At 42.6% G+C, this 63,441-nt stretch overlaps 2 protein-coding genes and 1 long non-coding RNA gene across 7 annotated transcripts; 1 reads left to right on the top strand and 2 right to left on the bottom strand.

The window, feature by feature from the left end:
• Positions 1-1,369: 1,369 nt before the first annotated feature.
• LOC146670974 (uncharacterized) lies at positions 1,370-3,479 on the top strand. The gene is made up of 3 exons (XR_014911581.1): positions 1,370-1,660; positions 2,797-3,015; positions 3,092-3,479. It is a non-coding gene; the product is annotated as an uncharacterized LOC146670974 (long non-coding RNA).
• Positions 3,480-3,537: 58 nt separating this feature from the next.
• On the bottom strand, positions 3,538-8,177 carry LOC146670973 (G2/M phase-specific E3 ubiquitin-protein ligase-like). Of its 3 annotated transcripts, XM_085405097.1 has the most exons (11): positions 7,886-7,980; positions 7,728-7,819; positions 7,427-7,479; positions 6,178-6,217; positions 6,004-6,071; positions 5,784-5,870; positions 5,390-5,703; positions 4,980-5,158; positions 4,644-4,825; positions 4,284-4,498; positions 3,538-4,193 (listed from the first exon to the last, which is right to left on the bottom strand). In XM_085405097.1, the coding sequence occupies exons 5-11, from the start codon at positions 6,015-6,017 to the stop codon at positions 3,958-3,960; spliced, it is 1,227 nt and encodes a 408-aa protein (XP_085261223.1). In that variant the 5' UTR covers positions 6,018-6,071; positions 6,178-6,217; positions 7,427-7,479; positions 7,728-7,819; positions 7,886-7,980; the 3' UTR covers positions 3,538-3,957. The 3 variants fall into 3 exon arrangements, with proteins under 3 accessions (XP_085261223.1, XP_085261222.1, XP_085261224.1); XM_085405096.1 differs by having other exon boundaries at positions 7,728-8,177; XM_085405098.1 differs by lacking the exons at positions 4,980-5,158; positions 5,784-5,870; positions 6,004-6,071; ... (2 more) ...; positions 7,728-7,819; positions 7,886-7,980 and having other exon boundaries at positions 5,390-5,490.
• A 24,198-nt stretch (positions 8,178-32,375) lies between these two features.
• Positions 32,376-45,717, bottom strand: LOC146670972 (oxysterol-binding protein-related protein 7-like). 3 transcript variants are annotated; one of them, XM_085403112.1, is made up of 23 exons: positions 45,512-45,717; positions 43,706-43,925; positions 43,357-43,500; positions 43,186-43,239; positions 42,987-43,100; positions 42,736-42,894; positions 42,298-42,439; positions 42,026-42,144; positions 41,481-41,570; positions 41,231-41,372; positions 40,949-41,082; positions 39,759-39,851; positions 39,180-39,360; positions 38,998-39,072; positions 37,441-37,655; positions 37,189-37,326; positions 37,048-37,111; positions 36,872-36,950; positions 36,070-36,214; positions 35,823-35,973; positions 35,479-35,605; positions 35,244-35,366; positions 32,376-34,363 (listed from the first exon to the last, which is right to left on the bottom strand). In XM_085403112.1, exons 2-23 carry the CDS (start codon positions 43,871-43,873, stop codon positions 34,255-34,257), a joined length of 2,766 nt encoding a protein of 921 aa, XP_085259238.1. In that variant the 5' UTR covers positions 43,874-43,925; positions 45,512-45,717; the 3' UTR covers positions 32,376-34,254. The 3 variants fall into 3 exon arrangements, with proteins under 3 accessions (XP_085259238.1, XP_085259237.1, XP_085259239.1); XM_085403111.1 differs by having other exon boundaries at positions 32,377-34,363; positions 41,231-41,375; XM_085403113.1 differs by lacking the exon at positions 39,759-39,851 and having other exon boundaries at positions 32,377-34,363; positions 41,231-41,375; positions 45,512-45,716.
• Positions 45,718-63,441: the final 17,724 nt, after the last annotated feature.

Below are 63,441 nucleotides of genomic sequence, written 5' to 3'. Positions count from 1 at the left end.
TAAAAAACAGCAACAAATTAAAAATCCACAACAAATTAAAAAACCGCAACAAATTAAAAAACCGCAACAAATTAAAAATCCACAACAAATTAAAAAACAGCAACAAATCAAAAATCCGCAACAAATTAAAAATCCACAACAAATTAAAAAACCGCAACAAATTAAAAATCCACAACAAATTAAAAAACCGCAACAAATCAAAAAACAGCAACAAATTAAAAATCCACAACAAATTAAAAAACCGCAACAAATTAAAAATCCACAACAAATTAAAAAACCGCAACAAATCAAAAAACAGCAACAAATTAAAAATCCACAACAAATTAAAAAACCGCAACAAATTAAAAATCCACAACAAATGAAAAAACCGCAACAAATCAAAAATCCACAACAAATTAAAAATCCACAACAAATTAAAAAACCGCAACAAATTAAAAATCCACAACAAATTAAAAAACAGCAACAAATTAAAAATCCACAACAAATTAAAAAACCGCAACAAATTAAAAATCCACAACAAATTAAAAAACCGCAACAAATTAAAAATCCACAACAAATTAAAAATCCACAACAAATTAAAAAACCGCAACAAATTAAAAATCCGCAACAAATTAAAAAACAGCAACAAATTAAAAATCCACAACAAATTAAAAATCCTTGACGGAAAGGGATTGTCTGAAATACCGGAAGTGGCACAACGATTAGGCTTACTCCATATTTGTAGCTCAGAAAAGTGATTCGGGATGTCAACAAACGTTGAGAAACTCACACCTCACAGCGCTTCCTTATCACCCTGACGGTGCTTGCTGCACTACATAGAGAACCGGAAAATGTTTTGCCCGTTTTGTGGCGTTAGCTTCAGCCTCTTCACCCCTTTTTGTGCTTCCTGTGGACGGTCTCTGGAGCTTTTGCGGGACACATACCAGGCTGAAGGATCAGACACCCTACAGTACTGCATTAAATATTTCAACGAAGGTCACTCATATAGTGTTATCATGGACATGATGTTAAGTTTGCATGGTGTAAAGATAAGTTTAAGGAGTCTTAAAAGTAAACTTAATAATGCTGGACTTTACCGAAGAAAATATTTTCACTCCAGAACAACGATCATTAACGCAATCAGAGCGGAGCTTCAAGGACCTGGGCGATTGTTTGGGTATCGAACAATGTGGCAGGTACTTAAACAAAAGCATCATCTTAAAGTGAAGAGGGATGATGTGATGAAAATACTCCGGGAGCTTAATCCTCATGGATGCCAGATGAGAACACGCAGAAGATTCATTAGGAGAACCTATCATTCGCTGGGACCCAACTACATGTGGCATGCTGATGGTTATGACAAGCTCAAACCATTCAGTTTGGCCATTTCAGGGTGCATTGATGGATTTTCACGCAAGGTTTTGTGGCTAGAATGTGGACCAACCAATAATAATCCAGTGGTTATAGCTTACTATTACTTGTCATGTGTTGGGAGCCTTGGTGTTGTACCGATGAGACTGAGAACTGACTGTGGGACAGAAAACGGCATTATGGCTGCAGTTCAGTGCGCACTACGTCACCATCATGATGACCACTTCAGCGGAGAGTCCAGTCACATGTTTGGTTCATCAACGAATAACCAGCGAATTGAGTCCTGGTGGTCCATATATCGAAAAGGAAGGTAAATATAACATTTAATTTTGCCTGATATTTAAAGGCGTAACAAATTTGAATGTCGTGCAAAAGTTGATTTATTGTCAGTCTGCCCCAGGGCAGCTGTGGCTACAACTGTAGCTGCCTCCACCAGTGTGTGAATGTGAGAGTGAATGAACAGTGGAATTGTAAAGCGCTTTGAGGGCCTCGAAAAGCGCTATATAAATGCAATCCACTGTTGTTATTATTATTATTATTATTATTATTTCAGTAATTCAACTTAAAAAGTAAAACCGATATTAAATACTCATTGTATGCCAAACTATACATTTTTAGCCCATTTAGTAATTATGATGATTATGCTTTGGAACTTAAGAAAAACCCAACTTCAAAACCATAATATTGTGAAAAGGTTAAATATTTTAGACTTAAAGTGCCACTCTACTATGAGCTAATTAATTCAAATCATCTGCAAAGGGTTCCTGAGCCTCTAAATGGTCTTTCTAATTCAGGAGGACTCACAGGATGGACATGACTGCTGTCCTGACAGCTGTGGGAAAAAAAACATAATTGACACCCTCCATAAAGAACACCTTAAAAGAATTTGAATGTTCACAGAGACTATCAAAGCACATTAATAGAAAGTTTTGTCTAATGTAAGTGTGGATGAAAGGGGTGTAACATAGTGTAGTGGCTAAGACCTCAAGGCTGCTACTGAAGCATCCTGGTCTTCCATAACACCTCAACAGATCCACAGACTGATAGCATCCATACCACGCTGCATGGAGGCAGTAATTTATGCAAAAAGGACCCAAACAAATAGAACATACAAATTGTTAGAGACATTGAATTTGGGTTTTTCATAAGTTCTACGTCTTAATCATTAACATTGTAAGAAATACTTGAAATACCTCACTTTGTATGTAATGACTCAGTATCGCTAATTTCACATTTAATTAGAATTCCTAAAATAAATTAACTTTTGCACATTACTGAAATGTTTTAGAGTTTTGCCTGTATGCAATCCCTTTCGATAGAAAACATTTAAACTGACTGGAGTCTATATATGATTCAGTTAAAATGAACTGTAAAGTGCCATGCGATGACGTGTTGTGAAACGATGCCATGTAAACAAACTAAACTATCTCTAAACAATTTTTTTAGGGCTCAGTTTTGGTTGGAGCTGTTTGCGGATCTTCGAGATGCTGGACACTTCAATGGAAGTCACGAGCATCAGTGCCTTTTGAGATTTTGCTTCACTGTCATTGTTCAGAAGGATCTTGATGAATGTGTGAAGCTGTGGAACACTCATCGGATTCGTCCCTCAAGAACAGCTTCATGTCCAGGAGGTGTGCCAAATGAACTGTACTACCTACCCCACAGGTAACGGATAATAATGATCAAATAATTACTTTATGTGTAAACCTATATTAATGCAATTGTCTTCCATTGATCACAGATACGGCTCCAGAGACTGTGGATTCCTGATTCAACAATCTGAACTGGACGCTTTTCCTGAGTCTAGGCTGTCAGTAGTTGTATGTGGGGACTCAAACATACAGGAGTATCTGAATTTTGTAATGGAGCAAAATCATTTTCAAAAGCCCGTCTGCTGGGAGTCTGCCACTGAACTTTACATGAAGTTAATAGAAATTGCAAATTTCTAAAAAAAAACAAAAACCTGGCTTTTTGTTGTTTTCACCAAAACCTATAGCATATGCTGCTTTTTTGAACTAGGCTACATGAGTTGGCTGAAGACGCCAAAAGTTTAAGTTTGTGTTTGTAAAAGCATATTCTTACTGAATGTCTTGATAATTCTGGTCCTTGTTTAGCTGATGGAAGTTGAGATACAGTCCTGAACATTTATATAAATAATAAATCAAATCAAAATCACATCTTGCACTGTATTGTGTGTTTATTACAACTTTTAAGAGTAGAACACAGTACACCTTTAAATGCCTTTACTTTTAGTAGCACTGTCAAAACTTTGAACAAATCAAGTCTAGCGATTGCATTTTAAATCTCCTTTGAACAGATGTACCTACATTTTAGAATAAAAAAAACATGCTCAAATACATAACAGATTTCTGGATAAGTCCCGTAGCAAAAAACCTACAGAATTTACAATGTAATGCCAAGAAGAAGCAGCTGTAAGTAACTGGGTTATCTAATAAAACTACAATAAACCTGGTAAACTATAATGGATTTGTGCTGTACCGCCAGTATGTCCCACCTTCTCCTATTCATAACATATTTTAAAAAAAATTTGACTTAAAAACTTGAGGAATAAATCAACAGCAGGTTTGAACTACAAGGCCAGACATTCTAGAAACATCCAAATCCTGGGGAGTTTTGAATTCCAAAATCCATGTTGGATTTAAACAAGGAATATGAAGTTATCATTGGTAGTTTCAATAAGTTTAAGCATGTATTTGCCATCGGGAATAAAGAGCCATCCAGGAACTGTAGGCTTGGTAGTGGATCTAATCCAGAAGGTGGCAGTGATGTTAGCCCAGTTGCAAACATCAGAACATCGCCCAACGACACAGCAGTTTGTGATTCTGCAAAAAATTTAAAAAAAAATTATATATGTATATGTGAATTCAACACATTGTCTTGTAATGAGTACTAAAAGAAATACTGGTATAAACCTTCACAGTCCAGCAGATAGTCTGACCAGTAGCCCACAGTTTGACTTTCCAGACGTCTCCTGTTACTTCCAGATGGGCTGAAGTCAGGTTTGAAAAGTCTCTCAAGTTCAAGGGCTGTGAGTTTCTTTTCCATGTGACACAGGACCGGGGAAAGCAAAGTAGGGTGTTGCTGGAGTGCACTCAGGAAATTAAGTGCTGAAAGACCCTCTTTAAATCTAAAGAATGAGGAGAACTTTGTGTCATTTACCAGTTCATAGTACATGCACAAACTATGGACAAACTGTGAACTTTGGAAACCTTGGAGAATGTAAAATATTTCAGTCGGAAATTATGAACAACACTGTCATAACAATAATTCACCTGTCTCCCCTGTCAATTACAGATGAGTTTCGAGCAATTATATACCACCGGAGATAGTCAGACACAATGTCTTTCTTTTCCTCAACTGTGGAAACATGCCTTAGACAACCAGCCACCTGTAGCATAGTACTGTGTTTTATGACACAGTCACGCAGGACATCCACTGAACCAGCACTGTCGATCTGAAAAACCCATAAAAATGGACATACACAATGTAAGCTTACGTGTCTGATTTTCATTCCTGTTTTTTCCCTACACAAAGAAAGAATTTTTTAATGTCATACAGATGAAGAAGCTGTAGTTCTATCCTGCATTCAAATCCTGCGCTGTCCTCACCTCTTGTAAAGCTTTCCCTATGTCGTCATCTGTGACTGAGGCAACTGTTGCTTTTACTGAAGTCTGGCCTGCAAGATAATGTACCAGCTCTTCTGACAGGAAATGGGGCCCTGGACCACCATGCACAACTGACACGGCTATCATCTTTCCTGCTAGGTAGTATTCATCCTCCCTTACAGCTGTGAATGAATACAGTAAATGATAAACTCTCTCACACACACACCTCTCTCTACCGATCGATCAGATCCGATCGATGTCAGATAGATCGATCAGATAGACAGACTAATGCTGTTTTGAAATAATCCAAGAAATTATTATGAGTTGCTTCTGATAATAATTAAAAACAAATTGATTTAAAAGTCCAAAAAAGTCTTTAAATTAAGTTTATCAAACATCTGATCATTGCATACCCTTTGCATTGTAGACGAGGAATCGACGTCCTTTGGGTCCATCAAAAATGGGACGATCTTTCATGTGTTTCATTAGCAGACTCAAAAACTCTCGTTTTGGGCCACCTGCATCAAGTCCTTCTTCTAGAATGCCAGAATCATCAGTAAATTTAACCAGCATGTCATTGGTTTCAGAGTATGACAACCGCCTGAAACCCCTGACTGCTCCATCCCAGACATTTGCTCTTGAGATGTTGAATCTGCTGACACTTCCATGATGAATAGCACTGGATAAGTTTGCAATGATGTCAGGTAGATTAATGTTAACGTCTTCCCTGTAATCACAAAAATGAAAGACCGAATGCAAGACTATACAATTTAGCATTGTTATTTGAAGTAGTATTTGATATTTTACAGTGCTCTGTCATCAATCGGTGAAGCAACTTCAACCAGCTCTTCATCCTCGTCCTCAATGCAGGGGGCACACAGGTCTGCATATTTACTGTTGAGAAATTATAATTCCAACATTAGAATAACTTCTATTCACCCTTTAATTATCTTTACCCATTTCACAAACCCAAACGTGTACTGTAGTTACAGATTTAAAATTACATATAAGACACAATTTTATTTACCTATAGGGACTCATGACTGGATTCGTTTCGTTTTGGTGATCAAGATCCTCTGTATCAGATATTACAATCTGGAAAAAAAAGAACAAAAATTGCATACTGTATATAAACATACATAGCTTTGTACTATTTCAGCAATAGCAAAAAACGTCATGCTGACATAAATTGCCCAAATACCTGACATGGCTGTATGATAGATGAAGGTCCTGGAGCATGTCTGAAACAGAATAAGAGTATTGGAATTAAAATGTCCAGATAAGAAGCTCATACAGTTCAATATTATTTATGATACCAACATTATAAAAAGGCTATGAAACCAATAAATATTTATATTAGGGCGGGGCAATAAAATAACAATATGTATTGCAGTATACTTTTCTCTCAAAGGAAATATGAGACTATTGCAATAGAGCTATCCATCCATCCATTTTATATGCTGCTTATTCCTCTAATCACTCTTTTTTTTCATTGACATAAGAATAGTCAATCCTTATCAAGTAGCGCAGCAACCAATCGCTCTGGGAACAGCATCATGTCCAGTTAGGGTGACTTGTTACCTGCAGCACAGTGAAGTAGCAGCGCCACCCGTGGAGATGTTTGGGCACCATTTACATCTAAACCAACCATTAAAATAAATATACAAGGAGAGATTAGGAGAATTTGCTTTTATTTCTTAGCTTATTCATTTGATATTGACAAAGACTTTGTCAATTTTATGTCTGTTCTCCTGTAAAACTTACTGTAAACTAAGATTTATGTTTAGAATCATTCTTTTTTGTTTTTAAATGTAATTGACCAAGCAATTGAGTGATCTGGTGTTTGTTGTCTTTTGAAACTGGAAATCTTTATCCCTGACTTTTGATTTAGTTTTTAACATGTACCTTTTTTTAGTTATCTGAAACGGATGTAATATGTTAATACATCCGTCTGTCTGAACTTATGACAGGAAATAAATATTTAAATCAAAACAAGCTTCTGAGGATTTCACATCTTACTTATGTGAAATTTTAAGTTCACCTTGTAATCGGAAGGTTGCCGGTTCGAGCCCCGGATCGGACAGTCTTGGTCGTTGTGCCCTTGGGCTAGACACTTCACCCATTGCCTACTGGTGGCGCCAGTGTTCGGCAGCCTCGCCTCTGTCAGTGCGCCCCATGGTGGCTGTGGGTACAATGTAGCTGCCATCACCAGTGTGTGCATGTGTGTGTGAATGGGTGGATGACTGGATGTGTAAAGCGCTTTGTCCTTAGGGACTAATAAAGCGCTTTACAAATACAGGCCATTTACCATTTACCATGAGCAACGGCACATTTAATATGTACAAATCTAGCGGTTTATATCGTGATCAATATTCCCTGAAATAAAACAAAGACATATATTGCATTGCCCAACTCTAATATATAGCAGAACAAGCTCTTAAATAACTTACTCCTTCTCTGCATGTTTACCATTAGGGGTACTCTGGTCTTGTGGTTTGAAAACCTAAGATGAAAAACATGCACTTTTCAAAGCTTTCACCAACTTCGTATCGCATTTAGATAGTTCATCAATACTTAAAAAAAATACTTTTTTAAAGAACATATAATCACACAATGAAAATAATAGACCCATGGATGCTACAGAATTATGATCATTATAGAGAAAAAAAATAGAGCACTCAGAGGACATGCACCTCTGCCAGGGCCACTCACAGGCCTCTGGCATGGTGGAGAGGGAAAAAAAGTACACACCAATGTGTCTGCCTGGTTGAACTCAGCTGTGCTTCTTGATGTAATCACAATCTCAGGGTCCGAGTCTGAGGTACCATCCTCTGCAATCAGAGCTGAGAAAGTAGACACATTATTAGTTGTTGTATATGTAAACACATCAAAATATAAAATTAACAAACCTCGTTTGAAGTGGCTCTCTGGGCAAATGAATAGAGAAATCCTGTTGTAGTTCTTTCCTATTTCCTCTTTGTAGTCTGCCAATCGGAATGGCCTTTCTGTCTCAGGCACATTTATCACCTCTGTGCAGTCAGGATACAAAAGGACATATGGTCCCTCCACCAAGTCCTTGTTGAATGTTCTCATTTTTTCTACAGCCTGCTTCAGGAGGTCAGGGGCTGTAATTTCGGGGGTAATAAATAAGGGCAGTGTTTTCCCTCTTAGTGGTTTTAAGTCGGTTTGTTGTGACACCATAAATCCGATATTGATCTACAAACAAATAATAAAAGCCAGATCACTTTAAGAATAATTGCCAAATCCTCGTTTATAAAGTTACCTGTGATGGCTTACCTTGACAGGTTTACTCTGTTGCTTGAGTTTTAATTTTGCTCCACAGCTGAAGGCCTGACGCTCTTTGGATTTTGATTTTTTGTACTCCATGAACTGCTTGTATGACGGACATGTTTGTTCTGGTTGAATGAAAAACGTTTGACATCAAAACGGGGTTAGCACTCTCCATTACTAAACGTAGACGAGAATACAGTATAAGGAAACAGAAACAGAAACCGGAGCCAAAATGGTAAATAAACGTGCTATTTAACTGAAATAGCATAGACTGTCTGAAGAGAACAAAAAGTGAGTAATATATCAAAATTACTTTGTTCAGAATTTTCTGTTTGTTTTGATGTCCCCGGGGAGTTTGATCCTTCAGCCTGGTCTGTGTCCCGCAAAAGCTCCAGAGACCGTCCACAGGAAGCACAAAAAGGGGTGAAGAGGCTGAAGCTAACGCCACAAAACGGGCAAAACATTTTCCGGTTCTCTATGTAGTGCAGCAAGCACCGTCAGGGTGATAAGGAAGCGCTGTGAGGTGTGAAGGTGGTGAGATGATTGTCTGAAGCTCTTCCTCCCATCTCAGCTTAATATGAGAAATGGATTTGGGGACCAAAGCATCTAGTATTTTATACAAGGCTGATATCAGTCTGTTTTGATGAGGGTTCGTCTGCAGGATGATATCCAGATTTGTTTCTGGAGGCCGATTGGGAAAGTGAGGGAACTGCGTTTTTACAAAATTTCTAGCCTGAAGATAGCGAAAAAAGTTGGAGTTAGGCAGGTCGTATTTGGACGATAGGTCAGCAAAAGATAGAAAGGTGTCCTGACTGTACAAGTCCTTAACAGTCCTAAGTCCGTTATCTTTCCAACCTCTAAAGGCCGCATCAGTGTTTGAAGGTGCAAAATTAAAATTTTTTGATAAAGGTGTTAGCAAAGACGGTCCAAGTAGCCCGAAGTATTTTCTGAACTGTCGCCAAATAGTTACTGTTTCCTTAGCTATTAGATTATCCCCAACAAGGGTTGGAGAAAAAGGGAGTGGTGAGCTGAGTATTGATGATAATGAGTAACAGCTAGATGCAGTTTCCATTTGTACCCAGGCTGTTACAGGGGGGTCGTTATGAACCCATTGTAAAAGTTTTTGTATGTTAGCTGCCCAATAGTAGTGTCTAAAATTGGGCAAACCAAGACCACCATCACTTTTAGAGGACTGAAGAATAGACTTGCAAATTCTAGCTTGTTTCCCTCCCCATATGAAATGTGACAGAATCTTTTCTAACTTGTCAAAAAATGCCTTGGTAAGAAAAATCGGGACATGTTGAAAAAGATACAAGAATTTTGGGAGGACACTCATCTTTATCAGGTTAACTCTCCCTGCCACTGACAATGGTAGAGAAGTCCAACGGTCACAATCTTTCCCAACATTTTCTAGTAGGGATAGAAAATTCTCCCTCATCATTTTATGTATAGAAGAGGAAATAAAAACCCCCAAATATCTAAATCCGGTTTCTGTCCACTTAAAAGGCACTATTGAGTGGGGAAGAGCTCTGGCCAGGGAATTAAGGGGTTGCAACTCACTTTTTTGATAATTGACCTTATATCCTGACAGTGTACCATATTGGTCCAGTATGTCAAAAAGCACCGGGAATGAGTTTAGAGGGTCAGAAATGTACAGGAGCAAGTCATCTGCATAAAGGGAGAGTTTGTGAGTCACACCGAACCTTGTAATGCCTTTAAATCTATCCTCTGAATGCAGCCATATTGCAAGAGGCTCGATAGCAATGGCGAATAGGAGGGGTGAGAGAGGGCACCCTTGCCTAGTGCCCCTCTCAAGTGGAAAAGGCAAAGACAAGTTGTTGTTAGTACGAATACAGGTGGATGGCGAGGAATATAGTAGCTTAACCCAGAGAATAAAGTCAGCCCCCAAGCCAAACCTATCCATCACCTCATAGAGGAAGCTCCACTCGACGCGGTCGAAAGCTTTCTCCGCGTCAAGAGATACCACAACCTCTGGAATTGAGTTGCACGATGTATGGATAATATTCAAGAGGCGTCTTGAATTGTCATATGAGTGCCTGCCGGCCATAAACCCCGTCTGGTCAAAGGCGATAATTTGTGACAGAACACATTGTAGCCTAAGTGCGAGGATTTTAGATAGTATTTTAAAATCAATATTTAAAAGAGAAATTGGTCTGTAACTACTGCACAACAAAGGATCCTTATCCTTTTTCAAGATTAAACAAATAGTAGCTTCGGACAAAGTCTTGGGTAATTGACATTTTGAAAAGGCTTCATTATACATATCTTTCAACAACGGTGCCATAAGATCAGAATTGACTTTATAGTATTCTGCAGAGTAACCGTCAGGGCCCGGCGATTTACCTGTGTTTAAGGATTTAATGGCTTCTTGTACCTCTACTACAGTGATAGGTCCCCCTAATCCTTTCGTCAGATCTCTATCTATTCTTGGAAAATGTATATTTTGGAGAGTTTCTTCTGATAGAGGGGGAGAACTTGAAGTGTATAGATTGGAATAGAAACTTACAAATACTTCATTAATTCCCTCTGGGTCCGATATTATGTCACCAGCAGCAGACTTGACCTTTGGGATTAGCTTAGAGGTTGCTTCGGCACGGGCTTGATAAGCCAGAAGTTTCCCTGCCTTGTCGCCAGATTCAAAAAAGCGTTGCTTAGTCTTAATTAATTGAACCATAGCTGTTGCGGTGGTGGTTAAATTGAGACTGGCTTGAACTTTCACACGTTCTGTATAGAGGTTAGGATCTGGGTTTGATGCATATCTGCCATCTAGATCTTTGATCTTATTCAATAAACTGGACGTGTAAGTTAACTCTTTCTTCTTTAAATTTGACACAAATCCTATAAGCTGGCCTCTCATGTAGGCTTTCGACGTTTCCCATAATACACCTCTTGACACTTCAGTAGAATCGTTCAACTCAAGGAAAAGTGAGAACTGTGATCTCAAAAAATGTGTGTAGTCATCCCTTATCAACAGGCTAGAGTTAAATCTCCAATGTTTAATGGGTCGAGACGGGGTCGCTAATACCACATCAAAAGAAACTGGTGAATGATCTGAAATGGCGATAGCATGATACTGACAATGGCTAATTTTACAGAGAAACCTAATATCAACAAGAAAAAAGTCTATACGTGTATATGTACGGTGGGGATGAGAGAAAAAGGAAAATGCCTTAGTAGTGGGATTTGCATGTCGCCATGGATCCACAATCCCCAGCTGAGTTTTGAAAAATTCTAGGGTTTTAGCAGATTTATTCAGGGAACAGGCCTTAGTTGACGATCTATCCAGCAGAGTGTCCTGAACCAAGTTAAAATCACCTCCAATAATAAGATGATAGTTTTCCAGATTTGGAAGTGAAGAGAAAAGTTTAGCTATAAAAGAGTCGTCATCCCAGTTCGGCCCGTACACGCTAGCCAGCTAGCCGGTTTTTTAATTTGTTGCGGTTTTTTAATTTGTTGTGGATTTTTAATTTGTTGCGGTTTTTTAATTTGTTGCTGTTTTTTAATTTGTTGCGCTTTGCACTTCCCAGCCACCGTACATACAACATTAACTTTTACTAAAAAAAGTTATTCCCAACAAGCAGAACATTAAAGTGCCAATCTTTTGCTCATTTATACATAATGTTTTGAGAAGCAGCTCACATATGTTCCACACAAACTAAAAAAAAACCCAGAAAGGTTGTAACTTTTGTTTGGACAGTATTGGAAAATTCACAATCCAGAACTTAATTAGACAATTAGAACCACTGTTTATTGGCCATGCTTTTCTTGGGGTGCTGGGAGCATGCTCCATTGAACAAATGTATGTATCTGTTTGTAGATATCTGTATTAGTTGGGCTTGAATAAGATAATAGTTAAGTAAGGGGCACTTCACCTAAAACAATGACTATGACAGATGATTTGGCATTCATGGGCAAAGGTTCTTAAACCCAAGTCTAAGTCTACATCCACACACACAAGGTATTTTTGAAAACGCAGCCTTTTCTGTGCATTTGGGTCTTTCGTCCACACAAACTGTCATGGTCCGCGGCCCGGCGTCCGGGGTGCTGCTGGGATGTCCACGCCCACGAGCGTGGCTGCTAACCCCACACCTGCATCCCATCCCAGGCGATCACCAGGTGGACTATTTAATCCTGCCCTACCTGCTGCTCCACGCCAGTCCGTAGTCGCCTCTCAGCGGTAACGTACGCCTGCGGGAAAAGAACTCGTATGACAAACTCTCCATCGGACCTAACACTGTTTTTTTCCCTGTGTACCCAGATCACAACTCGGCGTGTTTTTGTTTTCGAGCCACCTGCCTGTCCACCTGTCCGCCTGAGATTTGGTTCACCATCAGCTTCGCCGTCTCGACCCCTTTTGGAGCTCCACCCCCCTCTGGTTCACTCGGCCCGGCTATCACCCCTCTCACAGCCCCGCTCTCGGCGTTCCCTGTGCGGTCCCTCGGTTTCTTCTGGTTTCATACGTTGTTTTTCTGGCTACCCTCACGGGACACCTTTAGTTGCAATAAAAATTACTTTCTTTATTCGCTCCTACCCTAGTGTATGTGTTCTGCTACTGGGTCCTGCCTGCGCTCGGAACTTCGGTTCATGACACAAACGGGATTTTGTATCACTGAAAACTGAGATTTTCACGCAACGCCTTTTTAGACGTCACGCTGTGAGATTAATTTCTTCAGTAGCAGATACTGGCAAAATACTGTTGCTGTTAATCTTACTGTTTGCAGTTTTTACACACTTACATATACATACGCAGTTACTGTGCCTCCATTAAGAAAGACAGGCGTCAGGGTGAACTTATACATTTAACATGGACGCTCTCACAACCTAAATACCTACGCCAACTTTGTAGTTGGTTTTGCGAAAACATTTTATTTTTATTAAATTTCTGTATGCTGTATGAATTTTGTGCATTCCCCAGTTGTGAGTCTACACCAGTCGTATTTCATAGCGTTGTGAACCTGGCCATGAGAGCAAGAGACACAAAATCCAAAATACTGTCTTTAGTTATTAACATTTTAAATGCCTTCATCATTTCAAAAGGTAACACAAAATTAGCTGCCTTTCTAGAAAAAACACGAAAACTTTTCAGAATTACCTCAAAGTTTTGTGAGTATACAAAACTGTTTACTCCTTCCGCTCCCAGGCTTCTAGACTTCTGATTAACCAACATTTCTACACTGTTTGTTACACTAGGATTTGGTTCTTGACAGCATTTGAGTTTACATGTGGACGGAGATATTTTTTTATTTTTTAAACTAAAATGGGAAATCTCCATTTTCAAAAATATCTGTGTACATGTGGACGGATTCTTGTTATGACTTGCGTGTGTGTCAGCCACCAGAATTAACATATCTCACAGTGGCAATCCCAGCTTGCTAAACTCTGACTGTTGCAGCAATTAGCCACTGTAGCAATGACTAGCAGTGTAACACAAACACTATTGTGCTCTCTCGGTGAGATTTCATGAGCTTGTTAAGCCACTAACAACCCAGTGTCCTCTGCCACATTCCAAATCCGACCGATAACAGCCACTTTCTCCCGACTATGTGCACTTTGTTAGACTATTTTTTAGCTATAGTCGTGTAGCTAATACCAACACTAGTGATGTGTCCTGTGTGTCGAAGCTTCGAATCGTGCGTCGGGTAATCGCGGGGGCGTTTTTCTGAAGCGCGTATCGAGGCTTGCTTTGATTACGTATGCAGTGACGTTCGAGGCCTCGTGGGCAGTCCGTACCACGTGACTGATTCAGGGACTGGTTCACCGGTTCGCGCCAGATTCGAAATAACATGGGCAGGAAAACAGCTGATTCCCCATCACACCGTGTTGTGGAATTGGATTACGTATGTGCTACATAGTTACTTGTGCATTTCTTCTTCGATGGAACCAGCAAGGAAGAGATGTTTTGTTTTTTTTTTTTTAATTTTGTCTCTCCTAATAAAGTATGCACACAGTAATAAATATCACAAATGATAAACACCAAAATATAAATAAACAACACTACACATCCTATAATCTGATTTCTGTCTTTTAGTTTATTAAAAAGTGAAGCACCAAACACTAGTTTGTGTCATTATCCAGATGTACATAAGGTTTACATATCATTATAATCAAAGAGCCCGCTTCACTTGAATTGTCCACTTGATGGCGCAGTAGAGCAAATGAATCATCACAATGCTTCGAACCATGAGTCGACCAATTGGATGGAAAGCTTTAGTTCATCATGAGGCTTCATCTCACCATCACTAACCAACACTAGCTAGCAGTGTAAAAAGAAAAGGAAAAAGTGCATTTTGGTGCATGCTGTACGAAAAGCATTACAGATAACTTTTTTCCCAGCACGCAACAAAATAATTCTGTGAAAACATCCCCAAGTAAAACAAATGTATTTAATTTACTTACCTTCTCACTATGCCCACTAACGCAGTGCCAAAGGTTGCATGTGGCTTAACAGTCTTCCAGAAACTGGCGGTCAATTGCGCTCTCCTTGAATAATGTTGTTGTATAAAGGCCGCGCTTATGTGATTGTCCAATCATATTTAGTTGCTGTCTTTGAATATATTACATCATTTCCGTTGGTGGTCAAACATGATTACAATGGTTTTAGTATACTAATTTAGTCATTTTATATCAATGCAAGAAAAATGAGTAGTTTCAGTATTGTTTATAATTACGTAAATGGTACTTTATTCAATAATGTAAATAAGAGAAACATGAAAGGCTTGTGTAGCATTAACTAAATTCATTTGTGCAAATCCAAAAGCCTGCCAATTACCATTTTTTCAGTGTAGTGTTGGTAGCATCTGACTATTAAATTCAATTTTATATGACTTTCATATGACTGTTTATATGACTTTTCTTCTAAATGTTAGTATTTTTAGTATTTATTTATTTATTGTCATTGTCAAGAACAATGAAATTGCGTTTGGGGCTTCCATACAACCCCCAAAAAAGAAGAAAATAATAAATACCCCTTAAAACCCAAGTGTACATATTTAACCCAGTGTGACTCCAATGCAATAAGACAATCCTTAGCAATAATGTTCGTAGAAATTCAGACAAAGACCTGAGAAACATGACAAAATACAACAATGCAACCCATTCAATATTATTGTACTGTGAGATATGATATCAGTCAACAGGATTCGCAGGGAAATTCCTCAATCCACTAGACAGACAGATCGCAATGTATTCACCACTCAGGTATGTTGCAGGTCTTTTGTGGTTCTATGTTTATGTGTTTCATTGTGTGTAAAAGGGCTATGAAAATAACAATTTATCTTATTTCTTAGGTGTTTTCAACCTCTGCTGCCACGCTGACGGCGTATGCGGCCAAACGGAAGAAGACAGTCTATATTCTTAGCAGCATGCACAGCGTGGTTCAGACTGATAACACCACCAAAAGGAAGCCAAACACTGTCACCCTTTACAACAAAACAAAGTGTGGCGTGGATGTGATGGACCAGATGGTTCGGGAGTACACTGTCCGCAAAGGAACACGGCGCTGGCCAGTCGCCGTGTTTTATAACATGATTGACATGGCAGCACTGAATGCACATGTGCTGTATCAAGCATGCACCGGGACGAAGGAAAGACGGGTGGACTTCCTGGTGGCGCTTGCAACAGAGTTGGCTCACTCTCATGTAGCTGCGAAGAAGGCAAGAAAAGATCAGTTGCTTCGGGCAGAACCCTCCACACCTAGCCCTGGAAAAAGAGCCACGTGTCAGGTCAAACACAAATGCAAGAAAAATCAGGCCACTGTGCGATGTGTTCACTGCAAAAGATACACATGTGGTAAATGCAGACTACAGGTACCATGGCAGTGCCAGGATTGTGAGTGATTGCTGACAATGTTGAATTATTTGTAAATATGTGTACAAATGGTTGGTTTTTTGTACTGTTTTTATCAATAAATGTCAGCAACAAAGGACATACACCCATGTGTGTTGATTTCTCCCCAAGATGGCAAACTGAAACACTCCACTCCCCCACCCCCACTCCCCTCCCTCCAGAATTCCTACTTAACAGCCTAATATACATATGAATGACTAGCCAATTTAGCTTCCACTTCCACCATTTGACTGCTCTCCGGGTTTTATAGGTAGAAAGGTAGAAGCCTGGGGATGCTAGTGTTAAGAAGTTGGATATGGTTATTGTCCGTGAGAGGGGGGCAGAGAGTTCAGGAGCCTCACAGCCTGTGGATACAGGCTGTTGGCCAGTCTGGATGTTCTGGCCTGAGGGCAGCAGATGGAAAAGGTGGCGCGCAGGGTGATGTTGGTCCCGCAGGATACTGTGCACCCTCCTCAGACAGCGAGTGGGGAAGATATTACTGATCTCTGGCAGACTTGTTCCAATAATTCTGCCAGCTTCTTTCACCACCCGCTGGAGTGCTTGCTGATCGGCCTTGGTGCAGCTGGGGAACCACACTAGAAATCCATACGTCAGAACGCTGCTGATGGCACAGTTGTAGAAGTTCAACATCAGAGATCTGGGAATGTGTGCGCTCCGCAGTCTCCTCAGGTAGTAGAGGCGCTGTTGGGCCTTCCGTGCAACTGAGGTGATATGGTTGCCCCAGGACAGGTCCTCGGTCACAGTTACCCCCAAGAATTTAAAACTGCTCACCCTCTCCACCGCCTCACTGCCAATGAAGAGAGGCAGATGGTTGTTATGACCCCTCTTCCGGAAATCTACAATGATCTCCTTGGTCTTTTTGGTGTTTAAGACCAAGTTATTGTCGTGGCACCATGACTCTAGTTGTTGCACCTCTGTCCTATAGTTTGTCTCATCATTGTTGGATATAAGTCCGAGCACTGTGGTGTCATCTGCAAACTTAACAATGAGATTGGACGCGCAGGAGGAAATACAGTCATGGGTGAAGAGAGTGTATAGCAGAGGGCTCAGAACACACCCCTGAGGGGCACCGGTGTTGACCACAAGGGTGGAAGAAGTGTTCTTACCCACTCTGACACTCTGTCTACGGTTAGTGAGGAAGTCCACAATCCAGTTGCACAGAGAGGAGTTAAGTCCCAGTTGGTGGAGTTTGGGACGGAGTTTGTATGGCCGGATGGTATTAAAAGCCGAGCTGTAGTCTACAAAGAGGAGCCGTGCATAGGTGTTCCTGTGTTCCAAGTGCTTCAGTAATGTGTGCAGCTCTGTGGCGATCGCATCCTCGGTTGACCGGTTCTCCCTGTATGCAAACTGGTGCGAGTCCAGGGATGGTGGAAAAGCAGCTCTGATGTGTTATTATCCCTATGAGTGCCACCTACTCCAGAGACATTATCTAATGGTGGTAACAATAGTTAAAAATCATTAACCTATACCAGTAAAACAACACGCAAAGGGATGAGCAGTGATGGGAATAACAGTGTTACTTTTTTCAGTAACGAGTAATCTAACTAATTACTATTTGTATCGTTACAACACCGTTACCGTTACTAAGAAGAAAGTAACGCGACTGCACCGCATTATTTTTTTTAGTAAACAGACGGTTGAAGCTGTCTTCCTACCGCATCTTATATCAGTTGCACGGAAGTAGCTGTAAGTAATCTGGACGCTACAGCTTTAAGCAGCTGCGCGCGCTCCCGCGGACGGCAATCACTGTCTGCCCAACGATCACTTTCTGGCACAACACCTGGAGCTAGAGGGCAAAACATTGGCAGGAGTGCTGCTGTTTGTCTGAGGAAGAATAAAGTAGTCGTGGTAAGCCAATCACATGACCACTTCAAGATGACAAAGCAATAAGGTCAATATCACTTCCTACTGCAAAATGGGAAGCGGATTTATCAGTTAACTTAGACCTAAACTTCTGGTCTCAGATTTGCTTAAAAACCTTTCATCTAATTAGAAATCCCAGTCTTCAATTAATTCAATACAAAATATTACATAGAGTGCACTATACAGGTCATCGGATGTTCAAGATGGGCTTTACGTCTACCAACAACTGCTCACACTGCCAAACCAATTCACCGGACAATTATATCCACGCTCTTTGGTTCTGTCCACCAGTTCAGAAGTTTTGGCGCGAGATATGTGAAGACTTATCGAAGTGTCTGAAATGTAACATTCCAACTTCCCCCTTAGTGTGTTTGTTGGGCAGCTTAGATAATGTCACTTCAGAAAAGAATATCGCCCATATGGTTTTCACTGCCCTATGCATAGCCAAGAAAACAGTCCTCATGAACTGGAAAAATAAAAATAATCTTAATTCTAACCAATATAGAAATTATCTATTAGATTACATTAGTCTTGATACAGCCTCTGCCACCACATCAGATCAATTGCTCTGGGCTCCTTTGATCAGCTCCATCACCTAGTGGGGGTGGGGGGTCATAGTTTGGTCCCGCCTTCACTGTTGTGATTGGTGTGGGGGTAGGGACAGGCTTAGGGCATCGGGGGGTTCCCCGGAGGCATCTTCCTTGGGGGGCTCAACCCGGGGTAGCGGTCATGTCCGGATAGGGGCTCTGTTGGCTCTCAGGTGACTGTTTCCTCGCGGCTGCGTGCAGCGGGGCTAGGGGAGGGTCTGTGCTGACGGACGTGGGTTACTGACCTGGTAGCCTGGCTGCCCCTGGGTGGGTCCGGGATGGGCGTGAGGTTCTGGGGGCGCTCCGTCTCTGGGCTGGGGCCCGGGCCGGGCCTCGGGGGCTTGGGTCCTGGTTGGTGTGTTGCCGGGGTTGTGGGCGGGTGGGTGCATGGGGGCCCAGCCCTGGAGCAGGGTGCCGCCGGTGCATCGAGCCACCTGGGGGGCTCTTCAACTGGTGGGGAAGATTGTCACATCTTGCAGGAGCTTTCCTCTCCTCAGGGGCTCTCTCTGCAGGAAGGGGAGATACAGGAGAGGTGGAGGAAGATCTCAGCCTGGGTGTTTATTGTCTTATGTAGTCTGGAAGAAGAGTGGATGGTGGGGTGGGTGCAGTTTTCTCTGTGGTGGGGTTGGGTGGACTGTCCTGGGCTCTGTGGGGCCGGGGGGCGCTGCTGTGCTGGGCCCCGGTCTGGATGGGCCTGGGCCCCCTTTCCCTGGTGGGTCGCGGAGTATGGGGGTGCCTACTGGGGTCAGCGGGGGAGCTGGACCCAGGGAGGGGTCACTTGCCCCTCCCTTCCTTCCCTCCCCATCTCCAGCTGCCTCCGTCTTCCCGCTCCACCACAACCACCCACACATGCAGGACCTTGGAGTAGGGGTAAGTCACCAGGGTGCAGAGGAGGCCACCCCCCCCCCGTCCCCTTCTGGCTGCCTCTGCCTCAATTTTATCCCACAACTTAGACATTCACATTACTCACACTCTCATTACACATACATATAGGATCTTGGGGGTGGGCACGATACACGGAATCCAAAGTACCATCAGGGTGTACACCCCACCCTGGGCGTCGTTGCCCACCTCTCAATGTTAAATACACGTAGACATTGAGGGCCAGCAGGAGGGACCATGCGCTTACCTGCTGCTCTCTGGCAGGTAGCTCCATGCCCTCCTGGGTTTTAAATGCACCTTAGAACACACATGCATCAACACTACAACGAGCGGGTGGAGGGAGGTTTGGAGTCTTCTCTCACCCCCATTCTCTGCGACCTGCTGGAGCGGGGGGGCTAGGAGGAGGAGTTGGCCGTCCGACTGCGGTCTGGAGTGTGGGGCCTCCCTGCTGCTGCGGAGTCGGGGCGGTCTGCCTCCCCCCACCGCAGGGAAAAGGGTAACACCACCTGGGTCTGGGTGCAGTTCCCCCCCTCCAGGGGCAAGGGTACCTAGGCTTAGAGTACGCTTGGGGAGTGTGATCGTGTGTACAGCGTCTCTTTATGTCTGTCTCCACGTTGGTTGAGTGTGGAGTAAGTGTATATGAGAGCATGAGGGTGGGAATGGATGTTTGTATATGTGTGTGCCTGTATTTCTGTGTCTATATGTCAGGTTGGGTGTCAGGCGCCACCTCTCTGGGGACATCTCAGGCCCTCCAAGGTATGGAGGCCTATCTCCCCCTACCACCACTTCCCCTGCCAGTGGCGGACCCCCTCAGACATCGGTGCGTTGGTGGTTCTTTGTGTCCGGGGATGGGCGTCCAGGTACACACCGGCTCACTCCTTGGCGGCCGCTTATCCGGGCCTGGAGCCTGGGGCTTGCTCGGGCCACTTCGGAGGTGGGGTGCCCCCGGCCTCTCGGCCTGGGGCTCGGTCACTCAGGCATGGCTGGCTGCCGGCGGAGCTCACGGGCGCGTCACTGCAACTCCCCCTCTCTTCTGCTCCGCGGCTGCTGAGTGAGCCCTCATCTGGGACTCTCCTCAGCTCTTTCTGGGACAGTGGCGTGGCTGCCCCTCTGTTGGTCTTCCTTGGTCTCTTGTGTTCTGGGGGCCTCTGGATGTCTGGAGTTTTGATCTCCTCCATACCTGCTTCATGCCCTGGAGGACGGGGCTGTGGCCCCCCCCACACCCTCTAGCAGATCATTACATGAAGGAACCTTTTAAAAAACAAAAAACAAGCGCGTCCATGCTCACAGGTGTACACACGGGTGATCACACCCACAAACTACACCCTTTTTGGCTCCTACCTCAAAGCACACTGTGTTCGGTTGATGTTATGTGCTGCACAATAATGTTTAATATTTAGTATTTACTGTCATATTCCCATATATCATTGTGATGTTGTTTATTCTATTACTCTTGTTCTCTTCTGCTTGTTTTCTTTTTTCTTTCTCAGCAGGTGACCCAGGTGATTGATATGCATTTTTTTTTTCTTTTTTTCTTCTTTTTTTTCTTTTTTCTGCTCATTCTGTTGGTTTTTGGTTTTTGCCCTTCTCCCCCGTCCCTCTTCTCAGCTGTTTCTCTTTCCCTCTTTCTTTCTCCCCTTCTTTCCACCAGTCAAGTCTGTCCTGTATTCAGTAAGTGAAAATAAAATAAACAATAAAAGGTGAATCAAATGGACCATTACGGCAAGGCTGGGATGGTCAATTTGGTAAAGTAAATCCGTTGGGCATCTTTCTTTGCCTTTAGACAACAATTCTGATGGCAAAAGAGCCAAACGGGACAGGCAAGAAAAAAAAAAAAAAAAAAGACAAAGCAATAAGGTGATATATACCAGTTTTTAAATTGTGTCGATAGGCCACGTAAAACCAGAGTCATGATAAACAATATACATGCCGTTTTTTCTTCAATAGTTTCGACATGTTTAACGTCTAAGTACAGCCCATATGGAAAAGATATATATAAATCTTATAAAGTTTGTATCTGTCTTGTGTGAAACTTGTATGAAAAGCATATAAGAGTGAAAACAGATATAAGATCCCTTGAAAAATTATATAATGAAACTTGTATGTTTTGGATACTTACTAAAACAATGTATGAAAGTAATGAGAAAGTGGCCACTTTCATGAGTAATCACATATAAGTTTTTACTATTTCTTTTCCATATGGGAGAGCTAGCAAGCACTCTCTGCTTATGACAACAACAAAAAAAACCCCAAAACAAACCTGCCCTTTGGTCTTGGTGGAAAAATGCACCATGTCAACCAATCAAAAACGATATGGCAACATGACATTTGGTTGTTTAGGAAGAGGGGGGAAGTTTTAGGAGTGACAGCGAGAGAGAGAGAGAGAGAGAGAGAGAGAGAGAGAGAGAGAGAGAGAGAGAGAGAGAGACAGCAGAAAAAGAGAGAGAGGGCGTTTTGAGATGTGAGAGATTTGTGACGTTTAGCGTGTTTGGAGTGTGTAGTTAATGTGTTGTCTTTTGTAGTTAGTGTGTAGTGTTGTGGATAGTGTTGTGTTGTGTGTCAGAACAATGAGGCGACTGCTTTCTCCAGGTAGAGAACAGGAGTGATACACCTGCTGCTGTCAGACCTGCAGGTATCAGGCTGTGATGTTCTCCTTTATAGTGGACAGAAATATTTGGAGTGGCACAAATAATTTGTGTGGCATCTTATTTAAGGCAGAACAGCTGATTGTTCTGTAAATAGTTTGAAATGGTGATTTAAAAAAGGGGTAAAAGGTAAATGGCTGCAAATAGCTTTGTTGTTTCCAAAACTTGTGCATATGATTTTAAAATTGACAATTTATATTTGCATTTAAAGTTGTGAAATATGATTCATTAAACAAGTTTGTGGTTTTTACAGTAAAAAATATAACTTTTTCTACTTGGATTTTATGGTTTTTTGTCTGATTTTAGATCAATTGTGTTAACATAGTATGTCAAAATGAAATCATAACTGTAAATTCAGACACTTGAGGTTGTGCTGAAAAGAATGATAACAAACAAGGCAAAGTAAATAGTTTTTAAAGGTGAAATGTACAGGGAAAATCAAAAGTAGTTAAAAATGGGCAATTATACCCTGGACCCCAGAAGCTTTTTTTTTGTTTTTTTTGGGGTGGCTGTAGCTCAGGTGGCAGAGCAGGTCAGCCACTAATCAGAAGGTCGGTGGTTCGATCCCAGGCTGCATCCTGGCTGCATGCCAAATATCCTTGGGCAAGATACTAACCCCGTGCTTGCCTACTGGTGGTGGTCAGAGGGCCCGGTGGCGCCTGTGTCCGGCAGCCTCGCCTCTGTCAGTGCGGACCCATAGGCACCACACCAGGGCCTGTTCTGCTAGCATAAACCAACTGAGCCTCACCAGGGCCTGCACTGCCGGCTGGACCCATAGGCACCACACCAGGGCCTGTGCTGCTAAACCAACTGAGCCTCACCAGGGCTTGTGCTGCCAGCTGGACCCATAGGCACCACATCAGGGCCTGTGCTGCTAGCATAAACCAACTGAGCCTCACCAGGGCCTGTACTGCCGGCTGGACCCATAGGCACCACCCCAGGGCCTGTGCTGCTGGCTGGGGCCTAGTGATGGTGAGATGAAGCCTCATGATGAACTGAAGCTTTCCATCCAATTGGTCGACTCATGGTTCGAAGCATTGTGATGATTCATTTGCTCTACTGCGCCATCAAGTGGACAATTCAAGTGAAGCGGGCTCTTTGATTATAATGATGTGTAAACCTTATGTACATCTGGATAATGACACAAACTAGTGTTTGGTGCTTCACTTTTTAATAAACTAAAAGACAGAAATCAGATTATAGGATGTGTAGTGTTGTTTATTTATATTTTGGTGTTTATCATTTGTGATATTTATTACTGTGTGCATACTTTATTAGGAGAGACAAAATTAAAAAAACAAAAACATCTCTTCCTTGCTGGTTCCATCGAAGAAGAAATGCACAAGTAACTATGTAGCACGTACGTAATCCAATTCCACAACACGGTGTGATGGGGAATCAGCTGTTTTCCTGCCCATGTTATTTCGAATCTGGCGCGAACCGGTGAACCAGTCCCTGAATCAGTCACGTGGTACGGACTGCCCGCGAGGCCTCGAACGTCACTGCATACGTAATCAAAGCAAGCCTCGATACGCGCTTCAGAAAAACGCCCCCGCGATTACCCGACGCACGATTCGAAGCTTCGACACACAGGACACATCACTACTGGGGCCGTCTGCAGCACACCAGGGCCTTTGCTGCCGGCTGAACAAACTGCATCTGTGTTGCTAGTGGAAGACATCAGCACCACACCAAGACCTGTGCTGCTCAAAAAGCTTATCTGCAATACATCGGGCGCTGTGCTGTTGATTGAAGCCTTCTACACCACATTGGTGAATGTGCTAGCAGAAGCCCTCTGCTAGCAAGCCACCAGGACCCGAACTTTTGGCTGGAGCCTTACTTGCCATCCTAGGTTTGTGCAGCCTATTTAATTCAGCATCAACAATCATTGTGTTTTGGATAATGGCTTTTTTAATAACTTTACTTTGCTTATTGGCCGTGGGGGACTTTTGGACACTCAATTTTTCTAAAATGAGAACATTTAACAGTGACCCCATTCTGCGAGACATGGTTCCCAGATCTACATGTGTCACTGCTGCTATACATCCTGTACAATTTCCAATGTATTTGGAACAGGACATTAATCATTTTGAACTACAGAAAGATTTATCTCATCTTCAAAACCTTCTTGCTTTGTACAATTACAAAATTAGTTAAGAAAAATCCTGCTTTGTGTCAACATTTCACACGTCAAAATCAATAAGTACAAAGCAGAGACTTCTGATCATCTTACTACTGCTCTTATCTGGTAATGTGCAACCTAACCCAGGCCCTGAGCTGCAATGTAGCCAGACACCATCTGAATTTAAATCCTCACCTGGGCTGAAGATAGTTCATCTTAATGTGCGCAGTTTGTTACCCAAGATGGATATGATCAAGATCTGGGTTCAATCAACAGATGCAGATATTGTCCTCATTTCTGAAACTTGGTTGTCTAAATATATATCTGATGAACATGTTAGCATGGCTGGCTACAATATCTATCGCACCGATAGACTTAAGAAAGGTGGTGGTGTTGCTGCTTATGTTAAGTCAAAATTTGATGCTACAATAGTTCTATCAGGATCAATTTGCAAACAATTGGAATTTTTGGCTCTGAATGTGAATGTTGCAAAGGGTCTTTGCATAACAGTTGCTTGTTGCTATCAACCCCCTTCTGCTTCCACAGAAGCTCTGCATTCTTTAAACCTTTTGCTGTCCAGACTAAATTATGGGGAGCTTTTTCTAGCTGGTGACTTTAACTGGGATTGGCTCAAAACTGTTTCAGATGATTTTAAATCTTTTTGTGATTTTATCAGTCTTACCCAGCTGGTCAATTTACCCACTCGGCCGAATCTCAAAAGCCCCGAAAAGTCTACCTTGATTGACTTGATTTTGACAAATGTTCCTCATAAATTTTCATCTTTGGGTGTCTTTTGTAACGACTTAAGTGACCACTGTGTTGTTGCTGCTATTAGAAATACTAAAGTGGCCAAGTCACAACATCGTATTATTTTTAAAAGAACTCTTAAACATTTTAATGAGCAAGCATTTTATCATGATTTGTCAAATTATGACTGGAAGAAAATAGGATTGATCCCTGATGTAGAATTAGCGTGGGCATTCTTTAAGGATGGGTTTATGCAAATTGTGAATAAACATGCTCCATTAAGAAGATATAGGATAAAAGGTCGTGAAAACCCCTGGTTCTCCCAAGAGCTGGCAGATATCATTCATGAGCGTAACCTGGCTTGGGCCAAAGTGAGGAAAACAGGCTACCCCAGTGATTGGCTTCTTTTCAGACAACTAAGAAACAGATGTACTTCCTCTATTAAGAAAGCTAAAACAGAATATTATCTGTTTGTCACCACTGAGAACCTAAATAATCCACAGAAGTTCTGGAAAATCATTAAGTCTCTTTCAGTGAGTAAAAGCTCCCACGCTCTACCCACCTATGTTTTTAAGGATTCTGTTCCTGTTTATGATAGGAAGGAGATTATGAATTGTTTTAACAAGCACTTTATATCTTCTGGCTCTTTGACTCTCTGAACCCAGTCTCTGTAAAATCTGGCACAAACCTTCTGGTGTACACTGGTCAGCCATTTAACTTTGTTCCTTTCTCTGTGCAGGAGGTCTGTAAAGCTCTTAAACTGTTAGATCCTAGAAAATCTCCAGGGCCAGACTTACTAGATCCTTACTTCTTGAAACTGGCAGCTGATTTTGTAGCAGAGCCTCTCACAACACTTTTCAACCTCACACTGGATACGAATAAAATACCCTCAGTATGGAAATCAGCTTTTGTTGTTCCTCTATTAAAAGGGGGCGACCCAGCAGTGTTAACTAATTACAGACCAATATCTAATCTATCTGTGCTGGCCAAAGTTCTTGAAGCTCTTGTGTGTGAGCAGTTAAAGGAGTTTTTGCACACAATGCCATTTTATCTGAATATCAATCAGGCTTTAGGAAGAATCACAGTTACTATCACAGCTGCAATTAGAGTGGTAAATGATATTACTATTGCACTTGATAAAAAACAACACTGTGCATCCCTTTTTATTGATTTGTCAAAAGCATTTGACACTGTTGATCATTGTATTTTAAAACTTAGACTCTTCCAGTCAGGACTCTCTGAGAGAGCAGTGGCATGGTTCTCAAACTACCTCAGTAACTGGACTCGGTGCAATAAATCTGACGGTCTATGTTCTGACTCATTTACGTAAACAATCTTAGTCTACATGTGCCAGATGCAAACTTGCACTTCTATGCTGATGATACAGTTATTTACAGCTGTGGTTCAACTCTTGTCCAAGCCATCGACTCCTTGCTGAAAGCCTTTTCTGCTGTCCAGCACTCATTACATCAGCTTAAACTTGTTCTCAACGCAGACAAAACAAAGCTCATGTTGTTTTCTAAATCAAGGAGACGAGCCCAAACAATCCCATCAGTAACCACTCTTGAAGGTAATAAAATAGAGTTGGTTCACACCTATAAATATCTGGGAATCTTAATTGATGACTCGCTTACCTTCAAACCACATGTAGAGAATCTTGTGAAAAACCTGAAGTTAAAACTGAGATTTTATTTTCAAAATAAGTTGTGTTTCTCTTAGAGATGGCACGATACCACTTTTTTATGTCCGATACCGATACCGATATCATAAATTTGGATATCTGCCGATACCGATATGAATCCGATATAGTGTTTTTTAATCAACAAAACTGTTTTTTAAATATCTTGCTGCATTTTGTATAAGTTCATACTCAAGTTTAAAACAACAACTACACTAAAGCTATTCTGTTATACCTGTATGCAAAAAAAAAAATTTCATAGTTCAGCAATACTGATCAATCTAATAAACTTAAACCTACATCATCCTCCCTATTCTGGTATTTTAAAGAGTACTTAGCATAAATATTAAGCAACCTAACTAATAGGGTTCCAACTCCCAGCAACAACAAAAATAAATAAATAAAAAATAGGGAACCACCCCTCATGCTCCACCTCATGATGCTTAATCAACGTAATCAACCTTAATTTGATGCAGTGTGAAAAAAAATGCACAGAAATCAATTATTTTTCAAGAAATATTAAATAGATTCAACATCTTTCTTCAACAAAATTGCAGACTGCACAGATGGTACCTTCCCAAAGGAAAAAGTACTATAGCTTACTAGGGTATATATATTAGACTTAATAGTTACTATATACAGTAATTGACTTCTATTCATTTTACATCAAATTGAAACTTTGGGTGTCAGATAATTATTTATTAAAAGCTAGACATTTTAAATGAGAATAAGAAAGAAAAGTATGTCTTTGTGCCCCCTTTTCCCTGTTAATGCCCTATCGGCCCCCCTGGCTAAACTTTGCTAGATCCGCCCCTGCACAGTTACCAGCGTCAGCTACTAGAAAAAGATCCTGGTGTAGAAAGTAATATTAAATACATTCTAACAACAGCTGATCAAGCTTAAACGTGCTGCTGTTGTTCAGCCCCTGGTTTCCTCTTTCTGGTGCAAAGTGGGCCAAAAGCAAACAAGAGACACGGACTCCGACAGAAAAGCCGATCAGCTGATCGTTAAGCAGTTTCATGATTGAAGTAGCAGCAGGAGAGGCAGTCGCTTGTTAAGCTTAACGCAGGAATGCTTTACAAACATTCAGAGATGGACTTACACACTTGCTGTACTTCTCTCGGGATAACTTTGTCGGAGATGAAATGCCGGGTTGCTAGCGAAGCTCCAAATGCTATCCAGACCACCGACAGGTCCCGCATGCCACAGCCTCTCTATCACGTGATGCATACTGCTCCGACGTGCTAACGTTCTGAGGTGAGTTACGGCATGTTGCAAGTTTTGTGAGGTGCTTTCGTGATATTTAATGGATCGGATTACATTTTTTATTTTTCTCCGATATCCGATCCAGTAATTTAGGTCAGTATCGGACCGATACCGATACGTAATATCGGATCGGTCCATCTCTAGTTTCTCTTTTAATACAAAGAAGCGGCTTGTTGCTGCAACATTCTTGCCTGTTCTGGATTATGGTGATATTCTATATATGAATGCTTCTGCTCAATGTTTAGATTAGATTAGATTAGATAGAACTTTATTAATCCCTCGGGTGGGTTCCTCTGGGAAATTCGATTTCCAAAAAAAGCACAGCACCGACAGAAGTTACAGAGTTACAGAATATTATATATACACACACACACACACACACACACACACACACACACACACACACACACACACACACACACATATATATAAATACAGAGACAATATAAATAAAATATACAAAGGGGATAAATAGAATAAATAGGAATAAAAAATAAAAATACAAGTGAATTGCACATTTCAAGTATTGAGTCTATTGCACCGTTGACTATTTACAAAAGTATTGCACAAAAGGTATTGCACAGTGAGGTGAAGAGGCACTACAGCTTAGTTGTTCCCCCCTCCTTTGTCCTCCTGTTTCCCTTCCCTCTCCCCTCCAGGGAGGAGTTAAACAGTCTGATGGCGTGTGGGACAAAGGAGTTTTTAAGTCTGTTAGTTCTTGTCTTTGGGAGAAGCAACCTGTCACTGAACAGACTCTTCTGGTTGTTAATGGCCGTGTGCAGAGGATGTCTGGCATTGTCCATAATGTCCATCAGTTTCTTTAATGTCCTTTTCTCTGCCACTGTCACCAGAGTGTCCAGCTTCATGCCGACCACAGAGCTAGCCCTCCTGATCAGTTTCTCCAGCCTGGATGAGTCCTTCTTTGCTGTGCTGCTCCCCCAGCACACCACAGCATAGAAAAGTACTCCAGCTTACCTGCTGCTCTCTGGCAGGTAGCTCCAAGCCCTCCTGGGTTTTAAATGCACCTTAGAACACACATACATCAACATTACAATGAGCGGGTGGAGGGAGGTTCGGAGTCTTCTCTCACCCCCGTTCTCTGCGACCTGCTGGAGCAGGGGGGCTAGGACTAGGAGGAGGAGTTGGCCGTCCGACTGCGGTCTGGAGTGTGGAGCCTTCCTGCTGCTGCGGAGTCGGGGCGGTCTGCCTCCCCCCACCGCAGGGAAAAGGGAAACACCACCTGGGTCTGGGTGCAGTTCCCCCCTCCAGGGGCGGGGGCACCTAGACCCGGTTTGTAGAGTACGCTTGGGGAGTGTGATCGTGTGTACAACGTCTCTTTATGTCTGTCTCCACGTTGGTTGAGTGTGGAGTAAGTGCATATGAGAGCATGAGGGTGGGAATGGATGTTTGTATCTGTGTGTGCCTGTATGTCTGTGTCTATATGTCAGGTTGGGTGTCAGGCGCCACCTCTCTGGGGACATCTCAGGCCCTCCAAGGTTTGGAGGCCTATCTCCCCCTACCACCACTTCCCCTGCCAGTGGCGGACCCCCTCAGACATCGGTGCGTTGGTGGTTCTTTGTGTCCGGGGATGGGCGTCCAGGTACACACCGGCTCACTCCTTGGCGGCCGCTTATCGGGGCCTGGAGCCTGGGGCTCGCTCGGGCCACTTCGGAGGTGGGGTGCCCCCGGCCTCTCGGCCTGGGGCTCGGTCACTCAGGCGCAGCTGGCTGCCGGCGGAGCTCACGGGCGCGTCACTGCAACTCCCCCTGGCTTCTGCTCCGCGGCTGCTGAGTGAGCCCTCATCTGGGACTCTCCTCAGCTCTTTCCGGGACAGTGGCGCAGCTGCCCCTCTGTTGGTCTTCCTTGGTCTCTTGTGTTCTGGGGGCCTCTGGATGTCTGGAGTTTTGATCTCCTCCACACCTGCTTCACGCCCTGGAGGACGGGGCTGTGGCCCCCCCACACCCTCTAGCAGATTATTACATGAAGGAACCTTTTAAAAAAACAAAAAACAAGCGCGTCCATGCTCACAGGTGTACACACGGGTGATCACACCCACAAACTACACCCTTTTTGGCTCCTACCTCAAAGCACACTGTGTTCTGTTGATCTTATGTGCTGCACAATAATGTTTAACATTTAGTATTTACTGTCATATTCCCATATATCATTGTGATGTTGTTTATTCTATTACTCTTGTTCTCTTCTGCTTGCTTTCTTTTTTCTTTCTCAGCAGGTGATCCAGGTGATTGATATATGCATTTTTTTTTCTCTGCCCGTTCTGTTGGTTTTTGTCTTTTGCCCTTCTCCCCCATCCCTCTTCTCAGCTGTTTCTCTTTCCCTCTTTCTTTCTCCCCTTCTTTCCCCCAGTCAAGTCTGTCCCGTATTCAGTAAGTGAAAATAAAATAAACAATAAAAGGTGAATCAAATGGACCATTACGGCAAGGCTGGGATGGTCAGTTTGGTAAAGTAAATCCGTTGGGCATCTTTCTTTGCCTTTAGACAACAATTCTGATGGCAAAAGAGCCAAACGGGACAGGCCAAAAAAAAAAAAGAAAAAAAAAAAAAAGAAAAGTACTCCAGCAACCACCGACTGGTAAAACATCCTCAGGAGCTTCCTGCAGATGTTAAAAGACCTCAGCCTCCTGAGGAAGTACAGTCGGCTTTGGGCTTTTTTATACAGGTGCTCTGTGTTGCATGACCAGTGCAGTTTATTGTCCACCCACAGCCCGAGGTACTTGTACTTGTTGACCACCTCCACCTCCTCCCCCTCTATCTGAACTGGCAGTGGACCTGCTCTAGACCTCCCGAAGTCCACAACCAGTTCCTTAGTCTTTGAGGTGTTGAGTTGCAGGTGGTTTGTGTGACTCCATGCGACAAAGTTCCTCACCAGACTTCTGTACTCCTCTTCCTGATCATCCCAGATACACCCCATGATGGCTGTGTCGTCTGCAAACTTCTGAATGTGGCATAATTCAGAGTTGTAGCAGAAGTCAGAGGTGTACAGGGTGAAGAGAAGAGGGGACAGCACAGTTCCCTGTGGTGCTCCTGTGCTGCTGACCACTGTGTCAGACGTGATGTCCTTCAGCCTGACGTACTGTGGTCTGTCGGTGAGGTAGTCAGAGATCCAAGCCACCAGGCAGGGGTCCACCTCCATCCTGTTCAGTTTTTCTTGAAGCATACAGGGCCGGATGGTATTAAAGGCACTGGAAAAGTCAAGAAACAGGATCCTGACCGTGCCTTTTCCCCCATCCAGGTGTGAGTGGGCTCTGTGTAGGAGGTACAGGATGGCATCCTCCACTCCGACACCCGCCTTGTATGCAAACTGTAGTGGGTCCTGGGCATGTTGTACCTGTGGTCGGAGGAGGTTGAGGAAGAGCCGCTCTAGAGTCTTCATAAGATGTGACGTCAGTGCCACCGGTCGGAAGTCATTCAGCTCATTGGGCCGGTTCTTTTTGGGGACCGGGAATGTCTTCGAATGGTTGATTCTGTGTATCATGCTTCTCTGAGGTTCATCACTAACCGTAAATTTCAGACTCACCACTGTGAGTTATACTCTCAGGTAGGATGGCCTGCTTTGGTAAGTCGGAGGAACTGTCATTTATACAGTTTTATATATAAGGCGATACTTGGGTTGCTGCCTTCTTATATATGTTCCCTGCTTGTAATGAAACATGCTGGTCGGTATTCTCTTCGTCCGCATGGTTACTTGTTGCTTTCTGTTCCATTTGCCCGAACTGAACTTGGTAAAAGAGCTTTTGTCCATTTAGCACCCTTGGCCTGGAACAAACTGCAGAAGGAATGGAAAATGACTGAATTCATTTCATTAAGTGATTTTAAATCTAAACTACGAATCCTTGAGGCCAAGTCCATAACATGCAACTGTTTCAATTAGATTGTCATTTTAACTGACTTTTTATTTTATTTGAATTTTATTTTTTATTTTATTTGTATTCTTTCACTTATTGTTGCATGTGTGTTGTTGCTGCCTGTGTTTGAGTAATTTCTGTAACTGTGAGACATCTGCTGCTGCCTATCTTGGCCAGGTCTCCCTTGAAAAAGAGGTTTTTAATCTCAATGGGATCTTCCTGGTTAAATAAAGGTTGATAAATAAATAACTTTTTTGAAGTAGTAACTAGTACTGTAATTAATTACTTTTTCAAAGTAACCTGCCCAACACTGGGGATGAGACAATATTATTTACTTGCACTTAATAGTTTCAATACCTGGTTGCGCACTCAGTGCCGTTTATCTCTATAGCTGCACATTACTGCTCTGAAACTTTAAACTGGATCAGTTTAAACAGAGCTTGCTGTTTCACAGCCCGATAGTCTGTTTGTCGCAGATCAAAGTGAAATTAATTTTATTGGCTGAACAGGTATTCTTGGTGTGTATTTGTCTTTCCAGCTGTGTAAAAACAGACAAATAGGCAGATTTTGGCCTTTTGGTCACTGCTATTGGGTCAATACTGTTTATTTTTCACCAGGCTAATAATCACAACAACATTTATAACAAACACATGGATATTCCATTAACAATGCAAGGCTTCATTCAGCAGTTTTAGTAAGGTGTGCCTTAACAAGCTGCACCAGCAGAGAATCCACGTTGCACTCAAAACATACTTTACATAAAAGAATCTATGAAAATGGAGTGCTTGATTTTAAACCCAAACTCTGAACATAACCTGCTGCCTTTAGTTTTTAATTCTCTCAGCAGCTTGAATAAAACAGTCATTGCATTGTTCACTGTCAAAAGGAAAAACAAAAAGACAAAACCCACAAAATTTTACACCCACACACAGGTCTGAGGAATCTTCCAGAAAATGGTGTCACATTTTCTGGAGATCTGCAGGTCAGGTCAGCAGGTGGTGACGGCATGTCTCTTGATTTCTAATCTGGAACCAAACCTGCTCTGGAGCAGATTACGTTCACAGTTTAAGTTACCATGGTGATTTACCCCGATAAGAAGTGAACCGCATTAGTACAAAAAAATTACCTGAATAAGCCAGAAGCCGGTTTTGTTGTAAAGACCTCTGGACAGGAGCAGGTCATGTGTTCAGCATAAGTTGTGATTTAGCCAGGTAAAAAGTAGTAGTTCACTTTCATGACAAAACTGACAAGGCCACATATCTTGCCAACTGTGTATAGTAAACCGCTTCGGTGGATGATAAGAGATTTAAATATGCTGCTACTCAAGAATATTAAGAGTTTCACTTCCTGGTGAATAAGGGAAAAAAAAAAAACAAATGTTACAACATGTACACCTGCTGTCTACGTGTTAGCATGCTTCAGTTGCTTGTGTGTGCAACATAATGACAGCCTTGAAAGATAACCAAACAGGAGCATGAGTCAGCACTGGAGGATTTCACAACAACCACAGTTGCAAATATTCACTTCTTTATAAATACAAGTCCAGATTCTAGGCAGCAATTTTGTAGTGCAGTTTAGTAATGAACAGAAGTTTAATGTTGATCTAGAACCTTTTATTTGAAACTAAACCACTGAAAGAAAACATTCACAATGATTTAACAGCCATCTCTTTTCCTTATTAAAAAATCCACTATTGAAACATAAAAACCCTTCACTGATTCAACTCACAGTCTAAATGTCTAAGAGGTGTTTCAGCTCATCAAGGACAGAGAAATGAAGAATGCTGGGTTGAAATGGCGCTTGATTCATTCTGGTATATGGATTCACCAATGTGACCCAACACAACATGCATACAGACTTTGTTTAAACAGTAAGACCCACTGAGAACAGCACCAGTTCACCTGCAAAATACCACATAAGCCCCTCTACAAGAAAGCATTTAACACTTTGAGCCTGATATTAAAATTTACAAACACATGACATAAAATGTTATAAATCAACTACTATTTACATCAAGAAAACATTTTACCCAATTTTTTCCTAAATGGCAGCAATTTAAAATAGAATTCAAGTTAAGCTTTGCTTCTTAAACATAAATGATAATATTTCAGATTTTCTTTATGGCAGAGAAAGGCAAAAAGGCAGGAAAGACATCTGGCTTCATCTAAATCAGTCTTCATTTGTACCTTAGTAGCATCTCATCTCTACACTGGAACCAAAATGAAACTAATGAGAGGTTCATTTATGCTTCTTAAAGCCCTTTCCCTCTATACCCTTGCACCACTGGTAGCAGTATTTTGGCCCTTTGGTCACCGCTGTTGGGTCAATACTGTTTATTCTTCACCAGGCTAATAATCACAAATAGTTATAGCTGATTACTTTTATTGACGACGTGTTCATTCTGCCATTATGTGTTCACATGAATCCGCTTTTATTCAGCCTCATGTTCAGGTGGGTGTAGATTTCTACCACAGATCCAGATTTTCAGTATTGGCAAAGCCAGGGTCTTTGCGGAGCATCCAGTATGTCCCATTGTACAGCCACACCTCTCTGCCAGCTTCATCCACCGATTTTCTGGGAAAACAGACCAATTAGTGACATGCAACACTGGAATGTCATTCAACCTGGAAACATTAATAAGCCTAAATAAATAAAAATACATAGATTTCTGTGGGAAAATACAGACTCTTAGAACACTCTAAAGAATGTGACGTTTATAATCACATCCAAGAACCTCTGTTGACAGTATCAGTGAGGCAGCCGATCACCACAAAACAAAAAACAGAACAAGCTGCTGATACCCAACTATGTTAGGCATCAAACATTTTATTTAAGCTCTTATTAGTTTCAGTTTTATTTGTCATATGCAAGTTAGCACAGGGTCAACATTGCAATGAAATGTGTTTGACGAGCAGCAGTCACTCAGCAGCATGATACAGTAGAAGAAAATATAATAAAATAATAAAAAGATAGCCATTAGCCACTGACCTAACAGTTTAGTTAGGTCTTTAAAACCACCTTAAAATTAAGGCCATCCTATACCCTGTCTGGGAAACAATCCTGGATGGTTTTTTTTTTTTTTTTTTTTTTTTTTTTTTTTTTAACTAAATGGGCCCCCCTCCCCCTCCTTTTAAACTGCCATCATGTTTATTATTTAGTGCTTTAAATACCAGCTTTTACCACCATTATTGGTTGGACAGAGTAATCTCTTTCCATCTTGTGGTCTTTGTTACATTCAAAATAATATCCAAATACTCCCATATTAAAAGGCATGCGCTTGAGCAAACCCCACATCTTGTAAACAGATTAGAAAATGACATTTATATACATTTCCTACAGAAAAAAGGCTGATACTGAAGAAAAGGACACCAGATGTGTTGCTGCTTGAATTATTAACTAGACTTTTGACAGTCCACCACAAAACCAGAACGAGGCAACGAGGAAAGCTTCTCACCTGAAGAACCTGGGGATGTGTTCCTCCCCTTTCTTGGCCATTTCTTTCCTCCTTTCCCTTTGGTTCTCCTCCACCTCATCCTTCCTTTTATCTGCTTCTGCTATTTTTCCCTCCTCCAGGAGCCTGATAGAGCAGACAAGAGTAAACAAGAGTAAGGAATTGGAGCGCACAGAAGATGGTGCAGAAATGTCTGTCAGTCTACCATAGTTTAAATTAAACAAGATCTTGTGGATACCTCTGGTCCGGTCTGAAACGTGTGTCCGTAGGTGGAAGGACAGCCTTCAATTCTGAAGTCAGTTCATTAAGTTCCCTGGCATAACTTGAGAAGCCATAGAACTTGACATAGTCATCAGGCTGTACATCTGTATAGAAAAGGATATCGTAGATATTTAAAGATCTTTCATCTAAAACTTGAACATAGTTGACAAAACTCAGCGTTTGTGTATAAAGTAGATTAGCTTAATCATTTGTGGAAGAGATCAATGAGTCAGTCTTGGCTCAGGTTGACGGTGGTCTTTACATGAGTCATAGGATTGGAGTAATTTGTGAGGGATTTGAGCGCTGAACAGTGGTACTCACTGGGTTTCCAGATACATTGTGGTGTAGGTAGTGTATCACAGAAAATGCCTTCATGCCAGAGACCTCCGAAACGATGAATCACTGACCCAGCCTGGTCCAAAACCACACCCTGCACCTCATTCTTACTGCTGTCCGAGCTCCAGTAGCGGGACTGGGATGAAAAGATGAAGGCACTTAGCACAATTTCAATGCATTACATGGACCTCTGGCTAAATTAGAAAAAATATGCATATGTGCATGTCCTTACCTTGACAAAGGTAATCTTGCAGGTGCACACATCACTCTTTGTGTTTCTGATGGTCACCTCACCATAGTGCTCCAAAGAGCGTTGCTGACTCAGGACATTGTGGATACATGTAACGGCCTTATTCCATTCATAGTGATCACCATAACTAAACAAAAAACAAATTATACTGTGATCATTGCATAATGAAATTGAAACAGTTTTTAAATGTAGATGAGATCGTAGATCGTACAGGCTCAAATTGTATATGGATTTCTAGAAATGCTGGTGCCTTGTGACAGCAAACTGCAAACCAGCCATCCTTTGCTTTAGTCCATCTTGTTTACTTTTTACTAACATTTTTAATATTGTCACTTCTGTGTCAGCATTTGTATCCAAAAAGCCTCAAGATAATTTTCAAGGTCTCCCACTCATCCGATCAATCTTCTAGCCTGTTTGCATTTCTCCTTTTTATCTGGAAAAATCACGCCTTTGAAAAATTAAGCCAACATGCAAGTGCCAGAAACTGCACTTCCTTCAATGGACAGTTTGGTGAAATTGTCCAGCTTTGGAGCAACATTAGGCCAGTTATTTATTTAAAAAAAAACAACCAAAAAAAACTAAACAAACACGCTTTTGATCAGTCCCTTTTTTATAAAAACATTATTGTATGTAAAAGTTTCAATTATTCACCAATCTTGATATAGAGCAATGATTCTTTGTCATCTCTTGTACTAGTGTATGGTGTTGTATACTACTATTAATATTAAAACACTGTCCCTTTGTTTCACATCTTTTGTGGTTAAAAGTGGCATAAAATCATCACCTGGGTAGGGTAACATTAACCAGTCCAGAAGAGATGATCTCCACAGACTTGCCCCAAAACTTGTACTTCCATCTCTGATCTGAGAGCAGAATTAAAGAAGGAAAAGCTGCAGTGTTAGGTCTGATTGCTGTATATCTGGGACTTGCTTAAGAAACCAAAAAACAAAAACAACACACCTTGCCAGAAAGTGAAGTTTTCTGACTCTGCATGGCAAGCAGAGATGGGTGGATGGTGACTGACCTGAAAACATAAGACAATACAGCATTAAAGTCTGTTCTAAAACACCAATAAGCCGAATCATTATGTCTTCAGGTTACCTGTTCACTAATGTATTGGAATCCTTTGTCTTCTCTGTAATTCTCATACGTTTCACCCAGGACAGGGTTGAAGGGTTTGTAACGATTCCTCCAGGATGCCCAGGCATAACCAGAGATGGAGAATGCTGCTACATAAACCTAAAAACAAACAAGACAAAAACAATTTTTTCCTAAATCCTGAACAAGCCTTACACCAAATTCAACTTGATTTGACCCCCAGCGGGTCAGAAATCATAAGCAATCCCAACACACCATCCTCTCATATGGATCATCAATGTTGCTGGCAATGTCCAGCAGCTCAGAGTACTCCAGTTCTTCACTGAGCCTCTGCAGCAATGAGAGTGGCTCATTGAGAGCAACTGGCATAGACACTCTGGACAGATCCTTGCCAATGTTGTTGTAGAGGATGGTCATAATGCCAATGTGGCTGTTGTCTGCGCAGGGGGCAGGCAGGGTAGTGCGACGACCTGCATGGTAACACCACAAAACAGCGTAACATATTAAACAAAATGGATGATTAAAAATACAACACACACACACACACACACACACACACACACACACACACACACACACACACACACACACACACACACACACACACACACACACAAAATGAGATAAACCTGGTCAACTAACCAAGAATAATCACAATATCCACATGTTCCAGGCCTCACTGGTGGTGCTTCCAAAACCTTTTATGGCAGCGGTCCTCAATGCCCGGGCTACGGACCGGTACCGGTCCGTGAGTTGAGGCTTGGGTATGAAATTTATGGTTTTAATCGTTATTTTTAAACTCTGTTTCCCTGGGTCTTTCCCTGTGTGTTATGCATAAATCTTCTTTTTTTGGTACCGGTACTGGTTTTATTTTGTTGTATGTATCCACGACATCTTAAAGGCAGGTCTGTGAAAATGTTGTCAGACAAACTGGTCCGTGGCGCAAAAAAGGTTGGGAACTGCTGTTTTATAGCATGTTTCGAGATTCTTAAGATCCTTATTAAATTACAGGCCATACATGGTTAGAAATGTTGAAGGTCTCCCAAATGACAATTAAATAGTCTAGTATGGAAACTGCCACGCATCAACATGCAGAGCCCTCCGGAGGATTATTGGCAGCTCTCTACCCAGTCTACAGAACATTTACACCTCATGCTGCATTCGTAAAGCCACTAGCATCATGGCTGACCCGCATCACCCCTCCCACCAACTGTTTACTCCTCCTCCATCCAGAAGACGACTCTGCAGCATCAGGAGCAGGTCAGCGAGATTTTATTTTTTTATTTTTTTATTTTTTATTTTTAAACAGTTTGCACCTTTGATCCAGGAGGACATCATTTTACCCCACTGTATACTTGAGTGTATATTGTAGAGTTTTATTGTCAACCCAACAAAGCTCTACTGGACTAAACATAATTGAGGTAGGTTTTGGAGTCATGGGAAGCACCAGTTATGGCAGAAACTCACATTAGCCCAGATAAACTCATATTAGCCCAGATAAGCTCATGGCTGTCCTGCTGCCCTTTTCCATGGGCAAGTGCCATTTGGGACATGGGTTTCAGCTCGGATGAGCATGCTTTGCAAAGCGGCTTGCAGCAGCAGCCATATACAGGTGAAGCAACTCAAATTCTAAGTGGTTTGACAAAGCAACAGTTTGGTTCCAAATGTATACAGGCTACTTCACGTCTGAATTTTGTGTGAATCAGAAGCACGATTAGCAGCCATGTCTGTCCTACTGTTATTCCTTTCATATTAGCGGTTACCATGTTGAAATATAAATTTACAGGTTTGCTTAACAGAAGATTACTTTACCAGTATCAGGAGGCACTGGCCGTGGCTTGTGACTTGCGCTGTTCAAACTTTCTCTGTAGTTAAGAGTAGCAGCAGCTGTGGAGGACAGAGGAAACAATGACTTGATGTTTTTGTTTCATGTTAACCTTTGTTGTGACACAGAAAATCATGCAGTGGCGATTTATTTGAAAGTAAATACTCACAATGTCCTTCTTCAGGCTCTGATGTGCTAGTGGTGGTAATGTCACTCAGGCCCGATTCATCAGAAGCCTCGGCCTCTGACGAAGTCTCGCACACTATTACCTCGCTAGCATCAAAATACTCTGCCATAGAATCTGCCACTGAAGGTGGACGGTTACTGTGACGACTTAAGGAAGGCGTTCTCTGTAAGGATGAAACATGGTTCCAGCTATAGTTTGACCATTTAAGTCCAATAAACAAGTCTACCTGTAAGTGCTGCGAAGCTGCGAAGTAAATTCAGAACAGTGACGACTGACATGCACAGTTATTTCCAACAGGTGCTACCCACACAACTTGCTCTGTAACAATTGTAGGTGCAGCTGTCCCAACTGTGAATAACAGCAGCACCACCACCCACGTCACTAGACTGTAAATCATTCCATGTTTTCCTTCTTTTGACCAAAGTTTCCCACAATCTTATAGCTTCAGTCAGATAAAATTTCTTCATGATCCTGAGCTAGAATTCAATGTTAATCAGGATGATTATCAGTGACACCAGAAAAAAATAAATAATAATAATGCTACACACATACACTACACACCTGGTCTGGACGGACAGTGCAGAAGGATTCTTCAGAAGAGTCAGAGGACAGGGAAAGCGAATGGACTTTGGTCAGATGGGACTGTATATCAAGCTGCATGCGCGCAGGCACACATGCACACAAGCCATGCAGGAGAAGTGCAGAAGAAACACACAGGATCAAAAATGCATGCAGCGAATATCACGCACACTCCAAAGCACAAACACAGCAGAGGTGAGGCAAATATTACTTGTTGCCAAGTGCAGTTGCTCTCCAGTACAGTAAATACCAGCACAATCAAACTGAATTATGTATAATATCTTAGCAAGGACAGAGCTTTTTAGTGGGCCAGGTAGGACTTTAGTAAATGAACTTAGTACAGGTTAGGAAAGGTCCCTTCAGACATTTAGTATTTCTGAATTATCCATCACTGTGGATATAACTATTAACAAAACACCCTCTCAACTATTAACAAAACACCCTCTTGCAAAAAAAAAAAAAAAAAAAAAAAGGATCTTTATCAATCAATTCTTCGTAGAAAAACTTTATTTACCCTTTAAACTCACTAAATTATGGTTAGTAAACGACTCTAAAGCGATTTTGAACAAGAGGGTGAAAGTCTCACCAGTTTCCAGTAGAGTGATATAACAGTAAATAAACAGGGTAATAACATACATTTATTAACCATGGGATATGTTCATCACTGTGGATATCAAGCAACTATTAACAAAATAAAGCCCAAAGTCACAGCCGCTGATGTTCAAACATGCAGTCACATGCACCATGGTAAGAAGCCAAGGGGAAAGCAAGAAGTGTTGCATAAGCACAGTCAGTCTGACAGCAGGAGCCAACAAGTCCCTAACCTGACTGCTTTGTTTCAGTATGCGGCAGTCGTTTTATATGCATATTTGTGTGTGAAAAGAAAGGAATACTTGAGGTGTGTTCCTTTAAGTTCCACCTGTATTAACTTGTGCCCGTCTTACCTAAAAACAGCCCAAACCTGCTCAACAGTATCACTTAGGGCTGGGCCCATTGTTGCCGTTTGCAGGGCTACACTAAGATTTAGAGTGTTGGAAAGACTAACTGGGGTATGGTGAAGGATCTAGTCTGTGTTTTTATCTGGTTTATGACATCAAGAATTAGAAGTCAGGTTAAGTTTGCTTCCACATAGGCCAGAAGTGTCCATGTTTGTATACATATGTGTCTGTTACCTCAGACAATGTGCTACAGATGGTAGCGAGCTGCTGTGAGGTGTTCTGCCGCATGTCTGGGCCGGTCCAGGCTTGCCTCAGTCTCTCACGCTCCAAGGTCAAAACCTCATGAATGGACTTCAGAGAACTGTGAACTGCAACACAGCAAAAGTGTAAGTGATAGATGAGGATTCTCACACTCTCAGCAATATGTCAAAATGTGTCAGGGAATATGTAAAGGGAAAAAAAGTCAATGCTAATGCAGAGAGCGTCAGACTTAGCCAAGTGGCAGCAAGGCCATACCTCTCTGAGAAGCAGTGCAGATCTCCTGGTGGAGCTTCTTAGCTTCAGGTGAGGTGACTTGAGGATTGGACAGCTGAGAGTAGACGTAGTTTGGAATGGACTGTACAGAAGTGGAATTTGTGCTCAGATGACTGGAAGTGAACTGCTGGAGATGAAGAGAAAAGGAAAAGAGTCACAGAATTGGATGAGGCTAAAAAGTGGTGAGCTGTCTGATGGTACTGTAACAAGACATTAAGTAACAAATTCCTACCATTCCCCCCATGGCCTCAGCACGAGACAGAGTCCTGGAGTGACCCGGCATTCGCCCATTCTTTTTCTTGGGTTTTTCCAGGGAGAGATTCTAAACACAGAAGTACAAAATTATAGCTTCTTTTTCCAGACCATTTTCTTTTGCAGGTTAGGGTGGAGCAATTCTGAAGCTGAGAATGAAATCCCAACAGCATTATATCACAGTTCCATCCTATAGTTTATATATGGTGCTGTTAAGGCTAATCTGGTATATAGTTGGTTAAGATAGTGAATGACCTGGAAAAATATTTCAGAATGAGCAATTATGGGTGTATTTTGTTTAATTTCTTTTTGCATTTCCTAAAGAAAAACTATGGTGAAGTGTTACAGCCTTTTTACTGGATGCCTATTGTGCTTGATACCATAAATTTTAAAGCCCATTTAAAACATTTCAGATTTTTGCTTAGATTAAACATCAAACTTTGTGTGAAATTACTTCTCACCCCCCGGTTGTTAAATATTCTTTGACAAGTGACACACATTCACATTTGGGACCAGCATACTTGCCTGCATGCTGATTCGCATCTCCAGGTCTGTGTTAGTGATAGGGTAGCCTCCTTCCAGCCAATTCAGTCTCTGGATAAGTTGAGCCAGTTCTGTCAGATCTGCCTGACAACGAGCCAGTTCTGATAGGCAGTGGGTTAAAGGTCACAGTTTAGAAATGGAACGAAGAGACAGGCACACCTACTGATCAAATCTGTATTCATTGTTAAATATGGAGGACATATGATCAAGAATCAGGCCTCTCTTTCTGGCGCCATCTCTAATGCAGCTCTCACCATTGGAGGTTGCATCTATGTCGTGGGTCTGCTGCAGCCAAGCTGATACCTTGCTGGTCACACCTGGTTGACTGGCAACAGCTGGGGCAGGACTTGCCATCTCTGGATGGTACACCGATGCAGAGCTGGCATAGTGAGGAATCTGCAGGATCATATATCAAGGTTAAAAGAAAGCACTTTCACAATTACAGTATCTGTGGGCAGCTGCTGTTTTTCAGACTACAGTGATCATGGATTACATAAATACCATTTTCTGTATTTTTTTGATAGTCAGCTGTCTAAAGTATTATCATCCAAATTATTAATACTCAAACATTTTTTGGTCGCAAAAATGTTCACCAGTCTATCTGCGATTCTCCATTTGATTGGATTCCTATAGCACAAAGTAAATTTCCTTTCAGCTGTGGACAGTTTACTGGAGCAGGAAGTTATACTGACTGTTGCTCTGCTTTGCTGAGAGAAAGCCGGGAGAGTGCTCTGTCCCAAAGAAAGCGCATGAAGCACACCACGGTGGACACTCATGGCCTCATTTTTTCTGAACACACGATGGGCACACAGCTTGGTCAACCAGATGTAGAAAATGTCGTGACTTTTTGCCTAATACCAGAGAGAAGAGAACTTATTTAATTTGGATACATCCGATTCTAGCCACAGTAAACACTTGACTCATCCTGGAACCAATAAGTTACCTTGAGGTGATACAGGTTGTCTCCAGCATCCAGGTCTATGCGTTTGGTCTTCTTATTCACAGACATGACAGCCATGCTGATGTCCAGAGAGCCATGCAGCTTCCCTCTTTGAATCTAAACACAATGGCAGAGGACATTTAACACTTTATTCTTCATCAGAGCGTATCATTATTGTTTGATGTTTTTGTGTTGGACTTACATCTTGCTGGGTCTTTGAGTACTTGAGAATGCCTTTCTCCAACAGAAAGTACCTCTAAAAAGAGAGTTTGGCAAATTAGTTGTGGATAAAAATCTTCACTGTTCAACCCTGCAGGATTTACTACAGTTTCACTGAGAAACTGGAAGAGCAAAATAGTTTAAATTCTCTCACTTTGTGCCAGCCTTTGAGCGGATATTTTCTCCTTTTCATCAAGTAGCCCTCACAGATCCCAGGAATACTGAGGTCTCCAGATGACCCTGGAACCAAGCCCCTGTCAGCATGCTGCAAGTCATCCACTACCTCCCAGTGACGAGACTGATAGAGACAGAAAGCACTTTAAAATTACATTTATGAAAACACAGCTTTTAGTTTCAGGTGTCAGTCAATTGGAGGAATTCTGTGATATGGATTGCAAGAGGGGGCAGAAATGGAGAAAATCTCTGGAAGCCCATTTGTACCAAGTGGGTTACAGTTTTATCTTTTACTTTACAATATAATTAGTGTCTTTTTTTCTTTTTACCTGTTTTGAGTGCTTGCCAGAACCTGTGCTGCTGCTCCGTGAGTGGCCAGGTCTGAAAGTGCTTGCTGGGGATTTGTCAAGGCCACTAATCACTGACTGGCTGCTACTGAGAGGTGGTGGACAAACCTGAGGGTCCATTGGTGCAATGTAATGAGAGTAGCGTTGCATGGAGAGAAATGACCTTCAACCCAAGTTGTTTCTCATGGCAATGTACACAGTGCTGGGGGGACAAGAAAAAGCTTCATGACAAGTCAAAAAGATGACATACAAATGTACAACATCACAGTCACAGTCAAAGCAAAATTAAAGCCGAGTTGGAAAGGTGGATAACAGGAATGACACAAGCAGAGTTTTAAAAACCTTCTTCTAAAAGAAACAAATGTATCCACAGACATGCAACTTTCGACTTTTAAAGTAATATGTTTGAGAACAAAAGAAGCCTGGGTGGAACCATGATTCTAGTTTGTCCAAGAGTTACAAGTGGTCCTTTTACAGTACAAACAGAAACAAATCTACAGTCTCATTGTTTGTCTAAACTGCAGGCATAAGGCAATATTTTATCTGTGCCTGTAATGATGTCACCATTAAGTTCCTGACTTTAACAACATTAAAGTCAGGAACTGAGAAGATATAATTGTCTCACCAAACGTAAAAACAAAAACAAAAAAAACAAACATTTTAAAACCATTTTAGAACTTTAATCTTAGATTGGCTCGTAAAATTTAATGTGGATTAAGGATCAAGACAAATTATTTGTTATGAACATAGAGGTGACAAATTAAAGGTATTATGAAGCCATCAACCATATACTCAGACCATCTGGTAGCCCTTACGCTATGGGGAGCATTTTCCTCCAATGGTCCGTGTCCATGTTTTCCCTTAAAGGGAAGGGCACCTGCAATCAAAAGCAGGATTTTCCTGTAGAGGAAAGGAATGACCGCTAAAGGGACTTCGGGAGTTTTATTTGACTGCCATGTTTGTGTGTGAGATATCATACTTCCTGCTACTGAAATCACGAGGTATGAAAGAAGTCTAGATCTTACTAGTCTGTTAAGTCAAGCAGGTGGACAATTAAATGCATAATTTAAAAAAAAAAAAAACCCAACAGTCTTATGGTCCACTGAGCCAACAGTGGTTCTTCCTACTCGGTTTGGAAGGGAAGTCGGAAGACCCTTACACCCAATTCCAACACTTACATTTGTTTTTTCTCATTCAGACAGATCAGCTTACATGAGGAAGAATCACTGACAAAATTCCAGTCTGAAATTCCAAGAAGTCTTAACCAGAGACTGGTGTCCGTTTATTGCTTAAGGCATGCAGCTTGAGCACATAATCTGTACTTAAAGGAAATTTGGATTTGCATGTGACTGCATGTTTTCTCTTCAGGGTGGAACAGTTGCACCTTTACCCTTCTCTCTCTGTGGAATATTAATCACATATTAATCTTAATGTCCTACTTGGGGACAACTACAACTATAGAGAATGTGATCAATGCCTGACACAATCTACTTAGTTTACAGATGATTCAGGTCTGACTTTCAGTATATGGATAGAAAAACCTCCATCAAAACTAAAACTAACTACTAACTAATCATGGCTTACATTTGGGTGATATGACAGCAAATACAGGATTGTATATCATAAACAAAAATATAAAAGTTTATCCATACAATCAACAACAAACAGTAAAAAAGTAGACAACTACATCAACAGTAATATTTGTGACTATGTATCTATGTAGAATGCACATAAAAGTCATATAAAATAGTGGGAAGGCACAGAGACAAAATAGTAAATGAAACACACCTGTGTTGGACTGACAAGCTGCAGCAGCAGGACTCCACAGACAGTTCCTTATACCTTCTCCCAGAAACAATTGTAGAGCTGTAAAATGTCTTCTGTGGAGAAAAATCACAGCACAGAGACTTTCCTAGGGTGTTCCTTCACTGTGTGATCTCCCTGCTCTTGTCCTCTGAGTTAAACAAAAAGCAATACCACACCTGACTGATGATGTGCTTGTTAGACTGGTGTAAATCAAAGCCAGTGGGTATCTGGGCGGGGCTGAAAGCTAAGGAACATGACCTGACCAAACAGGCCTTCCAACTTTGTCATCTCAAAGATGGCATGCGTTAGAACAGATTTGCAATCAACAGATATGCCAAAGTCTTGAGTTACTTTCAGTAATTAGCTCTGACCTACAAAGGTCTTAAAGAGAGTAATGAGCTGACAATTCTGTCTGATATCAGAGTGGTTTTCTGAAAGCAATCTGCTGAAAATGTGAATGTCAGTGTTTTCATCAGTGAGAAAGTCATTTTCCTTTAATGTCTGTATGGGTTCTCAGTCTACCAGGTACCATGGTAGCCCTTTTTCACAACTTGGATGGGAGGTGACTCTTCAAGAAACTTAAAGAAGTCCAGTTGCTTTCTTTTAAGCTCCTTCGCATGCATACACACACAGGCAGACACACATGCACACATATTTTGCTGCCCCAAACTACTCAGTAAATCTGAAACAAAAAGGAACCCCCTGCAGACTTGGCTTCAGGATTAAAGCCAGAGTTACATTTAGGTTTGGTACTCTGTTGTGATGGTCAAATGTAGAGTTAAGGGGGCCATAAGATTATGAGTATTGATTAATATTTATCACTGAATGTCCTCACAAAGATAAGTAAACATACATGCCTGAGTGTTTTGTGTGCTTGTAGGTGTGTGTGTCCCCCCTGTACACAGAGTGAGGAAGACAGCAATAACTCCACTGGAAACAGAAAATTATTTCTATCTTACAACTGCGGTCTACATACACTCATCATGGATGTCGTGGTATTTGGACGTTATAAATGATTTCTTTGAACTGTTCTTTTTATCAAGATTTGAGTGCAGAGGTTTGACTTTATTTTTGATTTTCTATAAGATACATACAAGGTCAAAAATGTAGAAATAAGCTTAAAGACACTGGTACAAAAATAAAGGAACACATAGAAAACACAGATCTTAAAGGAAAAAAATCTTGCTGGGTATATATTGTTGAAATGGACTGAGTAATATGTTAGGAATGAAAGGATGCCATATTTTTTTGATGGAAATGAACATTACAGAGGACTAGAAATGCGCCTCAAAAATGAAAGTGATAAAATGTGGCAGATTAGTCCATATTGCTGAAATTTGGTGCAGCTCAAAATGGTACTTTGTATGGCCATCGTGTGCGTTTAAGCATGCCTGACAATATTGTGGCATGCTCCTAATGAGATAACAGATGATATCCTGCTAGATCTTCTCCCAAATCTGGACCAAGACTGTCTGAGGTGGAAAGTTACAGACAAAATAACATTCTCCATAGTTTCTTCACGCTCTATCCAAGAACACTGCACCAGTGCTGGGCCTGCCATTTCTGGTATTCTCTGGCAAATGCCAGTTTGGCTCCATAGTGTTGGGCAGTGTTGATAGGCCATGTAAAACCAGAGTCATGATAAACAATATATACGCTGCATTTTTTCCTGAATAGTTTCGTCACGTTTAACGACAGCGCTAGCAAGCACTCTCTGCTTATGACCAAAAAAAAAACAAAAACAAAAAAAAAAACCCTGCCCTTTCCTGTTGGTGGAAAAATGCACCATGCCATGATATTTGGTTGTTTAGGAAGAGGGGGAAGTTTTAGGAGTGACAGCAAGAGTGAGAGTGAGAGAGAGAGAGAGAGAGAGAGAGAGAGAGAGAGCAGAAAAAGAGAGAGAGGGCGTTTTGAGATGTGAGAGATTTATGACATTTAGCGTGTTTGGAGTGTGTAGTTAATGTGTTGTCTTTTGTAGTTAGTGTGTAGTGTTGTGGATAGTTTGTGTTGTGTGTCAGAACAATGAGGCGACTGCTTTCTCCAGGTAGAGAACAGGAGTGATACACCTGCTGCTGTCAGACCTGCAGGCATCAGGCTGTGATGTTCTCCTTTATAGTGGACGGAAATATTTGGAGTGGCACAAATAATTTGTGTGGCATCTTATTGAATGTAAAAGGTAAATGGCTGCAAATAGCTTTGTTGTTTCCAAAACTTGTACATATGATTTTAAAATTGACAATTTATATTTGCATTTAAAGTTGTGAAATATGATTCATTTAACATGTTTGTGGTTGTTACAGTAAAAAATATAACTTTTTCTACTCGGATTTTATGTTTTCTTGTCAGATTTTAGATCAATTGTGTTAATACAGTATGTCAAAATGAAATCATAACTGTAAATTCAGACACTTGAGGTTGAGCTGAAAAGAATGATACCAAACAAGGCAAAGTAAATAGTTTTTAAAGGTGAAATGTACAGGGAAAATCACAAGTAGTTAAAAATGGGCAATTATACCCTGGACCTCAGAGGGTTTTTTTTTTTTTTTTAAAGTAACGCAATAGTTACTTTTCAAGTAATTAATTACTTTTAGAAAACTGTAACTCCGTTACTTTTTTGAAGAAGTAACTAGTAACTGTAATTAATTACTTTTTCAAAGTAACTTGCCCAACACTGGTTGTGACGCAGGAATGTTACTTACCACCAATGTTACTTGCCTTCCAGCTGAAGATAAAAGCAGTATAGGACACTATTACAGAGCACGTACCTTATATTAAACATTTTTGTCATTCAGGAAAAGCTCATGGTTGTTGAAGAAGTAACTCATGTACCTGTTCCCCATCTTTGTTTGCTAGATATCCACACCGTCATGTCCTCACAAAAAAACACAACAAAACACAACAAAAACAACCTTAGAGCTGATGTCATAACCCAGGGATAATGCTTATATTTTGAGTCATGACAAGGTCAGAGGAAGATTTCAGATCAACTATGTCAAGTATGTGGTCTGACCATTAAACCAGAGTTTGTATAGTTTCTGTGCTAAAGCCCCAAAAACATGTTAAAAAAAACCCCTATGAATTTCACCTTGACTGGAGAAGAAGAAATTACATGGTATAAATGATAAAACTTACTGTTTGAATTCTGCAGAGAAACTACTGCCAAAAGGAATGTAGAAAAATGATTTGAGTGATAACATTATCCCTATGGCACTTTTATGAATTTTGATGCTTTGTGCTAAAGTGTCCTCAGGCAATATACTGAACCCCAAGTTGTTCTCTGATGCATTTATCAGAGAGTGAATATTGTGTGAGTCCATCATGACGTAACCATAATGTGTATGGGAAACATTACACAGCCCAAGCAAGCCAAATATGGAAGTCATATTTGGATTTAATTGAAAGATGCAGACTGTTTTGTTGTCTGTGATTAAAGCAAAGTTGTCCAGAACAATCTGCCATCCTGTCTCTGTGACAACACTTTAGACAGGTTTGAGACGTAATATGACTGGTTTTCTCTCTCGTCACTCCTCCATTTCTCTTTTCCCTCCTCCCTTCAGGAATGTGCCAGAACAACATGCACAGGCTGTTGGGCAACATTCGAATAAAGGGATACTTTAAGGCCAACTGAGCACTGTTTAAATACCAGAGCCTACTAGAGTATATAGAGTTATATACAGAAACAAAACAATTAACTCATGTCAAACAATAAGATATGTATTTTTGTGTGTTGGGTGTAATCCTTTTAATGGTTACTGGGGATTTATCTTTCAGCGAAAACTCTATTTTATAGCTACGTCAAAACTGCAAACCTCTCGAAAACCCTGAAATATAACCTACAGCATAACCATTACCTATGGCATAACCTGGTGTGTAACTGCCTAGAAATGTAACTACTGTACATGTCTGATAGCTGCAGTTTGAAAATCTTGATTTATCTGTTGAGTACTGTTGATGCATTTCTGGCTACTTTTTTCCCTCAGTTATTGAAAATGTAATTGAGAGACAATCAAGAACAATCAAGACAATTGAGAACAATCATCATCAGGAATCATAGTCTACGATTTAATTTAAGGACACACAAATCTCAACAAATTAAAATTGAGGCCAACATGGAAGTGTCAAAAATGTCTTCTGATGACCACTTGGAGTTGGCTCCACACTCCCAAGCTAACAGTAGCACAAAGAACGTGCAAAAAGCATTTTATGACTCTGTGGATAGTTTCCCCTTTCATTTTCATGGTGGGTAATTTTTTTCTGTGAATTCAAACAGGACTTGGTTAATTTGATTGATTTAGTGTAATTATCATATTTTAGACCATCTAAGTTTGTGCTTTAGTTTTGCTGAGCAAAATTCCAATATTTTATTATTTATTTTATTAGTCTGTTGCTTAGCACTACTTCCCTGGACAGGGAGGAACACTGGTTTGAGCAGGGAGTCAATTTACATGAAAAAGGAAAGACCATCTCTGAATCAAGGATTGGGCATTGGTCATTGGTCAATGACCAATGGTCATGACAATTTGCATATTAATGACAATGAAACTGACATCACGTCCCATTGTTAGGCTACGTCCACACTAGCCGGGATAGATTTGAAAACGGCGTTTTCGTCTGAAAACGCTCCGCGTCCACACTAGCGTTTTCAGTCGTTTTCACAGTGTTGTGCGTCCACATTGAAACGACAGAAAAGGCTTACGTTCCAGTACTGCGCATGTGTGAAACGCAAGAAGATTCGACCTGCCTCATTAGTCTGCCGCTTATTTACTTTCCGGCTCTTTGAAACGTTGCGGCAGAATGCTGAGGAAAAGCAGAGTTTTTTAAATGGATTAACAATGAGGTGGAGTTGTTGCTGCGAGTAACACAAAAGTACAAAGTTGCAAAAGTGAGTGAGAGTTAAAGAATTTGAAGAAAAGCTATCTGTACAAACTGATATTAATCTTTTTTTTTTTTCTTTTTTTTTTTGCCTGTCCCGTTTGGCTCTTTTGCCATCAGAATTGTTGTCTAAAGGCAAAGAAAGATGCCCAACGGATTTACTTTACCAAACTGACCATCCCAGCCTTGCCGTAATGGTCCATTTGATTCACCTTTTATTGTTTATTTTATTTTCACTTACTGAATACGGGACAGACTTGACTGGGGGAAAGAAGGGGAGAAAGAAAGAGGGAAAGAGAAACAGCTGAGAAGAGGGACGGGGGAGAAGGGCAAAAGACAAAAACCAACAGAACGGGCAGAGAAAAAAAAATGCATATATCAATCACCTGGATCACCTGCTGAGAAAGAAAAAAGAAAGCAAGCAGAAGAGAACAAGAGTAATAGAATAAACAACATCACAATGATATATGGGAATATGACAGTAAATACTAAATGTTAAACATTATTGTGCAGCACATAAGATCAACAGAACACAGTGTGCTTTGAGGTAGGAGCCAAAAAGGGTGTAGTTTGTGGGTGTGATCACCCGTGTGTACACCTGTGAGCATGGACGCGCTTGTTTTTTGTTTTTTTAAAAGGTTCCTTCATGTAATAATCTGCTAGAGGGTGTGGGGGGGCCACAGCCCCGTCCTCCAGGGCGTGAAGCAGGTGTGGAGGAGATCAAAACTCCAGACATCCAGAGGCCCCCAGAACACAAGAGACCAAGGAAGACCAACAGAGGGGCAGCTGCGCCACTGTCCCGGAAAGAGCTGAGGAGAGTCCCAGATGAGGGCTCACTCAGCAGCCGCGGAGCAGAAGCCAGGGGGAGTTGCAGTGACGCGCCCGTGAGCTCCGCCGGCAGCCAGCTGCGCCTGAGTGACCGAGCCCCAGGCCGAGAGGCCGGGGGCACCCCACCTCCGAAGTGGCCCGAGCGAGCCCCAGGCTCCAGGCCCCGATAAGCGGCCGCCAAGGAGTGAGCCGGTGTGTACCTGGACGCCCATCCCCGGACATAAAGAACCACCAACGCACCGATGTCTGAGGGGGTCCGCCACTGGCAGGGGAAGTGGTGGTAGGGGGAGATAGGCCTCCAAACCTTGGAGGGCCTGAGATGTCCCCAGAGAGGTGGCGCCTGACACCCAACCTGACATATAGACACAGACATACAGGCACACACAGATACAAACATCCATTCCCACCCTCATGCTCTCATATGCACTTACTCCACACTCAACCAACGTGGAGACACGATCACACTCCCCAAGCGTACTCTACAAACCGGGTCTAGGTGCCCCCGCCCCTGGAGGGGGGAACTGCACCCAGACCCAGGTGGTGTTTCCCTTTTCCCTGCAGTGGGGGGAGGCAGACCGCCCCGACTCCGCAGCAGCAGGAAGGCTCCACACTCCAGACCGCAGTCGGACGGCCAACTCCTCCTCCTAGTCCTAGCCCCCCTGCTCCAGCAGGTCGCAGAGAACGGGGGTGAGAGAAGACTCCAAACCTCCCTCCACCCGCTCATTGTAGTGTTGATGCATGTGTGTTCTAAGGTGCATTTAAAACCCAGGAGGGTTTTTAATCTTTAATAGGGCTGTCAAACAAACCAACTGCTGTATAATGCCCTCTGCTATCTTGGTTTAATTGGTCATATGACTGCACGTTGGAGTCTATTAGATAGACTGAACTAAAAACCTTTGCTAATTCTGTGTTATTTGCCATAAGGTTTTCAGAGTCATTCATACCAGAGTAACTTGTTAGGGTAATATATATCTTCAATATATACTTTGCTTAACTTTCTACAGGAATGACTATACCATGATTATGTAAAGGTCCAGAGCCTCTCTACATTATCTGAAAAGGATACAGTGCTTCTAACGTCACACAAAACAAAGGTCACTGTTACTGAGGGAGCCGCTGGTGAAGACTGTGAATCCTGTTTGATCCCTGTCATGAGCTTCAGTCCTCCTGATGTTTCTGAGCTGATGTCAACAAAACATCTGGCACAAGACAGCTGTGATGGTCTGAAATAACAGTGTCTGAAATATTCACACCAGCCTGTCTGACATCATCAACCATGCTATGTGTCATTCTTGAGCTTTCATTCTTTGTGCCTTGAGGGGACTGTTGTTGTGATGTGGCGCTATATAAATAAAATAAAATTGAACTGAATTGAAATTCTTACTCTGATACTCCGTTTGAACTTAAGCAAGCTGTCTTGATTATGTCTATATGGCTGTCTATGCATATAGACTTGCAATTTCTATATGCCTAAATTGCTGATGTGAAAGGTTAATTTGATATTTGGGTTACTGTAACAAGTTATGGAATAGGTGAGCCTAATAAAGTGGTTGCTAGACGTATATAGCGTGACTTAACTGGACTATACAGCAGCGGTCCCCAACCTTTTTTGAGCCACGGACCGGTTTATGCCCGACAATATTTTCATGGACCAGCCTTTAAGGTGTTGCGGATAAATACAACAAAATAAAACTAGTACCGGTACCGAAAAAAAGAAGATTTATTTATAACACACGTGAAAAGACCCAGGAAAACCAAGTTAACGATAAAAACGATGACAAAATAACGCTGAAAACCATACATTTCAGACCTGAGCCTCAACTCTCAACGACTCACGGACCGGTACCGGTCCGAGGCCCGGGGGTTGGGGACCGCTGCTATACAGTATTTGATGTTCTCAGATTGTATATAGCGTCTTTGTCTGTTTTCTGATGCTGAGTTTAAAAGTATAATTTTAGCTTTTCTCAATTTCAGCTGTTTGATAAATTTTCCATAAAATCCACCACTTTTCATTTTTGTTTCTGAACATTTTTACTCTAACTTAGACCTACCTTGTTGCAGAACTCTCCAAAGTCAGTTAGGTTTTGAGGAAAAAAACTAAACATTTTGATGACTTCGTCTTTAAAAGGGGGGTGAAAAATATTTAGTCGTTGAGTGAATTAAAGTCTGAATGTATAGAATGAGAAGTGAATATACTGAGTAAAGTCTGAATATATTGAATAAATCTTGAATATACTGAACCAAAGGCTAAATATTTTACATGAAACTTGAATATATTGAATATATTACATATTGAATACACATTGATGTCACTAAGGCTCTTGCACCATCTAGTGTTTTTACTGTTTAAGTCATATAATGTAGTTGCAAGAAGTTGCACTATGAGCCATTCCCCATAGGATCACTTCCTGAAATCCACAGTAATGAGGAACTAATCAACACCCTGGCAAATGTATGTTCTGGCCAGTAACAATGTCCCATATCACACTAACGATGAAGAAATCTTTTCACTGTTTTGTTGTGGAAGACTAAAAAAACCTCTCAGGTTCATGCAACTCCTGCTTTTCAATCTAACATGCCTTCGACATCACAGGCATCCCCCACAATAGTTCCTATTTATAATCTCTGAACTTTTACTCAATAGGGCAAAAGAGATACGAACAGAAATGCATTGAAATTATTGGTGGAAAATTTTCAACTGCTGGAATAAGCGAAGTAAACAAAATATCATGGAGAGGGTTAGTGTGTGCTAGACTGAAAGCATGTGTTTGTGGAGACTAAACTGTAAACAACAATTACTCATTTTTAATTGTGGAAATGGGCTATTTATTAATACTTGAAACTCCGTAAGCTTCATCCGCTAACATTGCATAAAAGCAAAGCACATCATTCAACTGTTACAATACATCTTTCTTCCATCCATCCATCCATTTTCTTCAACGTATCCAGATCAGGGTTGTGGGGGGGCTAGAGCACACCCCAGCTAGGGAGAGAAGCTGTTAGGTTTGTGTTTATACAAACTGGAGCTCTGTATTTTTTTTAATTACATTTAAATAAATGAATTATTATCTCAATATACTTGGCTTAATTCTCACATCATAAAAACCATTCTCACCACTTTTAATGCAGGTCTCAAAGCAGTTAAGGCATTTTTCAATGTGATGTCATGTGTACTACAGACATTACAAAAATCAAAATGTGTTTTCACATTTCTCAAAAGATGAATAATCAGTCAATAAAACTCTGTGATGAATGAATAAAACCTTCCCACCATCTTTAAAAACTTAGTCATTAAAAACATTTTGATTTTTTCCTCAAATATCTAATCAACCTTTCACATTAGCATCAACTCAAAGCATTTAGGCATGTAGACATGTAGTGACATGTGGTGTCCTGTAGCTCAGGAGGTAAAGTGAGCTACAGGACACCACATGTCCTGTAGCCCACCAACCTTCTATTAATCAGAAGGTTGGTGGTTTCCAGTCTTCATGCCAAATATCTTTGGGCAAGATACCAGTCCCAGGGACTAGAAAGAGAGAGCAGATTTCTCCTGTATTGGCTTCCCTTCATTGGCTCCCTGTTAAATCCAGAATAGAATTCAAAATCCTGCTCCTCACATACAAGGTCTTAAATAATCAGGCCCCATCTTATCTTAATGACCTTGTAGTACCATATCACCCTATTAGAGCACTTCGCTCTCACACTGCAGGCTTACTTGTTGTTCCTAGAGTATTTAAAAGTAGAATGGAAGGGAGAGCCTTCAGTTTTCAGGCCCCTCTTCTGTGTTTGGATTCAGGAGACAGACACTATCTCTACTTTTAAGATTAGGCTTCAAACTTTTCTTTTTGCTAAAGCATATAGTTAGGGCTGGACCAGGTGACCCTGAATCCTCCCTTAGTCATGCTGCAATAGACGGAGTCTTCCCGGGGATTCCCATGATGCATTGAGTTTTTTCTTTCCAGTCACCTTTCTCACTCACTATGTGTTAATCGACCTCTCTGCATTGAATCATACCTGTTATTAACCTCCTGTCTCTCTTCCACAGCATGTCTTTATCCTGTCTTCTTTCTTTCACCCCAACCGGTAGCAGCAGATGGCCCTGTCCCTCCCTGAGCCTGGTTCTGCCGGAGGTTCCTTCCTGTTAAAAGGGAGTTTTTCCTTCCCACTGTCGCCACAGTGCTTGCTCATAGGGGGTCTGTAACTGCTCCTGAAGGTTTTTCATGTTTGAAGTAGAATAAAGAGCCACGCTCGCACTGATGTTCAGCCAGTATTTTAATCTTCTTTTCACCAGCAAACACCGTGAAAAACTATGGTGAAATGATCAATGAAAAACACAGATATTACATCAGCAGAACAAAAATTACAATTCAAATAAAACGTACACACAAAGTAAATGCACCGACATACCGTGTGCGCCTTTCTACTGAACATTCATGAGCAATTGTAGTCCATATCGTCCATATTTCCACCTTTACACAAGCCAGCCTTCTCTTTCTGACTCAATCCTTCAGTCTCTGGTGACATGTGCGCTTAATTGAGCATCACCCCAAAGCATGCGCACCACAAAGCGCCACACTCAGGTCCACCAGTAGGCGGCGACAACACAACATGAATCCAGATTAAACACCAAATTTTGAACATTGCAATCACATAATAATTACATTTCAATGCGACGGCTACAGGGTCTAATGATTGCTGGGTTTTTCTCTGTATCTATTATTGTAGAATCTACCTTACAATATAAAGCGTGTTGAGGCGACTGTTGTTGGCGCTATATAAATAAATTGAATTGAATTGAAGTTGCTATGCAATACATCCATCATAGTATGAATGTGTGTGAATGTTAGATCGAAAGCACTTAAGCATAGAAAATAGTACTTGTATGAATGGGTGAATGAGTTATGTTGTATAAAGTGCTTTAAGTGCTCCGGGAGAGTAGAAAAACGCAATATAAGAATCAGGCAATCCATCAGACATGGTCAAGACAGTCTGCTGAAGTTTAAACAGGCATCAGAATTAGGAACAAAATAATTGAAAATTATATTATAGTGTCTAAAATATTCACACCAGTCCAACACTGTGACATCACACATCGCACACCACACCACATTGTTGATGTCAGGTGGACTGGAATATTTTACACACTTGGGTTTACAGGGAATGATCTGAAATGAGAAAATATAAAATATAGCACAGATCCCCGTGGAAGTCGATAATTAACCTATGATTCAAACCAATGTAAGCACAGTACCTTTAATACCTACGATATGCTATAATCTCTCTAATAAAGTATTATGGTCAAAATTATGGAACGCTGCACTGAGGTCTACTGGAACAAGCACAGAGATGACACAGACTAAAAGTATGTATTTCTATTTGTTGAAAGAAAACCTTTGGCAGGGTGTTACTGTATTTGATTAATATTTAATTGTAAGATGTTACCAAAAAGTTAAACTACTGTTAGTTTTGTTCTTACAGTTGTAATTTCTAAAGAAGTTATCTCAACCATTCCCACTGATAAGACGCAGCTCCATGAATGTTGGTGATGAGATTATCTGGTGTGTTGTTACCCAAGATGTTTACAAAGTTGAATGTTCCATCTCTGGGGACACCCTCACAATGTTGTTGTCACTATTGATTAAAAGGAGTCTTTCTCGAGTGGAACATCTGCCAGTGCCAGTGGCAACATACATGGCTTGTCAATTAGTTCCTCTGCCAGTGTGACACAAATGCCTTCTCTGCTAATAACACCTCCATTTTGTTTAATGGTCCTAGCCAACCCAGTGTATCCATCAGGTCCTACAGGTCTCTCTTTTGTGCATTTTTGTATTATTTTTTTTTTGAGCTACCCTTCCGCTCTTCATATTTTGCTGTGCCCCTAATGCCTTCCTTAAATAGGGTAAAAAACAAAAAAATGTGTGCCCCCTGGAGCCCAAGTGATGGTAAGGTGGGCCATTTATATGGATACGGATATGGAGCGGTGTGGTTCTCATCTTCTCCACCCCCAGCCGCCGGCAGATCTCCCCGAAGACCTTCGATTCAAAGTTACGCCCCTGGTCACTGTGGAGCTCAGCCGGGACCCCAAAACGGGTGAACATCTCCTCCACCAGCTTCTTGGCCGTCGTCGCTGCGCTCTGGTCCGGCACCGCCTAGGCCTCTGGCCACTTCGTGAAATAGTCCATAGCCACCAACACATACCGGTTCCCTGACTCTGTGACAGGGAAAGGCCCTAGGACGGCCACTCCCACTCTTTCCATTGGGGCCCCCACCAGATACTGCTGAAGGGGGGCAGTGGAGCATTGAGTTGGGCCCTTCTGTGCCATGCAGGTGTCACAGCAGTGCACATGAAGTTCCACATCCCGTCGACAGCCAGGCCAGTAGAACCGTCCCCTGAGACGGCGGAGAGTTTTGGCATTCCCATAGTGGCCGACCCCCACCGAGCCGTGGACAAGCTCGAGCACCTGCAACCGCAGCGACCGAGGCACCAACAGCTGCAGGAGATCTCTGCCCTGACCGGGGGCCCGCCATCTCCGGTACAGGAGGCCGTCGTGGGTCTCCAGGTTGTTGTACTGGGAGTAGTAGGCCTTCACTTCGGGCTCCTGTCCCGACACCCCCGTCCAGTCTGGGCGTTGCGCCGCCTCCAGCCAGGCCCCCACCTGAACCAACGTCACAGTGGCCTCCTGCTCCCGCTTCAGCTGCTGCGTGGTCAATGTGAGCCATCCCCCTCCGCTGACCGCGGCCTGAGCAGTAGCCACCCCCAGCGCTTCCTGGGCCCGCTCCTCCTGTCGCAGACAGTAGCGGCACTCGACGGCCATGCAGGGCCGTCTGGAGAGGGCATCAGCGTTGCCATGCTGTCGACCTGCCCGATGCTGGATCTCAAAGTCGTAGCCCTGAAGGACCTGCAACCAGCGGGCCATCTGACCTTCTGGGTGTTTGAAGTTCAGGAGCCAAGTCAGAGATGCATGGTCAGTGCGCAGGAGAAACTGGCAGCCGTGCAGGTATGGCCGGAAGTGCCGCACCGCCAGCACTACGGCCAGCAGCTCCCACCGAGTCATGCAGTAGTTCCTCTCGGCTCGCCCCAGAGCACGACTGAAGTACGCCACCACCCGTTCTCCAGCCTCGTCCTGCTGGGAAAGGACCGCCCCGACTCCTACATTGCTAGCATCAGTGTCCACAATGAAAGGTTGCCGGGCGTCGGGATAGGCCAGGACTGGGGCTCTGGTGAGAGCCTCCTTCAGCTGTGCAAAAGCCGCAGCACAGGCATCCCCCCAGCCAAACAGCTGTCCCTTGTCAGTCAGGCGGTGGAGGGGGCTGGCCATCGTCGCGAACCCCTTGATGAACCGACGATAGTAGGAGGCTAGGCCCAGGAAGTTCTTTGACGTTCGAGGGAGTCGGCCAGTCCCGGACCGCAGCCACCTTTGCGGGGTCGGTGGCGATACCTTGAGCGCTGATCACATGGCCCACGAACGTGGTCTCTCTCGCCAACAGCCGGCACTTCGCAGGGTTGAGCCGCAGCCCAGCTCGTCGGATGGCACTGAAGACCTCGCTCAGGTGAGACAGTGCACTGTCGAAGTCACCACCGTGCACCAACAGGTCATCCAGGTACACAACACAGCGGCTGCGAGGGATGTTCACGAGCACCCTCTCCATCAGCCTCTCAAACGTCGCTGGCGCATTGCAGAGCCCAAATGGCATGACCCTGAACTGTTACAGCCCCTGTCCAATGGTGAATGCAGTCTTAGGCCTTGCTTCGGGGGCTAGCTCCACCTGCCAGTAACCGCTGCGTAGGTCGAGGGAGCTGAACCAGCTGGAGCCGGTAACGTAATCTAGGGCCTCGTCGATCCGCGGAAGCGGGTACGAGTCCTTCTTGGTGACTGCATTGAGACAGCGAAAGTCCACGCAGAACCTCGGGCTGCCATCCTTCTTCCCCACCAGAACCACGGGTGCCGCCCATGGGCTATTGGACGGCTCGATCAACCCAGCCGCAGCCATCTCATGGATCTTCTCTTCCGCTACCTGCCATTTTGTGAGGGGCAGCCGGTGTGGGCTTAGACGGATGGGCTGAGCAGAGCCGGTGTCGATGGTGTGCTGGACCAGACTCGTCTGCCTACAGTCTTTGTCACTGGCGGCAAAGATGTCCACATTCTCGTCCATGAGGCACCTCAACCGCTGGCGCTGGTCGACGTTGAGACCTACGCTGCTGCGCTGCCAAAGGTCATCAACAGCCTCGATGGTCTCGGTCGAGTGAGGTTTGTTGGGCTGAGAGGCTGAGGCTGAGGCGAGTGGAGATGACCCGGAGCCACCAGCATCCGAAATCTGCTGAGCGGCAGCTGCCCGACGCCTGTCTCGTGTGGTCCCCTTCGCTCCTTGCTTTTGGCTGTGCTGGAGGGCAAAAGTCTCTGCGCCAAGAGTGATAGCCAGCTTTGCGGTGTCAACGCAGGCCCCCCAGCGGGTCAGCAGATCAAGGCCGATGATGCACTGGTCCTGAATGTCAGCAAGCCAGAAGTTGTGCACCAGCTCCAGATCCTTCACTCGGATCCGCAACGGTTTCTTCCCCCGCATGTCAGTTCTCTCTCCCGTCACTGTCATCAGCTGGGTGTCGGTGGGTGACCAACCCTTCACAAGCAGCCCGGACGTTCCAGGGAGCACACCAGGTCGTATTAGGGAAATGGTAGACCCCGTGTCCACCAGGGCCCAGCATGGCTGTTCCTCAACACAGCAGCTCAGGTAGAGTCCCTTGAGGTGCCCGACTCGGCCCACCACCGTGCATTGTCCTTGGAGGGGGGCAGGAAGCTGGAGCGGTGGTCCCCTCGCTACACCGGTCCCTCCCCGTTTCCCTGAGGCTGCGTAGTTCTGGTCTTCGGGGCAGGTGCTGGGCAGTCACGCGCCACATGGCCAGGCTCATCGCACCGGTAGCAGCGGTTGGTCGGTCGACGAGGACGCCTCCGGGGCACCGAGGGTTGCAGCTGGCATATCTCCGCGACCTCCCCCTCCCCGTCGCAGTCTGCAGCTCTGATTTGGGGGTAATTTGGGGGGGCACCTGCTGGTTAGGTCGCGAGGTGAGCACCAGCTCGGTCCTTTCAGCCTCAAGGAGCACCTCACGGAGAGTTTGAGGCATGGCCAGGCGGACGTGTTGGCGTAGTCGCTCTGGAAATGAAGCGCCTTGAGGCGACTTTTGTTGTGATTTGGCGCTATATAAATAAAATTGAATTTAATTGAATTGAAAAAGTCCTCGCAGAAAAGCATGCAAGCTAAGCTCCTCATGGGCTGCTGCTGGGAACTCCAGGTAGCCACGACGAGCATACAGCAAGCAAAGGCGCCCAGGCTCTCCCCCGGCCGACGGCTCCGGTTGGTCAGCTGCTCCCTGCTTTGATCAGTGGAGTGCCGCTGCCCGAATCGCCTCTCGAGTGCCATGGTGAGGGCCTGGAGCTCATGCTGCTCTGCCGGGGCTAGGTCAAGGAGTACCTGCAGTGCATCTCCTTCCAATGCTAGTGCTAGGTGTGTGGCAGCCTCTTCATCGCTCCAGCCACTATGCCTCACGGCTAGCCGGACTTGTGAGAGGTAGGGCTCTAGCGGGGTTAGCCCGTTGTATAGCCCGGTACCTTAGCTGGCGTGGTAGGCATAACTGCTCGCGGTTGGGGACACGGTGTGTGGGTCGACAGAGGTAGCCCATAAAGTATTGCCCTAGCATCTGTCCCCCGTCGGGGGATTTACATGGCCGCTCGCTTCCTCTCTCTTCAATCACCAGCTTCCCAAGCAGTGAATGCTCTCCTCGAATGCTTGCTCCAGTCTCGGAATGTCTCTCTCCATTACGGCGAGGGTGAGCAATCCCACTTCTGACACCAATGTGGCGAGCTCAGACAAGGAGGAGACGGAGGTATCGTTTGGTCTTGCTTCCCGTGAGCTAGCCAGGGAGCACAGCCGTTTATTAACACAGGCAGACCAGCACACCACAACAACAACAAAAAAAGGCGCTCTCTCACCCAGAAACACACAGTCGCAGAGAGAGCGTCACCTGTAACCATGACAACAGAACAACAAAACATAACTGTCAAAACAAAACCCCGAACAGCCCTGACCCGCTACAGTATTTAGAAAAAAAGCATGGCTTATATACAGTGTTGGGGAGTAACGGAATACATGTACCGCCGTTACGTATTTAAAATACTAAATATGAGTAACTGTATTCCGTTATAGGTACCGTTTAAAAAGGTGGTATTTAGAATACATTTACTTTGTTGAAATAAATGGATTACACGGCGGTACATTCCTGTTTCATATTGTGGCGGGTCATCACTTGCTACTGAAAACAAGAAGGGGCGGGTCTGGCAAAGTTTTGCCAGGGGGGCCAGGTAGGGCATTAACAGGGAAAGGGGGGCACAAAGAAATACTTTTCTTTCTTATTCTCATTTAAAATGTCTAGCTTTTAAAAAATACTTATCTGAATCTTACAACAAACAATTGATAGACTGTTTTGATGGCATATATACCATCAAAACAGTGTACATCACTGTCACAACAGCATTTGTTTTCATTCAAAGGCTTTATGATTTTTCCTATAATGGCGGGCCGGTCTCTAATCAAAATGCCCGGGCCGATTTTTTGTCCCAGTCCAGCCCTGTATGCAGTTCATCTGCAGTCTAGTGTTACCTACATCTTCCTACTCGGAAGGCAGAATTTCCGAGTTCTGAGTACAATTGAAAGCACCACGACTGCAGTTTTCATTTTGGATGTTTTTCTTTCCCCAAGCCTTGTCTGTCCTGTGTGTAGCAAGTGAAAATAAAATTTTAAAAAAAAAGAAGAAGAAGACGAAACAATGCCCATGTTTCGAAAAAAAAAAAGTGGTCCTAACGGTGCGTTCACACTGATAGACGTGACCAGAGCGTCAGGTTTACATGTAAAGTCAATGGAGAAGCGCGATGACACGCAACTGGGGGTCCCGCGAAAATTCAGAAGCAGATTTGCGTCACGAAAACGTGCGAATAAAAATATGCGCGTCAGTTTGTGTGGTGAATTTTGTGCATTCGCACGTATCGCATCTACCGCTTGAGTTGGAAACATTTGAACTCCAGCGTCAATTCGCGCAGCGACAACCAATCAGGAGCCTGGTGACGTGGCTCTGACCTAGTTCAAAGGGGCAGGTCCAGCCAAAGCCCTTCATTCTTCATTCAATATGGAGGAAAGGCTAATAAACGCGGTTGCAGACCACCCGGAGCTGTACGACACTGTTACGGCCCGGCTCTGCTAGGCGACAGAGGATATAACATAAATGAGCTCAGAGGCAGGAGGGTTAGATAAAAAGAAAAACAGAAGATTTATTACTACAACTGAAAACCGTTAGTGAAACAACTCACTAGGCAATGGGGTGTTTTAAACAAACGAAAAAACCTCATATATTCAAATAACACTAGTGGAACACAAATCATCTAAAAATCAGTAACTAATTACTGATTACTTCCCCAAAAAAGTAATCCCGTTACTTTACTGATTACTTATTTTCAAAAGTAATTAATTGCTTAGTTACTTAGTTGCTTTTTAAAAACACGATTTACAACCTGAAGAGGTGATAAAGCGATAGATCTTTCAGCCCAATTCTACTTTTTCTACATAATCCATCATACAAAATATAATCAAATGGAAAAGTCACTTTTTTTAACTTGTTTTATCAGTTTTAATCTTTTAACTTTATGCATCAAGCAAAAATTTAATTATATGCAACATTCTCTGACTTGAATAAATTAGTTTAACATTTAAACCTATTTTCTACACATTCCAGCACATAAAATAAAATATTTTTTGTGTTTACACTCAGTCTTTCAAATAGATGCAAGTAAAACACAGCAGAAAATAAATAAAGTCAAAGACTCAGCGGCCCTGTTGCTCTATTTTCACCTGTAAAGCAGGACTGCGGTAGGCGGAGGTTTACCCTGGTGCAGGTGTGCCGTGGTCAGTTGAAGAATCCGCAAGTTTCTCTATGAATTTCCCATTACGTGGTAGCGCACTCAGTGCTTGCTTGGAAGTTTAGGGGTTTTTTTCGCTGTAAAAAGAAGTTTTCTTCCCATGCACGATGGACGCTAATGTTTTTAGTCAGTACTTCCACGCTTTAAACGCTGCACGCTCATACTCTCTCCCACAATCGATATGTGATCCATTATTGATCTGCACACAGCTGTTGTCACTAACGGCGCACTCGCTTACGTCACTGTCGTGAG

Source organism: Rhamphochromis longiceps, linkage group LG4 (genome assembly GCF_057381845.1).
Source record: "Rhamphochromis longiceps isolate RC_006_pf linkage group LG4, R_longiceps_female_GT1.1, whole genome shotgun sequence".
In the NCBI taxonomy this organism is placed as follows: Eukaryota; Metazoa; Chordata; class Actinopteri; order Cichliformes; family Cichlidae; genus Rhamphochromis; species Rhamphochromis longiceps.
Note: the sequence above shows the minus strand (reverse complement) of the source record. Positions and strands in the feature narration are given on the sequence as shown.

Coding starts and splice junctions, on each gene's coding strand:
- LOC146670973 (XM_085405096.1), bottom strand. CDS start 8,177: ATGGTGTCACAACAAACCGACTTAAAACCACTAAGAGGGAAAACACTG. Junction 5,704..5,783: donor CCGATTGATGACAGAGCACT/GTAAAATATCAA, acceptor TTGTGATTACAG/GGAAGACGTTAACATTAATC. Junction 4,826..4,979: donor TAGGGAAAGCTTTACAAGAG/GTGAGGACAGCG, acceptor TGGGTTTTTCAG/ATCGACAGTGCTGGTTCAGT.
- LOC146670972 (XM_085403111.1), bottom strand. CDS start 43,873: ATGCAACGCTACTCTCATTACATTGCACCAATGGACCCTCAGGTTTGT. Junction 42,440..42,735: donor CTCAGCAAAGCAGAGCAACA/GTCAGTATAACT, acceptor ATGATCCTGCAG/ATTCCTCACTATGCCAGCTC. Junction 37,112..37,188: donor TCCAATACATTAGTGAACAG/GTAACCTGAAGA, acceptor TTATGTTTTCAG/GTCAGTCACCATCCACCCAT.